This window comes from Cucurbita pepo, chromosome 16 (genome assembly GCF_057944985.1).
Source record: "Cucurbita pepo subsp. pepo isolate OVF chromosome 16, ASM5794498v1, whole genome shotgun sequence".
Taxonomy (NCBI): domain Eukaryota; kingdom Viridiplantae; phylum Streptophyta; class Magnoliopsida; order Cucurbitales; family Cucurbitaceae; genus Cucurbita; species Cucurbita pepo.
Window position 1 is genome coordinate 1031014 of NC_141813.1, and position 72089 is coordinate 1103102.

Consider the following 72089-nt stretch of genomic DNA (forward strand, 5'->3'; position numbering starts at 1 on the left):
GCTTCTACTCAATGATTGTTAGCCCATAAACAACCTTGACCGTTGACTTTTGGAATGCACAATTGTTCTCAAAAGACATGTCCCATTGTCCCCTTTGACTAGGTATGCAAGAGAATTTTTTTTTTTCACTTGTTTTTAAAACCATATTTCATATAAACATTTGATGACGAATCTTCTTCGAGAATGAAAAAGATATGAACGATGATATCTCAATCATAAAATATGAATTTGAAAAAAATTTGAAGAATGTTAAATTATCACAAGATAAAGTCAAGTTCTATTAAAATTGAACTCAAGTTGCAGTCAATTTCACGTCGAGAAAAATCAAGTCTCATTTATGAAACAAGAGCTTTCAGATACTTTAAATGTGGTTTCATTTATTCTCAGATGGTTACACATTTATGATGAATTATTGAAATCTAGTTAATAAAAAATCTTAATACTTATGGTAATTTGTAACCATAATAAATGAAACTGCATTTAAAGGATCTTGAAACCCTTGTTGCATAAATGAGACTTGATTCTTCGTAACACGAAATTGATTGCAAGTTATTTGAACAACATTCTTATCAAAATCCCTAACATTTGGATATAATCATCACAGAAAAGTTGATCTTTTCATAAGTTATTCATGATTACAGTTAGGTTAATAGTCAGTTTTACCTATATAATTATATCTAAACTAAATTTTATTTATGATCCAATCAAAGGGTGGGTCTCATTGTTAAAGTTCCAAAATTACACTTAAAAGAACTAATATAGAAAGGACTGAATTTCATCGCGTTAAATTTCGTTCTCGAATTCCAATTTGGTTAAGTTTCCAAAATGGTAAACTTATTAAATCGACTATGAAAAAACACACTCACCTATGCAAATCAAATGACAGTTTCTTTTAGACAGAAATTCACAACTAACTGAAGATTAAGATCGAGTCATGTATGATCTTGTGAAATATTAATCTTCTCTATTAACGAATTTATAGAGAGATCTTGTGAAATATTAATCTTCTCTATTAACGAATTTATAGAGAGAGATAAACATTTACAGTCTAGTCTTGTATAAACTCATTATTTAGTATACCCTCACTCAAATATCTTCACATAAACTATATAAATCAATTATGAATGAGTCATACTCTACATTATTTATTTATATACTATAGGTCCTTAAAGTTATTACTTTAATCCTTCATATCTCTCAAGAGAGGTTTCATTCTGTAAGTGGCAGCACAATTTCTAAGTTCTTTTCCATATGGGTCTCTACTTTTTGTTCAAACAAAACCTTTTCTAATCAACTTTTTTAACAAGTCCATTTTGTAGATTGCATTTAACTTGCTCCCCTTCTCTCGATTATACACGTGTTCATCTTATTCAGATTACGTCAAGCTGAGTATTCACTTTGTTGAAAATTGTTGGAAGGAGTCCCACATTGGTTAATTAAGGAGAATATCATAGGTTGTAAGGAAGTAATACTATTATTAATACGAAATCTTTTGAGAAAATCAAAGTCACGAGGGCTTAATGTTTAAAGTGGACTATATTATGTCATTGTGGAGGGTCGTTGTTCCTAACACTTCCTCATCTGCCCATTCTGTATTTGAGCTTGTTGCTTCCACTTTCACCCTTTCTTCCAAAATGTTGGATCGTTACACTCTCATTCAACTTAGTGATTCAATCCATCTTGGAACTTTGTTGTTGTAATATTGGAAATTCTAAAATCATCTTTTTCAATATTTTTCATTAATTTTTTTTAGAAGGTTAATAATTCCAACGTTGAGATCTAAGCCAAAATTTTTAAAATGGTAATTAATGTCTTATTTATCGAGTCATAATCAAATTGTCAACTTCGTTTATTGTTTATAAATAATTAATAAACACAAATCCAATTTCTAAACATGTGGCTAAATACGCATACAGAAATATTGAAAACATTAAATATAGCTTTCGTCTTCATTAAAACTCTTGTTATCGAGTGGACAGTGGACGAGAGAAAATATCAAAAATTAAGATAGTATAAGAGAACAATTCCAGACACTAGAAAGGGAAGTGTAAAAACTCAAGCCCACCGCTAACAAATATTGTCCTCTCTTGACTTTCCCTTCTTGATTGTTCCGTGTCTATTAGGAAGAGGTTTCCACCCCTTTAAAGAATATTTTAAGAGTACCTCGAAAGTGGACAAAATGGTAGGTGAATGAAGCAAACAAAGCCCAAGAATTGAAACAAGGTGAGGCCAATTAATGCCGAAAATGCAAAAATAAGAGAAGTTGCATTAAGGCTCTAGTCGGGGTATTATACAACAATCTTAACTTCCAATTCTAATAATAAAAAAATAAAAAAAAAAACACATCAAAGTTCTTTTCCTTACCAAATTCTTGATAGATCTCTGTTATAGGCCGAACAGCCAATCATGCCCAATTCTGGGTGACCTGACCTGCACCAAACATTTATAAAGATAAAACATCGTGGAAAAGTACCTGATTTAGTTCGGTTAAAATAGCACATTTGGCCCTTTAACTCTTCCACCTAATTTAATCCTTAAACTAACTTTAAAGTATGTAACGATATCGTCAAGATATAACGAGGGTTCAACGAGGTAGCTACTTGAATTCTAGGTGTATAATAATAAAGGTTGTGTTACAGTAGAATAAAAAAAAAAACAGACCTGTTGGTGAGATTCAGAGGCTACCGCATCAAATTCATATTATATATCTATGAAATTTTCAGCAAAGATTAAACCGTTTGTTAAAGTTCAATGACTAAATTGTACAAACTTAAAACTACAAAAAAACTAAATCATTTAATACTAACATTCATAGACTAAATTGTTTCTTCGTACAATGTACTTTCAACCCTCGATTTGATTCTCTTTTCGTGTCGGGTGTAAAAATATGAGAGAGCGAACAATATACCAATGACACGTGGCTCGTAATCATCCTTCTCAAACTTCTAGAGAAGCTTTACGAACCATGGTCTCCTTGTGTATTTGGTGACAACTCTTTTCAACAAGATCAAGCAGTTTCTCCAAGTTCAATGCCCAAGAATTGAGAATTTCGTTGCTGTCCTTCGATGTCTGGAAGCTGACAATGCCCATTGGCCTATCGATCTTCGCCACTAAAGCCTTCGAAACAACCATTTCGGAAAGATGCTTCTCTGCTTCCTGATTAAAAAGAAAATGCACGATATTAACAAAACAGATCAAGGCGATCAAAACTAGAGGAGAATGTAACAATTTGTAGCATATCTACAAACCTGGAGGTTGAGACACAGCAGCTCTGCAAGTCTCTTCAATGTAATCCTCGAGTAATACTTCGACACGACAAGAATATTCTAAATAAAAGAACAAAAAACACGTTGAATCACAATGACCATATGTAAGTAGCCAAATGAAGTAAAGAGATATAGTGAACGGAATATATAATACATGCTCGATTATCCTTTGTTTAAGATCTTCTGCAGCCTTCTCAACCAAAGAACCTCCTAACAAATTCTTCTCATTCTCAAACTCATCCTTATAATCATTCCATAAAGCTGTCCATTGGATGACCTCCATAGTAACTAGCTGTTTCAACAACAATCTATGACAAAATGACGAAAAAAGAGTATCAGACTGAGTTTCTATTCACAAGACATGAAATTTAAACAATAACATCCTAGTCAATGGAAATAAGCACAAAAAAAATAAAGACATGCCTGAAATTTGGGATCTCTGAAAGATTCTTATCTTCCAAGATGGAATTAAGAAGGCTCGACTGCATGGGATCGTGTGGTGACAAAACTAGGTACCAACAGATTTTCCTCAGGACCTACAGTGATAAAATTAGACAAGCACAACAAAAACTGGGGACAATCTAAATTGGAAAAGAGCTTTACAGGTATCCAGTGAGCCGAGCTTTCCTTGACGGATGGAATGTCATATATTGATTTGTAGCAGCGACAAATTTCAAGGTAATCCTTGTGATGAGAATAATACCTGCAATGATGGATGAACAAACCTGTAAAAAGATTTCATTGCAAAAGAAAAGCAAGTATGCATAACCTTAGTAGTCAATGTCTAAGACATTCCCCTGTTACTCCTGCATGTTTTAAAAAATATACAAGAATACTAATATTGAGACTTTTGTGGTCTTTTTTATATTCTTGTACATTCTTTCATTTTTTTCTCAACTAGGGCTCAATTTCTTATCATTCATGCATGCTTGCCTTAAATTCAGTCATGAAGAGGGCAAAGCTAAACTACTAATGTATTGATGGAAATGATTGAATGCTTTACATCCAACAGAAAATGCTCTCTCATTCCACCTAGTAAAAATCCACCGTCCCTTCTTTGTTCTAGGAAAAAGAATAAACGACATTGTTTGCACAAAATTTCAAATAAATGAAATTGTGGTATAACTCAAAGTTAATTTTTTATTTTCAAGGAACATTGAGTTTCATCGTGAAAAATGAAAGAATAAAAAAGGGTATACATAGAGACAACTCAAAAGAAGCCAAACCATAATTTGAACTGTCCGAAAAAGAGCTCCAATTTAGAAGAATAAAACCTAATAACGAACATCCTTAGAGAATGGCAACCAAAGAGATGGATTAAACCTAGCAAGGAAAAAGAAATCTTCTGAAAACCTCTTGGCCCTATAAATATCTCACTATAACTCAAACTAAAAGTCTTATAAAACCAATAGAAGAAAAATATGAATTTTATGAGTAATTGAGTGCTTACAGTTTCGAATAAATAATAGTCACCTTAGTCTCTCTTTGAATATAAACTTTGATTGAAGGCTTTCCAACTTATTCTCAGATTAAAGAAACTAAGTCTTCAGCATTTTTGCTTGGGAAGAAATCAATCAGTTACTATTTTTCTTTCCCTTTTTTTATAAAGAACTGGATTTTCATTGAGAAGAATGAAAAAATACCGAAGCATTCCAAAGAATAAAACGGTCTACAAAAAAAGCCCACTAAATGAAGAGTCTCCAATCAAGTAAAATGAGTCCATGAGAATAATTACAAAAAGCCTTCGTCTCCGAAGCCCAAAGAGAGACAAAACCTAACAAGAGACCAAACATCTCTAAGGTCCCTTTCGAACCCTCTAAAGGTTTTATTGTTCCTCTCCCCCACAATCTTACTAACACAGTACAAACCCCCACTTGCCACAAAAAATTTCCCTTCTCACGAAAAGAAAAAAGGAAAAGGAACTTCTAGATCAGTTTGTTAGAATTTTGTCAATAGTTGAAAATTATTACATAGCATGTTGTAGTTGGTTAAAACTCATCTCTTTGCAGCTTTTTTAAGAGATTTAACTTTTATTGAGAGAAAATGAAAGAATATAGAGGCATCTGAAAAAATGAAATCCACAGAAAGGAGAACTCAAGAGAAAGAGCCCCAAATCTAGTAAAATGAGACCTAGCGAATAATTACAAAAGGAACTCGTCACCAACACCCAAAGAGAAACATTAAATCTCACAAGGGACCATACATCAAACGATTCACTCAATCGCTCTAGAGATTCTATTATTTCTCTCCCCCTAAATACCCCATAAAAAAGCACACATCCAACTATAAAAAACTTCATTTCCCCATGAACGACAAATAGAGGAAGCTCCAAAATCATATCACTAACAGCTCTGTGTCGGAGTATTTGAAGGCCAAATACTCTAAACAAGAAGTTCAAAACCCAAAGAGCATAATCAACTCCAAAATAAATTATCCAAATGTTGCCCGGCCCTATGACAAAGGATACAGAAAAAGGACCCAACCAATGACGGCAACTTCCTCAAGAGCCTATCCAATTTATTGATTCTTCCATGAATAACCCACCAAATAAAGAACTTCACTTCTTTTAGATTTTCACCTTCCAGAGAATCTATAAAACAGACTCCCACTAAAGGGTAAGGGTCCAGAAGGATCTATAAAAAAACTAGGTCTAAAAAATGAATATGCCTTCTCCCATGTTTAAGCTCGACATCTCCCAATAAAGAAAGGAGTCATAACCTCCGTCGTTTTTCTATTGGACAAAATGGACAACGAAGCCCAAACGAAAGAGAGGAAGCGCTGCCTGAATGCATCAAAAAATAAGCAACAAAATTATTTTTAATAGAAGATAAATAGTAAATCTTATGAGGAAATTTCTGTGAAATGGGAGGGAGTTCAAACCTAACAGAAAAAAAAGTGTGAAAAATATCAATACTTTTGTGAGACAGCACATCATCTGACTTAAATTCAAAGGTAACACAGAGTTGGAAATGATGGATTGTGAAAATAAATGACCTAAGTAATATGCTTGTTTATAACTTCTTTAAGAATAGAAATAAAAATATGAAAATAGAAGAATTTCATAAAGCATTTTAAGCATGAGGTTATGGACATGCTAGAATCTTCAATCCATTAAAAACATTTTTTTAAAAAAAGGTAAATAAGAAAGAAAGAAAGAAAACATCAACAACGACCATAACAAGAAGGGGAAAACAGTAACCGCCTATTTGATCAGAAATTAGCTCATATAACAAAAATAGAACCATGTAGGTAGTGGACATTTTTATAAACAAATTAGAGCGGTCAATATTTGTTCACGTATGAACTATTGTGGTCTATTTTTTGAAGGAAAGCAACCTTCGTTAAGAACTTATTAGTAAGGGAATCATCCATGTAAGAGTTAAAGGGAATTGCAAAAAGCATAACAAGAATCAAGCCTAAATAACAAAAGTCAAAATAAGAAATTACTAAATTCCAGTTGTGTCCCAATGATTGAAGATCAAGGATGAAGGAAACTAGAGAGAACCCTGGAGTTAAAACATTACTCTAAATAAATCCTCAAACCTCTCAAAACTTTGTCCTCAAAAGTTCTCTTATTATCATCAAACCAAATGCCTCAAGACAAGGCATCCACCCTAGATTTGCAAAGCATTTTTCTCTTCCAGGAGTAGGAAGAATAAGCATCACTTACCAAAATAAAGCAGCTGCCTGACATTTGAAGGTCAAAACCAACAAATAATCTTACTAATTCAAGCCCTCCTCCGAACTACATCTATTGAATTCACCAACCCATTAACCCCAGGAAAATCAGCCAATTTCACCTTTTTATGGAAAGCCAAAGAAGAAGAGGACTTATCCAAAAGAAATTCTTATTAATTTGTTTAAAAGCTTCCCTTTGTATGGCAAAAAAAAAAAAAAAAATCCTATTTTAAAATAATAGCCTACAACCAAAAAAAATTTAAATAAACCTACACATTAGAATGATTAATTGTTCTGTATTCCATTATTAGATATCACATTCTAGATCCTCAAACAAGGAAGACATTATCAATTCAAACGTAACTCAAGCATAAATTACCATTCAAACGATTGAGGGTTTCATCCTCCACTCCACAATTATTGAACAAAAAAATACAAGGAGAAGGATATCTAAAAGGCTCAAGGAGGACAAGGCCCTTGTGTAGGACTCAGAAGGAGCCCAAGAGGTCAAGCCTCTGTATATCTACCCAAGCTACGTCTCAATTGAAGCAACAGAGATCTAAGGTTTGCTCAGGAGAATAGCCGATGGATAAGGTATCAGCTTCCATTTCAAATATCGATGGTTCAATCTATCCCCCACCCACGCAATGGTAGAACTAAAAAAATTTGTCAACAAAACTTTACATAGTTGTAGTTGCTTGAAGTCGAAAGGTCAATTAGGATGGGACATTGCAAAATAGTGCACTGAACAAACATAAAACAAATTCAAAGAAATACTCTCACAGCAGACTCTCAAATTCAAAGAAATACTCTCACAGCAGACTCTCCTGAAATCCACTATGGAAAGCATACCATTCATTAATTCTAAAAAGCTATTTGTAAAAATTTAAGCGAACCTACACATCAGAATGTAAGTTACCATTTACCTTATCATCAATTCATAGTAAAAGCGCTTCAACTCCATTAACGATGGGATATCGGCTGGAGCCTCCTCAACAATATTATCACCTTCCTTAGGTTTTTTCTTCTCCTTTGTAGGATCCGCATCAAAAACTCTTGGACTAATTTTCCTTGATAGGATCTGAGCACGAACATAATCCTGACGGTCTAAACATAGACGAACCTGTAATTAAGTTTCAACATATAGTCTTGTCAAAAATAAATAAATATTTGTACCAACATTCAAAACAAAGAATTCTAGACACAGATGAGTGCAAGAATAACCTAAAACCAACAAAAAAGGAGCATACTTGTTCAAGAATGAATGCAATTTTCTCAGTTTTAGCCATGGCACCAAAGGTTTCCACCTGTGATCTTACTCATCAGAAACATAAACAACCGAAAATTGGAAGAAAGAAATGAAAACATTCTGGTAGTCATCAAACTATATAACACATACAGCAACTTCTTGCATCAAGTCAGCAGCTTCTGCAATAAGCCCCTGTTCTTCTTTGATCTTTGCTAATTTCTTGATTAACCGGGCTCTCTCAATTTCCACGTATATCTACAAACCAATAAACTGAAATCTAAAATTCTAAACTAGGCACGGCTGAGGGAAGAGTATTGCCTCGTTCAAGAAAATTTTGAAGCTAAAACAACAAATTTACCTTTCCTGCCGACACATTGTTAAGCGTCTTGATAAGCTGTATTTTGGTCTCAATGTCTGGTGTTTCATCAATGTATTGCATTGCTTGTTGAACCATTGCAGTAACAGCCTAAATGAAAAATTAGAAAGCCAGATGTAGGAAGTTCAAATCTCAAAGAATAAAGAGTATCTGACTGGGAGGTCTCTTCGGTGGAATTCAATGCACAACTTAACTAATGCTTAGAACGATGCTTGAACGAAAACAATGGAGATAAACAAGAAACATATGTGCAAAATAGTTCAAATCGGAAATGAAAGATGAAGACGATAGAAGCTGCAACACCAGGAGCTAAAAGGTAACACATCTCCTCTCACGCGAAATGGTTAAAAGTGGCATGTAAAAAGACGCAGTTTCTTTTCTCGCAAACCTGTTTGAGTTGTCCACGGCGTTTGGATAAGAGCACAATCTGGTCATTGAGAGTACTCCATGCTTTCGCTTCAAAGCAGAGCTGTAAAATGTCAGTGGCTGCCTTCTTGGTGCCGGCCACATCTCCGGCGAGCCGCATCTGCTTCTCGACATTGAGCAGTTGCTCTATGGTTGCCTCTATATTACGTTCACCCTCCTGAAATTCCACAAGAACCAACATCGAATGCGTATCATAATCGGAAGTCAAGGCAACAAGAACACCGAAAGATTCAGATCTGAAATGAATTTACAAGTGCAACTACGAAAAAGTACCATTTCTTCAAGTGGATTTGGAAAATTAACCAATTGATCTTCTTGTTTGAACACTGTTAGAGACGGATTAGAGAGAACCGTGAATTACACAGCGAACCCTCGTCACTGCAAAGTTGAACCCTAATTGAAGGAGTAAGACTGATTTCTTGCGCACGAAGAATTCTTCTTTACGAGTGCACCCTGTGGTTTTACAAATTTGCCCTTATGAGCAGTTTTTTTTTTTTTTCTTTTTTTTTTTTAAAATTTTATTATTATTATTATTATTATTATTATTATTATTAAACTTTTAGTCTTTTAAGTCTACATCGTTTAATACTTAAATCATCAAACGTTACATGTTATTCTTAAGGGTGTCCACACAAACCGTGCTGAAGGAATAAAGAGCATGTGACGGGCGCGAGTGGGCATGTTGGTGTCGCACGTCCACACGAGTGAAAGCGCATGAGGTTGAGTTTTTCGTTCGTTCGACCTCTATTTGTAAGTTTTTTAATCTGATTTCAATCTCATTCCTAAGCTAATAAGTCGTTTAATGGCAGTTCCTCACCCTTTTCGAATAGGATTGGTGGGATGCCGCCAACCATGTGTAGCTTGTTAGGATTGATATCAGTCGTTAGCTCTGATACCAGTTGTTAGGATCACACAACAACGCACACGCTCGATCTAGATGAACACAAAGAATGGGATAGAGAAAATTGCAAGGATAACTCTGACTAAAAGGATTTTTTTTTATTGATGGCTTCAGGTATGTACAACAAGAGAGATTGTACAGAGAATAGAGAAGTACATATTCAAAGCTCTACCGACGGGATATATATATGGTTTAGTTTACTATATATAGCTTTACCAGATTTAGCAATCTACTATAGATAGCTATTTACCATATATAGCTTTACCGGATATAACCGTTTACCAAGCTATAAATAAGGAGCAGGCTCCATAACCTAACAATTCTCCCACTTGGAGACTGATCCAGTCAACCAAGAATTTCACTCTCAAACGATCATGAATGTCTTCACTGCACCATACCAATTGAGGTTTTGCACAACCTCAATATTCCAACATCAACACATTTTGTCAACATGTTTGCTGGATTCTTTGCACCCTCTATCTTCTCCAAACACGTCACCATCTTCAACTAACCTCCGAGTGAAATGGTATCGCCTTCTGTGTTTTGAATGATAGACCGGGTTCCTCGCCAACAGCATGAGTCTCAGGAGTTTCTTGAGTATCCGCTACAACATCACTCTGTGAATCTTTGAGCAACTCAACCTCAACTCCCACTTGCTTCACCTCTGGAGTTTCAGCGACGCTGGCCGACACAACCCCCTCTGGAGTTTCAGCAACGCTTCCGGCCGACGCAACCCCCTCTGGAGTTTCAGCGACGCTTCCGGCCGACGCAACCCCCTCTGGAGTTTCAGCGACGCTTCCGGCCGACGCAACCCCCTCTAGAGTTTCAACGACGCTTCTGGCCGACACAACCCCCTCTAGAGTTTCAGCGATGCTTCTGGCCGACACAACCCCCTTTGGAGTTTCAGCGACACTTTTGGCCGACGCAACCCCCTCTGGAGGTTCAACGACGCTTCCGGTACTTTTCTTCAATTCTCTAACAGTCTTTGTGAAGCTAACTCGTTTCTGTTTGCTCGTAACGCAGTTCTCACAAGGACTCATAACAATCTCCGCATCAAATACACCTTATTCATAGCCGACGGTTTTTCGTACATATTCGACAGTGTCTTCAATAGATCTGACGTTGTCTTCTCCTTGATGATGTTAAACGCCACGTTTCTGGATAGCGTCAACCGGATCATCCCTAAGGCTTGTCGATCCTTGAGCTTCCACTGTTCCGTGGTCATGGTATCCGGCTTCACCCCCAACAGAGGTTCGTGAAGATCTTTCTGGTATAGATAATCTTCAATCTGCATCTTCCAGAAACCGAAATTGGATCCATCGAACTTCTCAATTCCAATCTTTGAACTTTCCATCTTCACAGATCGTGGTGAATTTTTCCTGGCTCTGATTTCCGCTTGGCTCTGATTTCCGCCTGGCTCTGACTTCCGCCTGGCTCTGGCTCTGACTTCCGCCTGGCTCTGGCTCTGACTTCCGCCTGGCTCTGAGTTCCGCCTGGCTCTGAGTTCCGCCTGGCTCTGAGTTCCGCCTGGCTCTGACTTCCGCCTGGCTCTGACCTCCACCTGGCTCTGACCTCCGCCTGGCTCTGACTTCCGCCTAGCTCTGACCTCCGCCTGGCTCTGACTTCCGCCTGGCTCTGAATTTTGCCTAGCTCTGATACCAGTTGTTAGGATCGATATCAGTCGTTAGCTCTGATACCAGTTGTTAGGATCACACAACAACGCACACGCTCGATCTAGATGAACACAAAGAATGGGATAGAGAAAATTGTAAGGAGAACTCTGGCTAAAAGGATTTTTTTTTATTGATGACTTCAGGTATGTATAACAAGAGAGTACAGAGAAGTACAGAGAATAGAAAAGTACATATTCAAAGCTCTACCGGACGGGATATATATATGGTTTAGTTTACTATATATAGCTTTACCAGATTTAGCAATCTACTATATATAGCTATTTACCATATATAGCTTTATCGAATATAGCTTTACCAAATATAGCTTTACCGGATATAACAGTTGACCAAGCTATAAATAAGGGGTAGGCTCCATAACCTAACATAGCTTGAACTGTGATGATCGAGATGAGATCAGTATGTTGCTCGACTACTTGCATAATCGGTATATAGTTACGCTTACTGATTCAATCATAACTGATACGCATTCAATTTCTCTTACTGATTCAATCGTTACATGTTATTCTTAAGGGTGTCCATCGAAACCGTGTTGAAGGAATAAAGAGCATGTGACGGGCGCGAGTGGGCATGTTGGTGTCGCACATTCACACGGTTGAAGCGCATGAGGTTGAGTTTTTCGTTCGTTCGACCTCTATTTGTACGTTTTTTAATCTGATTTCAATCTCATTCCTAAGCTAATAAGTTGTTTAATGGCAGTTCCTCACCCTTTTCGAACAGGATTGGTGGGATGCCGCCAACCATGCGTAGCTTGAACTGTGATGATCGAGATGAGATCAGTATGTTGCTCGACTAGTTGCATAATTGAGATATAGTTACGCTTACTAATTCAATCACAACTGATACGCATTCAATTTCTCTTATTGTAGGTCATACTCGAGAAATTTAGAAGAAATTGGATCAAGTTAGGAGCTGATTTGGCTTAAAAATGGAATATCAATACATGTAAATAGCTATTCAATTTAGCCCGTTTAATTATTTCTTATGAGATGTTAAAAATTGAATTATTGCCACCTACTATATCATCTCCTTTAATGATTTATCCTTATATTTTGGATACTTGAACCAATTCTAAAAAATATTCATATTTAATTTTCTTTAGTTTTATAACAAATTAATATGTTAGAATTTTGGCTCTTATTTTTTATTGAATTTTTTTTTTTAATAATTATAGATTGATTTGTGTTTATTTATGAATTTTTAATATATTTTATCTAAGATTGTATCTGAATAATTATAAATTGTGGATTAATAAAACTTAAAAAAAAAAAATTACAACGCAACCCGAACCCAAACCGAACTCAACCCGAAAATAGAGGGTTGGGTTGGGTCGGGTTGGGTTGGGTTGGGTTACTAATCCAACCAATCCGAACTTTATGGTTGGGTCAAAAAAATCCCTCAACCCAACCCAACCCGGACCATGTACACCCTACTTATAAATCACTCCACAGTTTACCAATGTTCTTTCCATGTATTTGTCATGTACTTACTAACAATTCTCATTACACGTGCTAATCAAGTTTGGTGCAAACCATAATATACATCGAGCTCTCAACTATAGAAGCATATGGAACTAATATCATGTATTCACGCTCCTCACCTGTCTTGGGCGATTGTTCCTTTGACAGTTTAACAAGATTTGTCAAGTAGTCTTAGGTTTAGCATCATTCGTTCTGAAATTGGACAACACTTTTTCAATGTACTGCTCCTGGGATAGATTTAATGTGTCAACAGGCCTATCTCGAGAAATCCTCATCCCAAGAATTTGCTTCGCTGCACTGAAATCTTTCGTCTTAAATACTGTAGACATTCTTGCAATCAGATTGTTTATTTCCCGCATACTGAATCTTGCAGTCAATATATCATTAAGTATAATTCTTAAAGAACAACACTGATCTTTTTCACTCTTGTGAAAATCACTCCTCTTGAGAGATAATATTCCTCTTGAGTTAGGGTTTGATATCAGAGCCAAAGCCAAACCCTAACTCAATTAGTGAAGTTTTTACAGCCGCTGATCATCCATCGTGATAAGTCCAATCGAGTATCACAACAACCACAACTTTTTGCTTTCAACAGCTTCCAAACCATTGCCATTGCTTCCGAATCTCAATCATTCTACTAGACCAAGAACTGTGGTTGGCAAACTGTTCTCGATCATCCAATATCAAGAATACATTATAAGCATCTTCAAATTTCTCACCAAGCTCAAAGGTGGCATATTTAAGATGTTCGTATATTCTTTCACAACCTCTCAAGTGATCCAGAGCACCGATCTTGGTGTTATTATCCAACTTCAAAACTTCAGATGTTTATTTAACACATTCTTATTATATTCATCACTCTGATCAGCCAGGATATTCACTTGTTCCAATCAAATTAAATGGAACAAATTACCAATCCTTGAGTAAATCATTTATGCATAAATGCATAAATCAAGAAGCAGCTCTTCAAGATCTGAGATACATCAAAGGCGGACTATTTCTGAGTTTTGCATCTTTTTGGGAAATTCAATAATTTCCTGAGAAGTCTAAAAAGTATACCAATGTGTTCAAATCATCAGCAAATACTTGTTTAGAGTTAACTTGACGGATATTTTCACTATTGGGAAGACAAAAGTGTTATTGACCTACACTGACCTACACTCTCTTCTCAAAGACAACTCGAGTGTCATTGACCTACACTCGTAAAGACAACATGGGTGTCATTGACCTATACTCGTAAAGACAACATGGGTGTCATTGACCTACACTCGTAAAGACAACTTGAGTGTTATTGACCTACACTCTCGTAAAGACAAGTTGGATGTGATTAATATACACTCTCCAACTTGAGTGGGAGTGTTGAGATATAATATTTAGAGAATATATTATTTATGGAATATATCTTAGATATTATATCTTAATATTTTTTCCTATATGATTTGATTTATAGTATATTTTATTTTATTTACGAGATTTAGTTAGTTATATATTTTCCCTTATTCATAGGTATTAGTTGTTAGCCGGTACCCTAAATGATATGAATATCAATGAGAACATACCTTCAATCCCAATTCTATTTCTCGTTCTTAACACCGACTCATTAAGGAGCCAAACTTCTTGTACCACTGTCTCGGTGCTCCTTGCTTGGAATTACAAACCCTTTCGATTGCTGCATATAATAGGAATAATCTGTTCTTCCTTTCATCCATGTCATACTACACACATGAGTCATGTATTCATAGTTATCATCATGGGTTTCATCTTGCATCATCATATAATCTATAACATGGCTTCACATGGCAAGACATAACATTACATACATAACATTTCATATGATTCTTATCATAGCATAATAGGACATCACATACATACATAACATGACATCATACATCATCACATAGCATACATAAGCATAAGCATAACATTATGACGCATATAGGGGTTACGGGACATGCGTCATCATACGTCATACAATTCGTCCCACAAGGTTTGTTTCAACCTAGGTAGAAAGATGAAATTTTATTAGAAATATTCTAACGAGCTTTAACTTACTTAACTCTCAAACAATTTTCGAATTCTAGCTCAAAATAGTTTCAATTGAGCACATGGAGTTTATATGGGCGTTAAATGCCTCCAACAAGGACTAAATCATATCCGAAAGGGTCGAGAACGTAGGAAATGATACCAAATACCCTATATTGCATCGGAGCCATGCATAGGGACGTGTGTGGATGGGAGTAACGTGGACTCGGTTCGTGCGTATGGGTTCGGTTGTGGCCTTGTAATGGGTCGTGTAGGTGGGTTGGGATGCTGCAAAATCTCTATGGGTGATGGACAACCCGAAAGCAAAATCCAACTCGACTTTGACCTGAGAACTCCTTCCTCGCTCGTTTTGCAAAAATCCTAATGTGATTTCTATCTCTCTAACCCATTCGACCTTTTCAACAACGACCCACATGCCTCTGTTGACTAGTGAGTCCAAATTCCTTTATAGATTTAGACGGAGTCGACTTACATAGAAACAACTACGATGAAATCGAGACTTCCTATCGAAATCGAGATTCCAACCAAAACACAATGGTAAAGAAGAACAAGGTCACTGATTTAAAGAGAACTTATATGGTACATGACATTCTCTTTAAATGTCACGTCACAATACCTCAGGATTTCTTTGCCATCCAAAAACCTGTAGCTAAGCATGTTAGAACCATAGCCTATGAAGTATCACTTAATAACCATAGCATCAAGTTCGTCTCTCTTCTTTAGATCAATATGAACATATGTAGTGCAAAAGTGATAGTGTTTGAATTCTTTTTCTATCCATACGTCTTCTGTCATCTTGAACTCCAAAGGTACCGACAACCCTCTATTGATCAAGTAAGCTGATATATTGACAACATTGTTGGATGAAAGTCCCACATCAGTTAATTTAGGGAATGATCATGAATTTATAATCAAGGAATATTATCTCCATTGGTATGAGGCCTTTTGGGGAAGCCTAAAGCAAAGCCTTGAGAGCTTATACTCAAAGTGGACAATATTATACCATTGTGGAGAGTCGTGTTCATCTAACATGATGACATCAAAGTAGATCACCTTTAGACATTTGTAAATTGAACAATATTTGCATCAAATATACATGGTTCATAGCCGACGATTTTTCATACATTTTCAAGAACACATTTGTTACAACGTCAATCGGATCAACCTTAGAGTCCATTCTTGAGCTTTCACTGCTCCATGGACATGAAATCCGGCTTCGCCCCAGATAAGGGTTTGTGAAGATCTTTCTATCTTGAGCTTTCACTGCTCCATGGACCTGAAATCCTTCTATGGACATGAAATCCTTTCCTGGATAAGGGTTTGTTGAAATCCTTCTATGGACATGAAATCCTTTCCTAGATAAGGGTTTGTGAAGATCTTTCTATCTTGAGCTTTCATTGCTCCATGGACCTGAAATCCTTCTATGGACATGAAATCCTTTCCTGTTTCTAGACAACGTCAATCGGATCAACCTTAGAGTCCATTCTTGAGCTTTCACTGCTCCATGGACATGAAATCCGGCTTCGCCCCAGATAAGGGTTTGTGAAGATCTTTCTATCTTGAGCTTTCACTGCTCCATGGACCTGAAATCCGGCTTTGCCCCAAATAAGGGTTTGTGAAGATTTTATCCGGCTTCGCCCCAGATAAGGGTTTGTGAAGATCTTTCTATCTTGAGCTTTCACTGCTCCATGGACCTGAAATCCAGCTTTGCCCCAAATAAGGGTTTGTGAAGATTTTTCTAGTAAATATAATGCTCCATGGACCTGAAATCCGGCTTTGCCCCAAATAAGGGTTTGTGAAGATTTTTCTAGTAAATATAATCTTATCTTTTAAAATCGAAATCGGATCCATCAAACTTCTCGATCCTAATATTTGAACTTTTGATCTTCACAGATCGCGTTGGATCTCTGGAAGCCCTACACCAAATAGTTAATGAAGCAACCTATCCACACTATTGAAACTTTGGGGCAAAATTGAAACGATTTTCTAATTTAAATTTTTTCTTCTTTAAAAGCCGACGATGTGGGCACGAAGTCGATAGTTCTCCTTCGGTCGCCGTCTTACCAAATGAAGCGGGTAAAAGAAGCATCTATGAAGAACTTCCTCCGGCGATTACAACCAGCGGGGTTTTACGTGTTTGTTGCTGGACTTCTCAGCGCCGCCGCTCTGTTTTCGGTCATTAGAGATGGTAAACTCAACAATATAGGCCTTTTATCCTGGACGGCGGGTGCAAGTTCGTCCCAGAATCTTCGCCTAGTTCCTGGATTGCAGAATCTCGGGAACAATTGCTTTTTCAATGTGATTTTACAGGTATTATTACTTTCAGCTCATGGATTTTCTTTTTCTACGAGTTTTATCTATGAATTGTACTCATATTCATCTGAATGTTGAAATTTCGTCAGGCTTTAGCTAGCTGTGTGTTTTTTCAACCTTTTCTTCATAAGCTTATGGAGGAATTTGAACTTCACGAGGAAATGAGTGATGCCTTACCACTTACGATCTCTTTAGCTGCACTATTAGAAGGTACCATCACTTAATTCGCTATTCATTTGAAGTAGTTTTTCGCAAATTAGAAGGGAATGGTGCTCAATTTGACATGTTTAGATGCAATTCAGTTTCCGCGAATCATTTTTCGGAATTGATGTTATGGAAATCTTTGATGCAACGTTTATCTTTGAGAAGCTACTGTAATTCCATGTAGTTTCCTAATCATTAAGTATGCTTCTACATATGTAAATGATAAAGATTTAGAAGTAATGAATGACTTTGGGAACATTTAGTATCGTACGAGTTTTCTTTTCAACGAAATGTAGTAGGGTAAGAGAGTTATAAAGTGAGAATAGTTGAGCTGTGCTGGATGTCACAAATCACTTTTCTTGGATGTGGACTTTGCGATTGTGCGAAACTCACTCTCAACACCAAGTGAGTCAAGCCAATGTGTATTTGAGTCGCCTACGGCCGGGCATGCTCAAGCCGTTGGCCCCGTTTGAGAAGAAGGTTTTAGAAAACAGGGACAAATAGATTTTTGAAAGCGAGTTTGAAAGTAAGTATTAGAGAAGATTTTAAAAGCAAGTAAGTATTAGAGAAGATTTTAAAAGCAACGTTATATAGCTATAAGAAAAAGCAACACAATTGCTTAAATAACATTTAACTTTTCGGGTAGGGAGAATTTGACAACTAGTCGCATCACCCTATAGTACATTTAGAGGCGATTCTGGTCTGGCAGGCCTAGACGTGATTTCGCTGAACGGTCATACAAAATCAGAAGAAGAGTTGACAACTAGTCACACCCCCTTATAGTACATTTTGAGGTGATTCAGGTCTGGCAGGCTTAGACATAATTTCGTCGAGTAGTCATACAAATAGGAAATACAATGGTGAGGCAATACAACAAATTAAGTAAAGGGTTCGGCGTGACATGGGTATGCGGCCATAGGCAACACGCCCTGGACGAGCATGACTGTGACACTAGACACACACGAATATCAAAAAGAAAAAAAAATCACTTATGCTTGCTTTATGAAGTATTTCTAACAAGAAATAATCTTTTCTTTGATAAATAAAAGGACCTGTAAGAAGTATTAATAAGTATTCTTTGTTCTCTTCATTCGGTTATGCTATGAAAATCATTTCTGCAGAGCTAAGTGCAATCTCTTCGGAGAGAGTCGTGTTGAGCCCGAGGAAAGTAATGCTTGCAATGGCTTATTACGCTCCGAATTTCAATCTAACAAGCCAGCAGGTGTGGCGCAGTGGCAGTTATTTCTTTTAATTGTTTTCAGAATTCAACTATGTGTTTCATGTCGTATTGTGTTACTGTCGGTTTGTAGGATGCAGCAGAAGCATTCCTTCATCTCCTTTCTTCATTAAAAGAAGAGATTTCGGATTATAATCATCCACCGCAGTGTTCGTTAGTCGATGTGTTGGCTTCTAATGGTAGGATTATTACTTCCAGGAGTAAGAGCCCCAGTGAGCTTGAAAGATGGCAAGGTCACTTCCTTGTACCATTTGATGGTATTCTTGGTAGCATCTTAACTTGTCAAAGTTGTTCTTCTCAGGTTTATTCTGACTTCATAATATTAAATTCGTAGGTCTTCTGGGTCATACTTTCTTGTTATTTCTTTATTCTTGTATAAACTATTGTGTGACTCCCTTGTCTCTAAATTTATAAGGGGCGAATTTCTCTGCATGTTACTGGAAATGAAACGTTTAATTAAGTTGGAAAACTTTAACTCATGGTGGATTTATCTTACTTTTTACATACTCAGTTTATTTATCTATAACGGCTCAGCGACCGCTAGTAGATATTTTCCTCTTCGGGCTTTTCTTTTTGAGTTTCCCCTCAAGGTTTTTAAAACGCGTCCGTTAGGGAGAGATTTTCATACCCTTATAAAGAATGCTTCGTTCTTCTCCCCAGCCGATGTGGAATCTCACAATCCACCCCCTTCAGGGTCCAGTGTTCTCGCTGGCACTCATTCCCTTCTCTAATTGATGTGGGACCCTCCATTCCACCCCTTCAGGGCCTAGCGTTCTTGCTGGCACATCGCCTCGTGTCCACCCCTTTCGGGGCTCAGTCTCCTTACTGGCACATCGTTTGGTGTCTAGCTCTGATATCATTTGTAACTACTCAAGCCCACCGCTAGCAGAATTGTCCTCTTTGGGCTTTCCCTCAAGGTTTTCAAAATGCATCTACTAGAGAGAGGTTTCCACACCCTTCTAAAGAATGCTCCATTCTCCTCCCCCGCCGATGTGGGATCTCACAACCTACCCCTTGCGGGACCCAGCGTCCTCACTGACACTCGTTCCCTTCTCCAATGGATGTGGCATCTCACATTTCTGTTCTAGTAGTTTCATTTCTCTATATTTTTTATTTGGGCATTTGATTTCTTTGTTCATTAACTGGCTTTTTTTTTTTTTTTTTTTTTTTTTTGCAGATCTCACTGAGTTTTGAATCCTTTCACAATTTGCCCCTTTCACCAGTGCTTAGGGGTGATTCTACTATTGTACGTCTGTTAACCATTTTACTCTTTGGTATTGGAGACCATTTCTTAAAATATCATGCCCCATTATTCTTGTATAACACAGCTACATAATGTTTTTCCTGTACTCATAGGCCTTTTCAAATGCAATAGTAGGTTTTCGGCTGTACGTTGATGGATTGCTTAAAGCAGTTCTTTACTGCTGAAAAGGTTGAGAATTATCGTTGCAGCTCTTGTTGGCATGATGCTGGCTTGAAGTATCTGTCCTCAATGGGAGCATCTAAAGTAATTCTTTGACTTGGAATTTCATTTCTCTTTCTACATGGATTTCTACCTCGCTTCCCCTGTTTTAAGCTAAGGTGTTATTTTTTTCAATTGTTTTGACTTATGAACTGCTGCGGACTCCTCATTATACAATAGCCTCGTTTTTGGTCTACGTGAGTTTAACGTCTTAATAATTGGTGTTATTCTTTTGAAATTCTTAGATGGAGATTGAAGAACTTATGAAGTGTGATGGGCAAGATTCTTGTGTTTGTGACAGACTTTTTGATTTATATAAAGTTCCATGGTCAAATAAGTTTTCATTCACCTTAAAGCAACTCAGTATTGCTCACTGTCCAAAGGTATGTCGGCTAAAATTTTGTTTATTTATTTTTATTTTCAAGTAAGAAACGAATCATTGATATTCAAGATTGTGAGATCTCACATCAGTTGGGTAGGAGAACGAAACATTCTTTATAAGAGTGTAGAAACCTCTCTCTAGCAGACACGTTTTAAAAACCTTGAGGGGAAGCCCGAAAGAGAACCTGAAGAAGATAATATTTGCTAACGGTGGGCTTGGATAGTTACAAATGGTATCAGAGCTAGACGCCGGACGATGTACTAGTGAGGAGGTTGAGCCCCGAAGGGGGTGGACATGAGGCAATGTGTCAGCAAGGACGTTGGGTCCCGAAGTGGGGTGGATTTGGGGGTCCCACATCGATTAGAGAAGAGAACGAGTGCCAGCGAGGGCGCTGGGCCCCGAGGGAGGGGGGAGGGGGGGGGGGGGGAGTGGATTGTGAGATCCCCCATTAGCAAGAGGTCATCATTTTCCAGCCACAAACAATCAAGGTTCTCCTACTAAACGATAGGAAAGTGAGTTGTTCTAGTTGACATTCATTAGTCCGCTTGGATAGGAGCACCTGGTTGATCGCCCAACACAACAATGTAGTTGTTTACGATGTCTATGAATTAATCCCTTGAGGGTGATAAGGAATTTCTTGTGGTAAAGAGTTGATGAGGGGAGGGTCTCATTTGGTTAAGTGAGAGTTAGTGGTGAAGCTTAGAATTAGGAGGTTTAGGGATTGGGAGTCAGCACTACTGGCTAAGTGGTTGTGGCTTCCTTCATCTAGTGTTCAATCTACTGTTCCATGAGTCGACTAAACACATTGAATTAGATTGTCGTTTATTTGTGAGAAAATACAGAAAGGGTCCGTGCCATAGGATATGTGACTCGAGAACAATTGGGAGATATCCTTACCAAAGCCTTTAACGAAGCAAGAATAAACTATCATTGCAAGAAGCTGAGTTTGATTGACATATTTGCTCGGCTTGAGGAAGAGTATCATAATATATGTATTGTAATAGCCCAAGCCCCCGCTTGCAGATATTGTCCTCTCTGAGCTTTTTCTTTCGGGCTTCCCCTCAAGGTTCTTAAAATGCGTCTCCTAGGGAGAGGTTTCCACACCTTTATAAAAAATGTTTTGTTCTTCTCCCCAATCGACGTGGGATCTCACAATCCACCCCCTTTGGGGCCCAGCGTCCTTGCTAGCACACCGCCTCATGTCCAACCCCTTCAGGGCTCAACCTCCTCGCTGTCACATCGCCCGATGTTTGACTTTGATACTATTTGCAACGGCCCAAGCCCACCACTAGCAGATATTGTCCGCTTAGGGAATCCGCTTTGGGCTTTCCCTTTCGGGCTTCCCCTCAAGGTTCTTAAAACGCGTCTCCTAGGGAGAGATTTCCACACCCTTATAAAGAATGTCGTTCTCCTCCCCAACCAATGTGGGATCTCACAATCTTTTTTTTTTCCTGTTTTTTTGTATGCCCTTATTTTTCTTTCAACTGTCCGAATGAAAGCTCGATTTTTTTCTTTAAAAAACGTATAGGATGGATTTAGCATGATACTATCACAATTACCCATAGCTAATTGTTCTCATCAATATTTATTTTACTTGCAGATTCTATGCATCCATCTAAAACGTGTTTCAACGAACATGTTCGGTGACGCACTCAAACTTCAGGTATCAAATTTTTCATTAGTACTGACTTTTGACCCCTAAATTGACAAATATGTTGTAGAATGTGAAATGTCTTCATCTTCTATTCTTTTCCTTGTATGATTTTTCTGGTGTGAGCTCCATGGTGAAAGGTTGCATAGCCTTTTATTAACGTTTTGCAATCTCCTTCCTTAGGGCCACATTTCTTTCCCGCTGATTTTGGACATGTCGCCGTTCATGTTGACGGGAGTAGAAATAAAAGACATAGAAAAACAACTCGGAAAGCAACATTCATCAAATAAAAAACCGAGCCACGGTCTCGATTTCTTCAGAAGACAGTTCGATACCACAATGCTAAATTACATAAACGGACTAACAGGAGAGGATGACTACCCTACGAATCTCGCCTCAGGTGAGCCCTTTTGCTCAAAACAATTAAAACCTTCCGCCGAAGAAACCAGTTCTTCTGAAACTCGAGTGAGCTCGGAAACCTGGGATTCCCTGGTACGTCTAAACTTCTAATTGCTTTCACAGCATGGATTCTTGAAGTCTGATTTAGTTCACTTTTGAGCCTCTGTGGTGCTTGTGTATTCTCTTATCATACAGGACACTAGGACTAGCCAAATAGAACCGTCAGAAACTTATTTGTATCGAGTCGTTTCAGTTGTTCAGCATTTCGGTAGAGCCGGGGGTGGCCATTACACCGTTTACCGAAGAGTTCAAGATAGCGATGCACGTTTGCAGGATGTCTCTACAGAATGGTTTCATGTATCAGATTCAGAAGTTCATCTTGTTTCTGAAGAAGAAGTTCTTGCAGCTGAAGCTACCTTGCTGTTCTATGAGAGAATCTAGAATGCTGGGTGCAACGTGTTCGGTTCGGAGTCTTAAAAGACGAAATTTGTGAAATCTAGCTCACAATTGTTGATCAAATGCAGCAAGGGATCATCTGCAAACCGGAGAGCCCACATAGAATCAAAAGACAATACTTAGATTTGAATTAGTTACGTTACAGGAAAGAGTTTGATTGTCTTTGGCGATCTTATAATTAGTTTATGTATGCCGCCAGTGGGCTGGAGGTTTACTTCGTAGCCTTCCAAACACCAACACCAACACTTCTGACCAAACTTGAGACTCTTAAAGGTTCTTCTTTCCATTATGTCTCTTGACATTCACCATTGATTCAGCTAGATGTTAATGATGCATTTCTTCAACGCACAAGCTTAAAGTGGTTTGAATTCATTGATTGTACATCTTCAATCGTGCAGCGTCGTGATTTTCACATGCTCACAACAAGCCTTAAAGGGGGAACTCAAGTCTCATTCACATTTTTAGTCCAGCTTTGTAGCTTCGTTGGACCGTTTGCGAACATCGTTTGTGCGGAATCCAAGTTTGTTTGGCCACACACGCTGTTTGTGCGTGCATGTTCAATTGTTGGCTGCCCACATCGATTCTAACGAAATAAATGGGAGCTTTTTCCATTCGAAGGTCCATGATTGTAACAACTTGATTCTGTTTAGTAATGTAGAATCAGGTTAGATTGAGAAAAACTTAGGGTTTCTCTTCAAGTTTTCTCATTTGTAATTCGTTCTTCGATTGTTTTTCGAAGTTCAAATTTGTGTACATCTTCTCACATTCAAGTTGGACTCGAAGGCAAAGTTCTAACCAACCTCAAAAAAGGGTAAGAAGTTAATTTTTGGCCCAACTCGTTTATTTTTCTATATAGTTGACTGAAGAAGATGATTTTTTTTTTTTGAAATATGGATTAATACGACTTTGGTGAATGAACCAAGTTGATTCGAGCTAGAAAAAAAAATTCATTTGCAAAACGCATGAAGAAGACGAACCAGAAGTGGACACGTGTTGTGTGGAGGGGAGGCGTATGCATCTAGGATCGGAGGTGACATAGTCCATTGGCAACGACACACATCTAAGGTAGAAGTAGACTCGCAGCGACTTGACCAATCCAAGATTTGCGACCTGCGGCCCGAACTAACGCTTGATCCAACCCGACTCTATCGTTGCGCAAGGAGCATGAGTATCCTTCCTCTATTGCGCTCGTGAATCCGCGTGTTGGACTCCCTCCTTGTGTATGGAGTCGCGTGAGTGCGCATGGTGAGTTCCTTTTTGTCCTGTTTGACCTCCGTTCGACTATTTTTCATCCTGATTTCAATAATAACCTTAATTATACTTGAATTAGGGCCTATCGGTAAATTTTCAAAAAAATTGGAGCTTTTAACACATGGAAAAGATAATTTGAAAAGGCACGCGACATCCAAGTCAGTAACCTCTTAGACTTTCTTAAGTAATACTTGTAGGAATCGCTTGAACGTGCTAATATGCAAGCATATTTTTTCTTTAAATTATGTGTAGAAGCGTGTCGAGAGCCCATACACTAGCCTTGAGAGGGGACGATGGATTACATAAATAGTTTAGCTCATGATAGGTGTCACTATCCTGTGTAGAAATAGTTAGGGGTCTCTTGAACAAACTCGTTGTACTGTAAACCCGCTTTGAGAGGGGCATGGGATCACATGGGTAAACCAAGTAGCTGGTAGACACACACGAGTCTCTCCCCTAGATGTTGACGGTATAGTTTGTTATATGAAAAGGCCACCAGTTAACCTTACATGGATGTGTATAGACTAGATTCTACTTTTTCTTTTTCAAGTGAAGGATGTTGCTGGTCAAGGTGGAGGGGTGCTCGAGAGCTGCGCTGTCACATAAGGGTATCGACTTGTGATGTCGGGTTAGTCTGTATCCTCATGGGTTGTATTTGTACATATTTTGTATCCCATTCCCGTTTCCCATTTGTAAATAACTTGAACAACACTTATTCTATAATATTTTCGTTTTGGATCTTGATTATGATGTTATATGATTTTAGTTCATGTAAAATTTTATATGATTGTTTGCCAAAAATATCTGGAGTGCTCGAATTAGGGACCTCCACAATTATATGGTATTGTCGACTTGGGCATAAGCTCTCGTGTTTTGCTTTTGGTTTCCTCAAAATGGAGATGTATTCTATAAACCTATGATCAACCCCTTAATTAGTCGATGTGGGACTCTTCTCCCAACGATCCTCCCCTCAAACAAAGTACATCATAGAGCCTCCCCGGAGGCCTATGGAGCCCTCGAACAGACTCCCCTTAATCGAGGCTCGACTCTTTCTCTGAAGCCCTTGAACAAAGTACATCATAAAACCTCTCCTGAGGCCTATGGAGCCCTCAAACAACCTCCTCTTAATCGAGGCTCGACTCCTTCTCTGAAGCCCTCGAACAAAGTACACCCTTTGTTCAATCAAGACTCAACTCCTTCTCTAGAGCCCTTGAATAAAGTACACAATTTGTTCAACACTTAGTCACTTTTGACTGCACCTTCGAGGCTCACAACTTCATTGTTCGACATTTGATAATTCTATTCACACGACTAAGTTAAAAGCATGGTATGATATTGTCCACTTAGGGCATAAGCTCTCGTAACTTTGCTTTTAATTTCCCCAAAAGGCCTCGTACTAATATTATGTATTCCTTATAAACGTATGATCAACCCCTTAATTAGTTTATGTGAGACTCTTCTCCCAACAATCCTCAACAATTATTTTAAAATATCATCATTACCACAATATGGTCGAGCCCCGTAATTGTATGTAACCCTTATAGGTATTTTAGAATAAAGATACTAGATATTTTAGAAAAAAAATCGAGATATTTTAGAAATAGATTTTCTGGTATCTACCATAAATACCCGTACACCCTGTTAGACGAACACGACTCTCCACAATGGTATGATATTGTCCACTTTGAGCATAAGCTCTCATGGCTTTGCTTTGGGCTTCCCCAAAAGGCCTCATACCAATGGAGTTAGCATTCCTCACTTATTAGTCGATGTGGGACTTCCATCATCCAACACCTCCCCTCGAACAAAGTGCGCCTCCCCTTAATCGAGGCTCGACTCCTTTGGAGTCTTAGTCATTTTTGACTGCCTTCGAGGAGGGGCTTGGCTCCTTTTCTTTAGGAGTTCTTTGTTCGATATTTGAGGATTTACCAATTTATTGGCACGACTAAGTTTAGGGCATGGCTCTGATACCATGTTAGATTGAATGGCACGATGACCTATATGGGTCACGACCTCATGTATTTATAGATGCGTATAATGAAGATTACATTCCAAATCTATGATTTGGTAACAAACCATAAAATCATAGATTTGGTAACAAATAAGTTCCAAAGGTGACGAAGACCTATTGGAAGAACTAGTATATGGTAATCGATGACTCTTTGCTAACTGACACGCATTACAAACTGACAAAGATGACTCACTAGCACACGAAATATTATTTAGACGCAAAATGGATTTTATTACTTGAGATGAAGGATGTCCAAGACGAGCATGCCATTGGGCGTGAGTAGTAGATCTGCTCACCAAGGCGTGCTTGAGATTATCGACATCGGATGGCTTAATAGGATAAAGACCAGATTCACACCTCCCATTTAGGAGACTTTTCCTCGACTGTCGATCCTTTATAGAAAAATGCCAAGGATGGAATTCAAAAAATACGTCATTATCACGAGAAAATTTATGAACAGAAAGAAGATGTTTGGAAATTTCAGGCACATGCAAAATATTACGCAACGCAAGAGGACGAGTAGCAGTATTAATTAGAGAATGACCAGTATGCAAAACACGCAAACCTGCTCCATTGCCGACTTGAACTTGTTCACCTCCATGATAACGTTCACGCACAGCGAGACGATCCAGGTCACTAGTGATATGGTCCGTAGCGCCTGTGTCGCTGTACCAATTTGGGTCAATCTTGTAAGAGGAAGTAGCCGCCAGTGCCGTAGGAGGAGCAGAAGAAGGTTCATCTTGATAGGACTCATCCATCCTATGCCAGCAGCGGATAGCAGTATGCCCCACTTTGCCGCAGATCTGGCAGGAAGGACGAGCAGAAGGGCCACGACGATCACCAGCAGGACGAGAGGGTGCATAACCTTGAGAACGACCACGACCGCGATCCCTACGCCCACGATTCTTCTGCTGACCACCACGACTAGCATAATTGGCAGAAGATCCAAGATTTAACTGAAGTTCAGCCTGGTGTTGTAGTTGGCGAGCTTCATACGTCATTAGATGTGCAAACACATCATCAAGGGTGAGGGCTTCACTCTTGGTAGTCATTGAGGTGACGAAGGGATCATAGTCAGGGCCAAGACCAGCGAGAAGATACGCGATCACATCATCATCCTGCAAGGCAGAGCCGGCGGCGGCCAGCTCGGTGGCTAGCCCTTTGATCTTGCAAAAATAATTTGCAGCAGATTGATCTCGTTTCTTGGACGTGGCGAGCTCAACACGAATCTGAGTAGTGCGAGCACGAGTTGACGATGAAAACATCCGCTGCAGGGTATCCCACGCCTCCTTGGACGTAGTAGCGGCAACCACATCATGAAGAATCTCCTCAGACATGGAGGAGAGAAGGCCGCTAAGGACTTGTTGATCCTGATCATACCACTGATTATAGGCCGGATTAGAGACCAGCTCAGCACCAGCAGCAGTTGAGGAAGGGATCAACTTGGCAGGTGCAACATTGGTGCCATCGAGGTAGCCCATAAGCTTCGTACTCCGTAGGTAGGGGAGGAGCTGGGCACGCCATATGATGAAGTTGTTTTTGGTTAGACGAATTGTGACAACATGGTGTAGAGGGATTGGATATTGTTTAAAAAATAAACCTTGGCTCTGATACCATGTTAGACGAACACGACTCTCCACAATGGTATGATATTGTCCACTTTGAGCATAAGCTCTCATGGCTTTGCTTTGGGCTTCCCCAAAAGGCCTCATACCAATGGAGTTAGCATTCCTCACTTATTAGTCGATGTGGGACTTCCATCATCCAACACACCCTAACTAGGTTTTCACCCCGAGAAATCCCAACCAGTCTCAAGTAGCAAAATGTAGTAGTATTCTACAAAGTGTCTTGCAATCTCTTCTTGATTAATCTTAATAAAGAGTGCAAGTGTTTCTCACAAAGAGTTATGTTCAACACGGACGAGCACACTCAACAATATATTGATTCTTGAAGAAGAATTTTGTTCTTCAAATTAAGTTTCTCGCTCCGATTTTCGTAGGCTAAACCCTGTTCCCGTATTCAAACATGTGAATATTCTAAGTACAAAATACGCCCTGCCTAGTCGGTAAGTCCCTTGTTTGATTCTAGTGCTCCGTAAACATCATAATAAAGAACGAAACTTTATTCATTTTCATTCGTTCTCGTTCCCTTGAAGTGAACCGGGTTTAAAGAGCATCGATAGTAAAGGCCAAATGAATTGATGCCCTCATATAAACACACAAATTTTGTACGAGAGATTTGTCTTCTCCCTCCATTATTCGTATCAAACATGTTGACATGACAGCTCCATTAGGTACACTTTCCCACCATGGACATACACATAGGTATCAAACCTTGTTAATCAACTCATTAATTACTTCTTTTATGATTATAAAATCCATTTATTATGATCCACTATATGAACATTCAAATTTTAAGGTTCCAAAATAAATAAATAAATCCCAATCCATCAAATAATTTATTTTATAATATGGTGAGACATTTCATGAAATTTACAATTTCAATCCAATAATATTATTATAATTTATTTTAACATTTTGTAATCGAGGTTAGTGATGCACGGTAACTTGTAAATGTTTGATATTTGAACTGTAGAGATATTAATCATTAATGTAATATGTACTGTGAATCAATATATTTTTTTAAAACTAATTTAAAAAATAATGAGGTGATAACCCAACCCAACACCCAAATTGTTTGTGTCATTAAACCAACGAACTCGACATTTCAAATTGGTTCAAAATACGTGAGATCCCACATCAGTCAAAGAGTGAAACAAAACATTTTTTTATAAGAGTGTGAAAACTTCTCCCAGGCAGATAAAGGAAAGTACAAATAGGACAATATCCGCTAGCGGTGGACTACATAACCTAAAACCCAAATTGCTTGTATCACTAACCCAACCAACTAGACATTTTGAATTGGTTCAAAAAATGTGAGATTCCACATTAGTTAAAGAGTGAAACGAAATATTATTTATAAAAGTGTGAAAACCTCTTCCTAGCATGAAAAGAAAGTCCAGAGAGGACAATATCGGCTAGCGGCGGACTACATAACCCAACACTCAAATTGCTTGTATCACTAACCCAACCAACTCGACATTTCAAATTGGTTCAAAATACGTGAGATCCCACATCAGTTAGAGAGAGTTAACAAAACATTTTTTACAAGAGTGTGGAAACTTCTCCCTAGTAGACAAATGAAAGTCCAAAGAGTACAATATCTGGTAGCCGTGGATTACATACATAACCCATCACCCAAATTGTTTGTATCACTAACCCAACCAACTCGACATTTCAAATTGGTTCAAAATACGTGAGATCCAACATTAGTTAGAGAGAGTCAACAAAACATTTTTTTATAAGAGTGTGGACACCTCTCCCCAGTAGACAAATGAAAGTCCAAAGAGTACAATATCTGCTAGCCGTGGATTACATGCATAACCCATCACCCAAATTGCTTGTATCACTAACCCAACCAACTCAACATTTCGAATGGGTTCAAAATACGTGAGATCCCACGTCTCTTAGAGAAGAGAACAAAACATTCTTATAATAGTATGAAACCCTCTCGCTTCTTACCAGATTTGGAAAAGCCCGAGTATCTGAGAATGAATATCCAAAGAGAACAATATCTAGTATAGACGGGGGAAGAGATATTATTATATGAAAAAGAAATGGAAGTAAGTAGTGGTGGGATGTGTGGTTTAGAGTCCATAGTGAGAGTGTGAAGTTAAATTAATAATAACATTCACAGGTCTCAATGAGTTTATATGAATCCAAAGTGTAACCCCCACCCCACGATCATCTCTCCCCCTCCCTTTCTCTCTGCCTCTCCATAACGCCCTTAACGCCCTTATCACAATCTCTCTCTCTCTCTCTTTCATGCAAATCCCAATCTCTCTCTCTCCACGTGAAAATCATCCTCTCCGCCCTCTCGCCCTCTCCCTCTCCCTATAAAACCCCCCCTCTCCGCCCTCCTCCCCCTGCAACACCCACTCACAACCCTCCCCCTTCTCTCCCCCATGGACCTCTCTTCCCTCCCCTCCAAAGACACCACTTGGTGGCTCTTCACCCTACCTCACTTCCTCCCCTCCCAATTCTCTCCGCTCCTCCTCCTCCTCGCCTTTCTCTCCCTCGCCTTCCTCTCCGCCCTTCTCGCTACCGCCGGCACTGCCTGGCCCAATGGAAGGAACCATAGAGGCCAACGTCCCATCCCCGGCGCCCGCGGCCTTCCAATTCTCGGCAGCTTGTTCTCTCTCACCCACGGCCTACCCCACCGGACTCTGGCTGCCATGGCTGCAGCCACAGGCAGGTCTCAGCTAATGGCCTTCAGTCTAGGCTCCACCCCTGTTGTGGTTACCTCCGACCCTCATACAGCCAAGGAGATTCTAACCTCACCCCACTTCGCTAACCGCCCCCTCAAGCAGTCCGCCAAGAGTCTAATGTTCGGGCGAGCCATAGGGTTCGCCCCAAACGGCACCTACTGGCGTCTACTGAGGCGAATCGCATCGACCCACTTATTCTCTCCCAAACGTATCGCCGCCCACGAACCCGCTCGCCAGCTCGAATGCGCCGCCATGTTACAAACCATTCACAACCAACAAACCCTTAACGGAGCCGTTTCCTTACGAAAACACCTCCAAGCCGCTGCCTTGAACAACGTGATGTGGAGCGTATTTGGAAAGCGGTTCGACCCGACCGATTCCAAATTAGAAACGGTTCGCGAGTTGGTTCGTGAAGGGTTCGAGCTGCTCGGTGCGTTTAATTGGTCGGATTATCTCCCCTGGCTTAGTGGATTCTACGACCCGGGTCGTATCCGCCACCGCTGCGCCCAACTCGTCCCTAAAGTTAATGAATTTGTCCGCGGCGTAATTGATGAGCACCGCCGCGGTCAAGCTCCGTCGGATGATTCCGATTTCGTCGACGTTTTGCTGTCTCTCGACGGCGATGAAAAGCTCAACGAGGATGACATGGTGGCTGTCTTATGGGTACGTAAATTTAATTAATTTTTAATTAAAAAATTCAATTTTGGATTGAGGGTTTTTTTTTTTTTTTTTGGGTGAAGGAAATGATTTTCCGGGGTACGGACACGACGGCGCTGCTGACGGAGTGGGTGGTGGCGGAGTTAATTTTACATCCGGAGATACAGGGACAAGTCGCGACGGAAATCGCCACCGCTGTGGACGGAAGTAGCCTCTCAGACGCTGACGTGGCGAATCTGCCGTACTTACAGGCGGTGGTGAAGGAGACACTGCGGCTACACCCACCAGGTCCACTACTCTCGTGGGCCCGCCTCTCTTCGTCGGATGTCCACCTCAGCAACGGCATGCTTATCCCAGAGAACACAACCGCCATGGTCAACATGTGGGCCATAACGCACGACCCCCACGTATGGGAAGATCCACACGTGTTCAACCCAGGGAGGTTCGTGGGTGCTGACGTGGACATCAGAGGGTGCGACCTCCGACTAGCGCCGTTCGGAGCAGGGCGGAGGGTGTGCCCAGGGAAGAATCTGGGGCTGGTGACTGTCACACTGTGGGTGGCTAAGCTGGTCCATCACTTCAAATGGGGTCCGGACCCAGCCGCCCCAGTGGAGCTGAGTGAGGTGCTGAAGCTCTCGTGTGAGATGAAGCATCCTCTAAGTGCGGTGGCAGTGACAAGAAATGGATTTTAGGTGTTTTGAGTTTGTTTGGGTGTCTTTATGTTTTTTGTTTCGTTAATTTTTGTCATTGTCGTTTTGTGTTTAAGCCCAATGGTTAGGGTTTGGGTTTAGAATGTGTATGTTTGTGGAATTATTATTAAGTGAAGAAAAGACTCCATTTTTGAACCTCTCTTGTAAGGAGTCTTTTTTCTTTTCTTTTTGTATCTATGCCTCTTCTATTTTGTTTCCGAACTCGAACCCCACTCAATTTTTTACTTCTCGGGAATCAATCGAGAATTTACTGATTGTGACTCTGCTGGGTTTTAGGGCTTCCCGTCTTCTTTTTGTCGATCGAGACACGTTCCTTCATTTCACTGATAGAATTGCTCGAGAGTTCACTGATTGTGATTTTGCTGCTGGGTTTTAAGAGTTCTCTTCTTATTGTTTTTTATCGAGACACTTTTCCTCTTTCCAATGATAGAAATGCTCGAGAATTCATTGATCGTGATTTTGTTACTGGGTTTTAGGAGTTTTTTTTTTTTTTTTTTTTTTTTTTTTATCGATCGAGACACTTCCCTCATTCCACTGATATAATTGCTCGAGAATTCAGTGATTGTGATTTTACTGCTGGGTTTTAGGAGTTCTCTTCTTATTGTTTTTTATCGAGACACTTTTCCTCTTTCCAATGATAGAAATGCTTGACAATTCATTGATCGTGATTTTGCTACTGGGTTTTAGGAGTTTCGTTCTTTTTATCGATCGTGACACTTTCCCTCATTCTCGAACATTTCTATTTTGGAATGAGGAAAAATGTCTCAATAAAAAAAAAAAAAAAAAAAAAAGAGAACTCCTAAAACTCGGCAGAACCACAATTAGTGAATTATCGAGCAATTCTATCAGTAGAATGAGCGAAAGTGTCTAGATCGACAAAAGGAAGAAGGAAACTCCTAAAACCCTAGTGATTTTGCTGCTGGATTTTAGGAGTTTTCTTCTTCCTTTTGTCGATCCAGACAATTCCCCTCATTCTACTGATAAAATTGCTCGAGAATTCACTAACGATGATTCTGCTGGCTTTTAGGGTTCCTTTTTTTTTTTTCTTTTGTCCATTGAGACACTTTTCCTTATTCCACTCGTCCAACCTTCTTCACAAACTGGATGTCACAAAGATAGCCAACTCGATTATATAAAGTTTCAAAAAAAATTAAAGAGGGAACTTATTAAAAATCCTTTTAAAATATTGGAAGAAAGTTTCGGTATAATATAACATTTTTTTTTTAATTTAAAAAAAAGTTAATATTTCTTTTTTGTGAGAATTATTAATTTTCTCGATCATAGTTAGATTTAATGTTATTATTCAATGCTTAGATTTTGTGCTACAATTCAAGCGCACGTAAGTAATAAAAATAATCGTGTGATAAGCATGTTACGCTGAACGTTCATAATTATTGAGTTTCCATATATAAAGATATAGATAACGTACTTTTCAAAATAAGATTGTTATTCGTTAAAAATAACGGTCAAGACTAAATTGCATAATGGTCAACCGCTAAAGAACAAAACGGTATAATATACCTATCATTAAATGAAAAGTAGGGTTCCAATATTACGGGAGTACAGGTACAACTCTCGTTTAGTATAAGTCACATTAGCATTATTTAAGAATGACGTGGAGATTAATCGTATTAAACACATTAATGAATAAAGTAATATTTATAACGTGGATGAAGGGAACGTGTAGAATTGAGCCTCCGACTTATCTCGACTCTTAAATCTCCACAACTCGTACACATCCTAACCTCACCGTGCAACTTTGTTTCCATTTGAAAACAAAAATAACATGAAAAATTACTCAGTATCTATCTTCCTTTGACGCTCTTAAATGTTATTCATACACATTATACGCTTTTCGAGAAGCCTTAGACTAACTCTCGAGTAAGAGCTCATATATATATATATATATATTCAAATAAATTTTTTTTTTTAATTTTTTAAGAAAATATTTAAGGTTTCGATACGATAAGGTTTAAAGTTTAGGATTTATAAATATAAAATTAAAATTTTCAAAAAAATAAAATAAATATAAGACATTAAAGAACATATGAGAAATCTTTTTTTCAAATCTTCTAACAACCATTTATTATTTATTTAATTGGTTTTTTTTTAAGGGAAAAAAAAAATTATGGAATATTCTTTGGGAGATTCCTTGTTAATTTAATATTAATTAATATATTGAATTGGTTGTGTTCCACATTGAAGCAGCGTTAAATTAGAGATAACAATCCACAAAGCATGAATTGTGCTTCGCTTATTTTAAGGTACAAAACGTTTTTCTCATGATTGTAATTTGGTAACAAATACAAATTTCTTCCATTATGGTTAACAATTAAAAGCAAATGTTTTTGTAATTAGTTATTGTTTAAATTTGTGACACCCGGGAATAGAGGAGTAAATGAATGAACTGAGATTATATCCAAACGAGAGAAATCAAAAGATACAACGACTTAGAACAAAATATGCTTCGAATCCTGATCCAAGTCTTATATAAAAGCCCAACCCCACTGTTAACAGATATTGTCCGCTTTGCCTCGTTACGTATCGCCGTCAGTTTCACAGTTTTAAAACGCTCACCCTTATAAGGAATGACTTATTGATCTCACAATCCACCTCCTTAGGGGCTCAGTGTTGACGCTGACACACTATCCAGTGATTGGCTCTATACCATTCGTAATGGCTCCCCTCTTCAACTGATGCAGGAATCCATTCCCCTTCGAAGCCCAATATCCAGGCTGACACATTGTCCGGTGCTTGACTTTGATACCATTTGTAATAGCTCAACCCCATCGCTAGTAGACATTGTTCGCTTTAGCCCGTTATTTATTGTTGTCACCTTCACGATTTTTAAATAATGCTTCAGTCCTCTCTCCAATCAATATAGGATCTGACATGTTAGACACGAGACATTACGGATGTCACATCTTAAACATGAGACATTACCGAGATCACATCTTAGACATGGGACATTATGGATAATCGTTGTTTTTTTAAGGTTATAATACTAAAAACAAAATGTGGTAAGATGACGAGAGGGGAATATGAAAACTAAGTTTTAGTTGTAAATCAAACATTTTTCCTTTTTTTAAGAAAGTTGTAACCTAACCCATTTTAGTATTTTTGGGTTAGTTTAGGTTGACCATATAAAAAAGTATTTTTTTAATAATTGATTTAAAATTTAAATACTCATATAATATTTTATGGTTTGATACAAGTATTATTGGTCTGTTCCAAATTAATAATTTCAAATTACCGTCGTGGTTGGTGGATTGCTCGCCAACAATAGATAGTGATATTAGTCGGTTGTAATTACTTTCACGTGTTTATCTTAAAATAAATTATTTAATAATTAAAAAAAACGATTTATTTTTTTATCAGAAGAACAATTCTTAATCGAACATAATTTAATTATCGAAGTATGAATATTATCGTGATACTTTAAACATTACAAATCTTCGCTAAATTATTTTATATTTTTATATTTATTTATTTATTTATTTGCATTGCTATTAAATTTCTACAATAAATTTAAGTACAACATGATAATTAATTTTATTTTATGTCTTTGAATTATTATAATTATTTGAAACAAGTACATAAATTTTAAATAAAATAAAAAATAAAAATATAAGGACGAAAGCGAGAGGAAGCAAATAAAATTGAAATAAATAAATTAATTAATACAACGTTATTTTATTTTCAATCATACGTCATCAAATATTATATATTTTTTTTTGTTTTGAATTCAACAAATATTATATATTTTGGGCAACTTGTTTGATTACGGGTGTTGAATGGAATCTTCATTTTTTTTTTTTTTAGAGAATATGGAATCTCGATTTTGTTATAATATTTTAATGGTACGATATTTAATTCTCATACACAATGAATTTAAATATATAACGTGCTTCTATATTGATTTATATTTGTAATACGTGGTGTATAATAGTATTTTATAGGGCATAACGTAATCATCACAACAATATAATAAAATGAGCAAAAGTCTAAAAGTACTTGCATCACGAAAAAAAACATTAGTAGTAACTTAGTCCACTTACAGTATTGAGCTAAGCCGATGTGACTAAATTTCCTTAATAGTAGCTTAATCTTGTTCGTTGTGATTCGATTCCACCTGTAACATTTGATGACATTGAACTAAGAATACGTATAAGAAACTAATGTTACCTGACTCTCCTAATTGATCCAAAGCAACTCTAAATATATTATTCATTCGCAAATAATAGTTTTACCTGCTTGAAATGTTATCGTAAAGAAATAAAAATAAAAATATACACCCGACTTTCTTTCTTTCCCTTTTTACTCTCCATCTCCTACGATCCCTCATTTTCACCACAATGCTAATTTGGAGAATAATAAGAAGAAAGAAAGTGGAGGAAGCCAGTTTGGAATTAGCTTCGGAACTAGACCTTGACGAGTAAGATCAAATAAACACCAAGTTATGAAATTTAGTGACGTTGGCTTAGGCCACCGAGTAAGTGACTCTACGATTGGCTCGGTTGGATGAATTGTTTGAAGTATGAATAGCGTGTGCCCTATGGGCCTTTGTCGTGTCGCGCCTTGTAATTGTTTGATATTTGTTTAGTATGTTATTACTGCAATGTGAGTATGTTGTGTTATCATACTTGATATGTTATGTTATATTATGTTGTAATTATGAGATATACTATTGAACGAAATGAACTCCTCATCCTTATAGCGGAAGTATTGAGAACCATTGTAACGACTCAAAATTTCTACATACTCAGAATCGCTATTAACGTCTTATGCTCATCTCTAATGTGGAAATATAACTCTTAAAAGAAAACATCATCTATAATCTAAATGTTGCAACATGTAAAACATCTTTTATCTCTTGAAAACACAGCTATGGTCTTACGTGTTTAAATACAAAACGCTTAAATTTAGAGAAATAAAAAAATACAAAATAATTTAAAATGATGAAATGCAAAACAACCCATTCTAACCTAAGACTAGGAATTTAAATGAGTCTACCCTATGCATGTGCCACAGTCTCTGCTTGCGATGCCGCCGTTCTCTGTACATGTGCACTTTGCCTTTACCTAAAAAAAATGATGTGGCACACGACATGAGTATTTCGAAAAATACGCAGTAAGTGGCCCTACTATAGGGGTCATGCAAATGCAAACACATGCAATCATGTTCTTGGGACCTATCTTGATCTCATCTAGGGGTGGCCTCTAGTCTTGGACAACTATGGATGTGTAGTACTTCCCTACACACGACCCACACGTGCGAGTGTGAATCCCTAGGTGGGCTCGCACACCCCCTGGACCCTCTCTTGTTAAGCTAATCTATAGTGACGTCCGAAGGTCAGCGGAACCCCTAGTATCATGCGCCTCATGATCACCCTCATCATTATACTGTGCGTGTCCGCACTCTTCATATCTAGGGAAGTAACCCTATGCTTATGAACATACAACATGCATGAGGTCTCTCTAAATCCCATCATAATGTCTCTTCTGACACAACCTTCTCATCTCATCTCTTTGTTACATTAAATAACACATGCTCGTGGATATTTGTATTAATATCATTTTCATGCTCTTAAGGTTGTGTCCTATGGTCTATCGACATGATGTAATATGGTACTCATCATCATAAAACATGCTTAATATGGAAAACATCAACATATTAAGATAAACATCGTGCAATCATCATACTCATCATATCGCCATAAAGTGCATCAAACATATCAAGTACGTCATACATCGAAATATATATATTACGCACATCATCATGCATCATAACTCAAACATCATAACTCATACATCATCATATACTAGTATACGACATCATATGATACAACTCATACATCATAAATTGTAACTCATACAATTTTATAGGCTATCCTATAGTCTTACCTGATTAGCATAAGCTGATGTCACAAATTTATCCATAATGAATGTTTGATTTTTGTCATTTGTATCCAAGTCAAGCTATATGAACCCATGACTTCAATTTCACGCTCAATTCTCTAAATTTTACAATGGTCCATGTGTTAAACTTGATACGAGCATTAAAGACTTTGCATGAGTAGAGTCTTGTAATGTTATAATTTATATATATATTTCATTAGGATTTCATTTTCTATTATTAATGTTCTAGGAAAGATATTGTTACGGCAAAGAATTTGACCTCTGATATTTCTCTTCATCTCTATTTATTCTTGCACTCGGATAGGTGTGTTTTATTCTTTAATTTTGTTCACTAAATCTATTTTTGTATTTACTCTTGCACTTTGATATGTGTGTTTTATCTTTTAATTTTGTTCACCAAATCTTACCAATTGTTTTTTATCTTTTAATTGTTCACCAAATCTTACCCTTTTTCTCCCTATTATTGGTCAATACTTCTTTTAGTTAACTAATTTTGTTATTCAATTTTTATTTACAAATCTTTTTTTTTTCTTTATGTGTGGAGTTGTTGTTTTGCCTTTTAATTGGGTTAATCCCAATTTGTAATTGATTTTACTCTCCATATGTCAATCTTACCTCTTTTTCTCTATCTTCTTTCTTAGCAGGTCTAGTCAACTTCTGTTTCAAAAAGTTCCTAGTATTTATGGAGTTCTATTCTTGTGTGACTCTTTCAAAATTTTCTTATTTTTCTTGATATTTTTCTGTTAAACCACTTTACATTATTTGTAGTGTCTATCTTTTTTTTTTTTTTTTTTTTTTTTGTAAAGGTTATATATTGTCATGCTTAGAATTGCATTTGAAATCCAATTGTTTATGTTCTCTACTCTAACAATCTGTTGATGAAATCCATGGGTATTATAGTCATGCCCTAAACTTAGCCATGACAATAGAATCCTCAAATATCGAACAAAGAATTGTGAGCCTCGAAGGGGTAGTCAAAAGTGACTAAAGTGTCGAACAAAAGGTGTACTTTATACGAGGGCTCCAAAGAAAGGAGTCGAGCCTCGATTATCGATTAAGGGGAGGTTGTTCAAGAGCTCCATAAGCCTCAGGGGAGGCTTATAGTGTACTTTGTTCGAGGGGAGGATGGTTGGGAGTGAGTCCCACATTAGTTAATTTAGGGAATGATCACGGGTTTATAAGTAAAAGAATACATTTTCATTGATACGAGGCCTTTTGGGAAGCCCAAAGCAATGACATGAGAGCTTTGATGTCTTTTGGGAGGAAATCTTTGGACAGAGAAAAAATAGCTGAAGAAAATTGTTGGAAGAATACAAAAGCAGAAAGCACAATAAAATAACAGAGGAGGAAGATAACGAAATTTTTGGTATATCTACCTTATTATTTGAACTCCCATATTTGAGTTTTTACCCGCTAGAGACTTGGTATGAAGGCCTCCAATCTGCAAGTTAATCTTGATAAGCCTTCGATCTGCACACTCCCAAATGTAATGGAACCTGATCTCCATGCTTGCTTTGGTCGTGAAAAATTGGATCTTTGATTAGGGAGATTGTAGCTTCCCAAATGTAATGGAACCTGATCTCCATGCTTGCTTTGGTCGTGCAAAATTGGATCTTTGATTAGGGAGATCGTAGCTTTGTTGTCCGCCTCCAATCTGCGAGCTTTTACCAGCGCTAGAGACTTGGTAAAAATGTCTCCAAGCTGTTACTCTATTCGGATGAAGGCCTCCGATCTGCAAGTCAATCTTGATAAGCCTCCGAGACTTGGTAAAAATGTCTCAAAGCTGTTCCTCTATTCGGATGAAGGCCTCCAATCTGCAAGTCAATCTTGATAAGCCTCCGATCTGCACACTCCCGAAAGTAATGGAACCTGATCTCTATGCTTGCTTTGGTCGTGCAAAACTGGATCTTTGATCAGGGAGATCGTAGCTTTGTTGTCCGCCTCCAATCTGCGAGCTTTTACCCGCGCTAGAGACTTGGTAAAAATGTCTCCAAGCTGTTACTCTATTCGGATGAAGGCCTCCGATCTGCAAGTCAATCTTGATAAGCCTCCGAGACTTGGTAAAAATATCTCCAAGCTGTTCTTCTATTGGGATGAAGGCCTCCAATCTGCAAGTCAATCTCGATAAGCCTCCGATCTGCACACTCCCGAATGTAATGGAACCTGATCTCTATGTACTTGCTTGAGTCGTGCAAAACTGGATCTTTGATCAGAGAGATCGTAGCTTTGTTGTCCACGTATAGCATTGGTGGATCGCCTTCTCTTTCTGTGTGGTCGCCGTCGAAGCGGCGATGTACTCTGCTTCGCAAGAAGACAGAGCAACTACCTTCTGTTTAGTTGATTGCTAGCAGATCGCGCCACCTAAGAGAAAGTAAATTATCCCGCTGGTGCTCTTACGATCATCAACGTCACTAGCCATGTCACTATCATTGTAGCCGATCAGCTCAATCTTCTTCTTTCCTCTCCCTGCACAGTATCTCACGCCCCAGCATCTGGTTCCGGCCACATAGCGCAGGATGCGCTTGATAGCCACAAGATGCTCCTCCCTAGGTGCTTCCATAAACCTATTCACGTATCCAATGGAATATGCGAGGTTAGGGCGTGTGTTTACCAGATAGCACAGACTCTCGACAATGCTGCGGTAATTGGTGGCATCGACTGCCGTTGTAGTGCTGGCCTTCCTTAGTTGGAACCAAGCCTCCATTGGTGTTCTTATACGGTTACTGTCCGCTAGCTCAGCTGTATCCATAAACTTCTTCACGTACATACCTTGATAGATGGTGATGTCGGCAGTACTCTGTTGCACTTCGATGCCGAGGTAGTAGCTGAGCACGCTGAGATTGCTCATCTTGAAGTTCTTTGACATCTCCATCTTGAATCTTTCAAGAACTTCCATGTCACCTCCAGTGATTATGAGGTTGTCGACGTACACTCCCATGATCAGCTGCTACTCGCCGTGGCCGTGCGTGTACATGTCATGCTTAGAGGCACAACGCTTGAACTTTAGCGACAATAGGGTACTGTCGAGCTTCACGTTCCAAGCTCGTGGTGATTGTCGAAGCCCGTAGAGTGCCTTGTGCAGCGCAGTACCTTGCCGAGATTGTCGTTGTCTAGGAAGCCAGGTGGTTGTCGGACATTGACTGTCTCCTTCAGACCTTCGTTGAGGAATGTGTTCTTCACGTCCATGTGGTGGACCTCCTAGGAATGATGTGCCACGATCGCCCAGCAACAGGCGGATAAATTCCCACCTTGCCATCGGCGCGAACACCTCTTCGAAGTCCACCCCTTTCTTCTGGACGTAGCCCCTTCGCCACCACACAGGCCTCGTACTTCACAACTTCTTCACGTACTATATTCTAAAACTGGCCGAAGTGTTTCTCATTTGATTGGACTATTTAAAACAAACTATATTCTAAAACTGACCGAAGTAGCCAACAAATCTTGCGCCTAAACAAGGCCCAAAGTAACAAAGAGATTCTGGCTTGAAGCTGTTATGTGGGTGAATCATATCTTAAATCGATATCCAACTCTTGAAGTAAAAGATGTGACACCAGAAGAGGCTTGGAGTGGAGTAAAACCATCAGTTGACTATTTTCGAGTTTTCGAATGTGTGGGATATGTTCATATTCCCGTTGCCAAGAGGAAAAAGCTTGAAGATAAAAGTGTAAGTTGTGTTTCATTTGGAATCATGTGGTGAATCCAAAGGTACAGAATGTTTGATCCTGTTGCAAATAAAATCATAGTTAGCCGCGATGTAATTTTTTATGAGGATCGTGAATGGGAATAGAAAAATTCTGAAAATGAAGATGATTTAGATTGGGGAGAAAGCTTTAAAATTTCAACTGCAACGGAAGAAGACATAATACAACACACAGGTTCAACTTCATCAATTAACTCAGACGGTGAAATTGAACCTGCTGTTGTACCTGCGGCTGAAATCGAACCAGGTTTGGTTATAAGGGAGGGCAAAAGTCGATGCCCACCTATATGGTCAACTGATTATGTTTCCGGTGAAGGTTTATCCGAAGAAGATGATGTTACCATGACATTTTTTACAAATTCAGATCCTGTAAAGCACGAGGAAGTAGTCAAAAACTCAAAGTGGAGGATTTGCCATGTAGGAGAAGATTATATTCATTGAAAAAAAATCAGACTTACACTTAGTAGCTCTACCTACTGTGCTAAGAAAATTGGGGTAAAATGGAATTATAAAATTAAACTAAATGAGCTTGGAGAGGTTGACAAATGCAAGACAAGATTAGTGGTAAAAGGATACACACAAGCTCTTTTAAGGTTTGACAGTTATATGGGGATAGAATTTGAGAATTCAGGTAACAAAAAGAAAGAAAACTCAGTCCTTCCTCTTGCTGCGGGTGAGGAACGTCCCACTATTCATAGACTGAACACAGGTTCCACTGGAGAATTGGATTTGGTTAGACAATGTGTGTGCATGAAATTGATCACTGAAGTTCTGCGTTGGTAGATAGAATGGATACTGTGAGGATGATCATAACTTTTGCCGCTCAGAAAGGTTGGAAATTTTATCAGTTAGATCTAAAATCAGCTTTTCTACATGGAGAATTGAAAGAAGACGTCTTTGTAGTACAACCAAGAGGCTATGAAAAAAGGGGGAGTGAACATATGGTGTATAAGCTCAACAAAGCACTCTACGGGTTAAAACAGGCACCTAGAGCATGGTTCATCGCAACAACATTTTATCGCTTGTCCATCGCAACAACATTTTGCAATAGCAAAAAGAGTTTTGAGGTACTTGAAAGGTACAGTTAACTATGATGTATTCTACAAAAGGGGAGGAGTGAGTGAACTAATCAGTTTTACTGATAGTGACTATGTCGGCGACATAGAAGACTACAAAAGCACTTCAAACTATGTGTTCATGATAAGTGAAGGAGCAGTGACTTGGTCATTTAGGAAGCAGCCTATAATCACTTTATCAACCACAGAGGCAGAAGCTGTTTGGATGACAAGAATACTCAAGGAGATAGGTTCTTTACATACAGAAGGACCAAACTTATATGTGATAATGCTTCAACTATTAAGTTGTCAAAAAAACCCATTTCTACATGGTCGTTCTAAGCACGTAAGCGTGAGATTTCATTTTCTTAGAGATCTTATACAAGAAGACCCTGTCAACTTAGCGTTCTGTGGTATTCAAGATAAACTTGCTGATTTGTTTACCAAACCTCTCAAGCATAAAGAGCTTGGTGTATGTGATATTTTACTTAACCTGATTCTTGTAAAAAAAAAACAAAAACGGGGATAAGTTGAAGGGAGGAAATGTTAGGAGTTATTGGTCTAGGCAACTTCTGTTTCAAAAAGTTCCGTCTTTAGGAGTCCTCTTCTTCTGGGATTCTTAGAATTTTTCTATTCAACGAGTTATTTGTGTTTCTATCTTTCTGTAAAAGCTATTGTCATGCTTAGAATTAATAGAAGTGCACTTGAAGTCTAATTGTTTATGTTCACTACTCTAATAATGTGCCAATGAACTTATCCTCCTTTAGTACTATTGACCAATTTTGTTAATCAATTCTTATTTATATTTTTATTTTACGAGAATTAATCCAATTTTTAATTGATTATGTATTTCAATCTTACCTTTTTTCTCTGCATTTGAGCTAATTCATCTAAAATTATTGACATTTAAATATTAATTGGGATATTGTACATTAAATTTATTTTCTTCTTTCCATTTAATATATCTAATATATTAAATATTAATTTGATCCATATCACATTTTCTTTAAATTAAATTGAACCTTTTAATGTTACTATTTAAACGGAATCATTATTAGTTTAAAAACTTGGCTGTTATAAAATGATAGGTTGGAAAACTTAAATAAATAAGATCAGCCTAATTTGTCTAATTAATAGGAAACTTTATTTCAAAATACTAAGTGGGAGAACAACAATGTAAAGATATCAAGATATTGATGACACATGTTAAGATATTATATGTTTTTTTTTTTATTATTGATTCACAGTGAGATTCATGTGGGCCTCGTGGTGACATTTGGACTACTCCTACACAAGATGTTTGCATGAGTTAGTATCAAGATAAATTGCTTGAAAAAGTATTTATAGCGAGTGGGAGAAGGAAATGTGTCAACATATCCTATAGTCTCCATCACTTGTTAATATAAGGTTCATTATCGAGATTTGTTCTTCATTACATTTGATACGTAATTCTTGAAAAAATATTTAATGATATACAACCATATCTACGTGTTGGCACTTGAGAAATCAATCTCAATTGGTGTAGTAGATTTCATCAAATAAAGATGGTTACTTAATGCTGAATATTGTGTTTCTATTAACTATAAGAGAAATTCAATTTCGAAACCAAATGCAAAATATATATATATATATATATAAAAGTTCAAGAAAATGAGACTAAAGTTTAAATTCATTTAGGTAAATCTATTAAGACATTATGATCATATCAAAACGGATAGTACAAGAATCTTGTATACTAAGATTAATGGATCGAAAGTGAAATTATATTCCAACTCTAAGCATTAGTACAATTTAAAATTGTGATGTAAGAAGAGAAAGACCTTGTTAAATAGGGTGATATTACGAAATGAGTTATATTCTGTAACGACCCAGATCCACCGCTAGTAGACATTGTCCTCTTTGGGCTTTCCCTTTCGGGTTCCCCTCAAGGCTTTAAAACGCGTCTGCTCGGAGAAGGTTTTCACACCCTTATAAAGAGTGATTTGTTCTCCTCCCCAACCAATGTGGGACATCACATATTCCATCCCCTAATTCTTGTTAGGATATGTAACAGGAATTACATAACCAACATGATTGCTTTTAAAATTGTCTATGAGACAATTTTGGAATTATAGAAGAATAGTAAATTTAGTTTCCAACACTTCAATAATTGAAATTGTTAAGCATATAGGTTGTAAAAAATCCAAAAATGTTGAATATGTTCAAAGATATGGCTTTGTGTAGGTGTAACGGTTCAAGCTCACCGCTAGCCGATATTCTCCTCTTTGAACTTTTTCTTTCGGGCTTCCCCTCAAGGTTTTTAAAACATGTTTGCTAGGAAGAGGTTTTCACACCCTTATAATCAGTTTTTTTTGTAATCCTCACTAACTGACGTGGGAAGGGCCCAGCATCCTCGCTGACACTCGTTCTCTTCTCCAATCGATGTGGGATCTCCCAAATCCACCCTCCTTCGGGGTCTAGCGTTCTTGATGGCACACCGCCTCGTGTCTACCCCCTTCGAGGCTCAACCTTCTCACGCACATAGCCCAGTGTTTACTTCTGATACCATTTGTAATGGCCCAAGTACACGCCAGTAGACATTATCTTCTTTAGGATTCAAAAATAAAAAAGAAGAAAAAAAAAAAAAAAAAAAAAAAAAAAAAAAAAAAAAACTAAAAATAAAATAAAAGGAGAATTGTTAGAATCTCCATTTTTTTAGCCGAGAGCTCTCAAAACTTGATTTGAAAGTGAGTTATTCGTCCCCCACTCCACTACAAGGTTTTGTTAGTTCTTCCCTTCAATTCTGTACTTTTCTTCCAGAATTAGACTGAAGTTCTTAATATGATACTTTGGTGGAGATGGTTACAAACTTCAAGTCTCAAAGCAATCTCAGAAATAGGATAGAACATTGACTAAGGTCAATCAAGTAAGTGACTTAACTATCAATATGGTTATAATTTAATAATTTGTGCTGACACGTACCCCGTAGGTCTGCACGTATCATATATTTGATATGTGTGAATTGCTTATGAATCGACATGACTATGATATGATATGTATATGATTATGATAGATCGGTAAAATGATACGATAAGGTTATGTATAGAAAAACGTTATGGTTATGATAGATTGATGATAAACAATACAATAAGGTTATGTATAGAAAACATTATGGTTATGATAAATTGATCAAACGATGTGATAAGGTTATGTATAGAAAACACTATAGTTATGATAAATTGATAAAACGATATGATGAGGTTATGTATAGAAAAATGTTATTGTTATGTTAGATTGATAAAACAATATGGTAAGTTATGTATCGAAAAGGATATGGTTATGATAGACTGATGAAACAATATGGTTAGGATAAGTTTAGGAAATGATATGACCATGATATGCATATGTAACGATATGACTACGAAACATTTACGAAATGGTTAGGATATGGGAACAATGTATACATTTATATATATTAGGATAGAATATGAGAATGATATGATATATGTTATTGTACGGTAGGTTTGATGAATTGATATAGCTATGATAAGATATGTTGAAGGCACGCCCGGGATATGCTATGTGACTATTATGATTTATGATATGATATGATATGATATGATATGTACATGATGTGGATCGTTATGTCTGAAAACATGAAAATGTTATGATATTATATATGTGTGACATGAATGATATGTTTGACATGCAAAATGACGAACTAGCAAGAAATACAACCCCGATATACGCAGATACGATAAGTGATATGATAAACGATATGAGAAATGATATGATACGAAGGAAGACACTAGCGGAGTTGTATTAAATGATCATGAAAAGGGAAAAATGTTGGGACCTCATGCATTAATGTGTGTTCCTGCATTGGGGAATACCCCTTATCTTTTTACGATGGTACAGACGCGTACGTTACAAGGCAGGAAAACGATTATTATGGTTATCATAATGCTACGGTGACAAGGCAGGAAAATGATCATTATGTTTATCATAATGATGTGACGGTCAAGTAGGAAAATGATCATTATGTTTATTCTAATGCTGCGGTAGTCGGTATTCATAAACGGGTGTCTAGCATCAACAACTACTAGAGAATGTTCGCTCGACAAGAAAGAAACCCAAGAGGTGTGCGAACCGACTGATGGATCCATACTCGCACATATGGACCATGTGTAGAACAATAAATACACATCCAATCAGCCTATTTAGGATAGCCGCCTAAGGAATATTTCATGAAATTGTATGTGTTTTCATTTATCTCCAACCGTGAGGTAATTTACTGAGTATTTCTTGAAATATTCAAGCCACGTGCTACTTTTATTTCAAGTAAAAGCAAGACATTCCTGTACGGCTGACCATGTCATCGCTACTCGAGACCATGACATGTGCATGGGGTAGATGCAATTATTTTCTTAGACTTAAGCTAGAATATGATATTTTAAATTTAAATGTTTATTTATCTTTATTTAGTCTTTCACTCTATGGTTAAGGAGTTTTCAAACACGCAAGTCAATGGTAGTATTTTAAGATGAAACTTATGTTTTATGAAGTTTAAATGAAGCATTTTCACATTCAGTGTTCATGATATGTATATAATAGAAACCTTAGATTAAGTAGAAAATTTAGGGTTGTTACAGTAGCCGAAACAAAATAATACTTTATGCAATTCTAAACGAAGTGACCTTACTATCGCTTGCATAAATCTTTCTTAAGTATTTTGTCACTTGGTATTCATAGAAAACGTTGATTTCTTACAAAGTGTCTTGGGGGATAGTTTTATACTTTTTTCTCTTGATTCACATTCTAAAGTTGTCCCAATCCCCTTAAAATCTTGCATACTTACCCTTATTATCATAAATGAGTGTCATATAAATTTTTGTAGTATTTTGAGTCTTTTAGAATCTTGAAAACATCATTCTTCTAAGAGTATTTTGGTAATTTACCACCCCAAATCTTGGTTTAAATCCTCAACATATTTCAATGGTCTTTAACTTTGTATAATACCTTTAAACCATGACATAAGACTCCTCATTAAATTTCATACTATTTAGAGGTCACTTTGGTCCTAAGACAAACCGTACATAATCATAGGGCCGTTTTAGTCATTTTACAACTACCTTTGATTTAGCCCCCTTATTGTAATTTTTCTTAAGTCTACTTAATACGAAGCTCACATCATATTACTTATCATCATAAACATAAAATTTGGCAACATAACATATTAATAAGCACAACACTACGTCAATCATTATGTTACACTCTAGTAGTATCTACATAAAAATCCCATGTTTAGTTACATTTAATCATAGTAAGTGATCATAGTATAACGAATTAATAAAAGTTCTTTTTTCTTATCTTATGCAGGACATACCTGATGGTGATGAGACATCGACGGTGAAACCATGAAACATGTCAACCGAGGTAGGCTAGTTTATACAATCTATAACCTAGAGCTCTGATACCAACTGTAACGACCCTAGATTTCTACTTACCTAAAGTACCTAGAGTTTCTACTGTCATCAAAGCGTAATTATTTTGTGCAGAAATAATCATTTGAAACTTCAACATGAAATATAAACTTCATCTAAAAACACTACCATAGATTTACATGTTCGAAAATATCTTTAAAATGTCAAAACGAAATAAATAATGTGAAAATTAAAACCCTATTCTAAACTTAAAATTAAAAACACTCATCCTATGCATGTGGCATGGTCTCGAGTTGCGATGTCGTCATTAGCTGTATAGGAATGTCTTGACTTTACTTGAAATAGAAGTAACATGTGTTTTGAGTATTTGAAAAAATACTTAGTGAGTGAACCCCACTATTGGGGTTAAATGCACACACATACAATTATGAGTGAAACCTATCATATCAGTCTATGTTTCCTTAGGCAGCTATCCTGAACAGGTTAATTTGGTGTGTATTTACTGTTCTACATATGGTCCCTACGTGTGAGTATGGACCCACCCGCTGTTCGCACACCTCCTTGGCCCCTTTCATGGTCAGATGAGCATTCTCTAGGAGCTGTTTATGCTAAACTCCCGTTAGGTATAACGACCGTCGCAGCATTATGAGCTTCATAGTGTATGCGTCCGTACCATCATAGAAGAGGGGTATTCCCCGATGCATGAAAATACAATGGTGTATGAGGTCCCAATATTTTCATTCATTATCATGTAAAACAACCCCCTTCCATTATCCTTCATATCATATCATATCATTATCTTAAATTTCCATGCAAATTTCAGGGTTGTGCATCATGTCGACACATTTTATCGTATATCATTCATATCATGTATCGTTTTATATCATGTCATATCATATCATTGGCATATCACGTAACAACATATATTATATCGTCAAACGCATTACACCATAACATTTATCATATCATCAGTACATCTCCTCATAACACGTGACATAACGTTCACGCATCATCTCATAGTTACATCGTATCATGTACATATCATGGACTTATCCTTTCATATCGTTTAAAAAACATAGCATAATCAAATCGTTTCATATACATATCATATTCATATATTTTCGTAAACATATCATAGTCATATCGTTTCATAAATATATCATACTCATATTGTTTCATAAATATATCATAGACATATTGTTTCATAAACATATCACACATATCAAGCATATAACAGGTGCATAACCACGGGGCACATGTCATCGTAAAAACATCAACTTTTAACCAAATTGATAGTAAGGTCACTTGCTTGGTTGGCCTAGGCTGAAGCTAATATAACCCCTTGATGCTAGCTTAACGATGGTCTCTGAAATTTAATTCTTCCTACGGAGTTCTACAATTATAAGTTAGCATTCTACTATGGGAATTGATTCACCTAATTTAACGTAAAATAATTTAAACTAACTAAACTTGATTTTGCTTTAAATAATTTAAACTGAACTAAAAAAAATTTAAACTATCTAAAAGGTATTCATACTAACCTTAAACGTTTCCAAAAAGTTGAAACTAGAAGGAAAGAGTCTGAGCGTATCGAACCGTTCAAGTGGGTTGATAAAATGAAGGGAGTGATCTTCCTCTTATAATGGAGACCAACTCCTCCGTTCTCAACTTAAGTAATATGGGACAATTTTTTTTTTTTTTTTTTTTTTTTTTGTTACAATGTTATTGATGATGAATGTATAAAAGCTTATGCATACATATTACTTAGAGTAATATGAGAAGAATATGTGAGGTTGTATTGCATGATGACTTTAAGTTGAGAACTTTAGGGACCTCATGCGTATTGTTTGTTCATTTACATCAGGTTACTTTCCATTTATGAGGATGAGTACGGATGTTGTACTCTATGACGATGATGATGATCATGTCTTGCATGATATTCGAGGGTTTGCTAACCTTAGGACGCCTGACCACAGAAAACTAATCTAACTATGATGGGCCTAGGGGGTGTGCAAATCACCTGATGGATTCATGCTCGCATGCATGGATCGTGTGTAGGGAAGTACTACACATCCAATTTTATACTGACTAGAAGCTACTTTTATGATGATTTTAACGATAGGTCCCTAATCATGAGTTGCATGTGTTTGCATTCCTTGACCCCCAATAAAAAACATCGTGTGTAGTACGTTTCGTATAATTTCAATTATTCTAAAAATTAATAGTTCATATTTAAAATTAGCCTAAATAATTAGCTTTAGATTTAATATTTCTTGGGATATAAATATGCTTAACGAATACAATGCCAAATAACATATTACTTATTAGATATTATAATTTCATAGTATATTTGAGAATTATTTAGTTATAATTTTTGATCCCGAATATAGATTCCTAAAACTCATACAAAATTCTTTAACATTTAATTTATAACTCAAAACTAAATAACTACACATAAAATTAATACCATCCCGATACCTTTTTCGAAGGAGTTGGTTGAGGTATTTTAGAGAGACGGAAAATCAATTATCTTGTTTTTATTTTTTTTATTTGAATTATTTAATTAATTAACTTATTTTATCATTTTTGAACCGTTACATAAATAATCGAATATACAAAAAAAAAAAAAAAACTATATTCTTGAATCCATAAATCATAACTTTTATTTTTTTCTTATTTCTTAACCATTTGGGTGACTCAAGAGCTAGATCAATCAAGAACATCATTATGGACGATTTCCGATGTTCGATCTCCAAGAAACTCCATCTCTTTTTTTCTATTCCTTCCCCAATTAAGCCTACACATTAGTGTAAACATACACCCGTAAATAGGAAGGAGCAGAAAAGACCATTTTACCCCTTCGATATTAACTTTGTCATAGCATTGTTTTCACGAACAACTTACTTTACAACAAAAATGGACCGAAACCCTTATTTTGATCGATCGTTCCAATTAATTATAGATTATATTAGTTAATGAAAACAAATTCAAGACAAATATACACAAAATGTAAAAGAAATATATATATATATATTTGATATCATGATATTGATAAGGCTGAGTAGTTGATTTGATAGATCCTCATGCACATCTCATCTTTCCAACACCTGAGCAACAGAAACATCCAACAAATTTCTGAACTAATAAAGTACCTTTGTCCACTTTGTTTTTTTTTTTTTTTTCTTTTTTTTTATTTGCCTTTGCTTTGACCCCAAGAAAACTAATAAAGTGACTCTTTTTCTTTTTGTTCTTTTTTTCTTTTTCTTTTATTTACTTATTTTATTTTTTGGCCTTATCACAACCCCATATGACAACGACACTCTCGCAAGTGAAGAAAGAAAAAGAAATTATAACCGTTGGATGAAAGTGTCTCATTAATTTAGGGAATGATCATGTGTTTATAAACAAAGAATACATTCTTCGTTCGTACGAGGCCTTTTGGAGAAGTCCAAAGCAAAGCCATGAGAGCTTATGCTCAAAGTGGACAATATCATACCATTGTGGAGAGTCGTGTTCGTGTAACAATAACAACCAAACACCCTTTTCATTATATAATAATAATAATATTATTTATATAAAATAAGACAAATGAAATAGGAAGACAGATGGTGAACAGGCATTGGGTGTCTGGTGGAGGGAGAGATTGGTCAAAGTAGCAGATAGATTCCCAATCCTTGGTATTAATATCATGTTTGTTGTGACATTGGCTATATGTACTAAACTGTTGATGATATTAATGCATCGGCAACAATATCCCCTAAACTGCGGCTGATGCTGCTTAGCAAATCTTGGTACGTATTTGTTTGGTACAAATTATTGTACTAAAAAAGATAGAATTGACATTCATTTCTTACTTTAATTATTTTTCCAAATATATTGTCTACTTTTTTTTTCTTTTTAATTAAAAGTTTTTTTAAGTGATGTTCGAGTAAATGAGAAGTATATGAATGAACTGAAATTACGTCTGAATGAGAGCGATTTTGAAGATATAGTCACTACTTATATCAACAAGATACATTTTCCTTCTCGGTAGCTCAATTATAAGAACTGTAAAGTTAAACGTGTTTTATTGCTTTGCTTGGAGCAATATGTTCGAGATTTTTCTTAAAAAGCATGTAATTAAGGACAAATCAATAAAACACATGAGAATAGTTTCTGTGACAACTAAGTAAAGGAATGGTACATGAATAAGCTGTTATTACATTCAAATGAGAGAGATCTTAATGATATGATGTATAAAAAAACGCTTAAAAGAATTGAAAGTTACTACCTATACTAACAAGATTTTTTTTTTTTTCTTGATGGCTCAATCGTAAGGATTTTATAGTTAAGTATGCTTTGCTTAGAGCAATTGTATGTTGGTGACCTTAGGGAAATTTTCCTAATATATATGTGAGTGAGGCAAGAACTTGTTGGAATAACTCGTGTTGGTTTGTGGAGATAGTTTTCATTCTTAGAAGCAAAATGTTGGGGCACATAGGTACCAAATCTGGATTTCGAATCCTGGGTATGAGTCGTTACTGTTGATATCAGAGTAATACCTCTCCTAGTAAGATTTAGTTCAGAGACGAACTAAGACGGAAGTTGGTGGGCATGTGACAGCCAATTAAATGAGGGGTACGTTAATGAACTATGACCACATCAAAATGAGAGAGAGTCAAGTGATAAGAGGAAGACTTAAAAGAATTGAAAGTTACTACCTATACTAACCATGTGTGTCTTTCTTTGCAGTGGCTCAATCATAGAAACTTCAAAGTTCAAAGTAAAGCGTGTTTTGTCTGGAACAATTTTATGTCGGGTGAGCTCTTGAAATTTTTTCTATGATGCATGTGTTTGAAGACAAAACATGCTTGGAACGGCTCCTGTTGGTTTGTGGGGATAGTTTTCACTTTTAAAAGTAAAGAGTAAGTAACGTGACCATATCATAGAGTATGTAGATGATTGTCATGGCACATAGGTACCGAATCCGAATTCCAAATTCTGAGCATAGATCGTTAGATATGATCAAAATTTGTTCCTATATTGATTTTTTTTTTCAAAATGATTTGTTGTTATAAATATTTGGTATTTAAATGTATTACGGTATAAATAAAATAATGTATTAACCTAAAATATAAACTTTTTTCCCCTAAATAACCACAACATTTTATAATTTAGAATATGTATTTCATTAAAATATGTAATTTCTATAAATTTTAAATTTAATTCTTCTTCGTTGATTTTTATTGGAATTATTTAAGTAATAATAATAATTTTTCTGAAAAAAAAAAAAAAAAAGTAGATTAATATATTTTCTTTATAATATAAAATAAAAAATATCTACATAAGATTCATTCAAATCTGAAACTAAAATTAAATATTTATGAATACAAAAGTTAAAATAAAATGGATAGTATGGAATATAAATGTTTAAAAGTTTATGATTTAGATGTGATGTAGGCCCGTGTACAGTATCAGGTGTGATAGACATGTGACCTCGATGATTTCTCATGATACCACCTTCTTAGCCCTCGTGGCCAAGTAGATATCTCTAGCTTCTTTTACGACGTTTTTGAGTAGAAAAAAACATTCGAATCAAAAGAAACATCATCTTGGGATGTGTTTTTTTAATTAATTCAGTTTTCTTTTCATAAAAGTAAGAAAAAGAGTTTTAAAAGAGTCGATTAGGGGTGCTCATGGGTTAAATTGGATCGGGTTAGAAATTTATAAACCATATTTATATTCAACCTAAATAAGTTCATAATCCAACCTAATCTACACAAGTTGGGTTGAATTAATTGAATTTTTTCGACCACCGAGTTTTTTTAATATCGCTAAAATAAATCTTGTGAGATCCCATATCGGTTGGAGGGGACTGGATTGTGAGATCTAACATTAGTCGGAGAGGGGAAGAAACATTCTTTATAAGTGTGTGGAAACTTCTCTTTAATAAACACATTTTAAAATCGTGAGGATGACGGATAACAGGCCAAAACATAGAATATCTAATAGCCGAGTTTGAATTTGTATCAATTTCGAAAAGATCATCCACAGTTATAACCCTAGATTTTTGGGGAGAGGGGTAGCTGTGGCCCCCTTTGGGACAGCGAGTTTGATGGACAAACACAAGTTTGAGTGTACTTCAAAGCTCAAACTTGATCCACTCAAAGACTGAAACACATCCTCTCATTTCTACCAATTTCTTATGCTTTCTTTTGATTATTGTTAGAAAAACTATACTTTAACATATAAAAACTTATATTCTCGTAACTATTACCACCTATCCTTCAACTCGAAACTCACAAAAGAAACTCTCACTTCAATCTCAAACATAAAAATTCGTTTTAAAATCGTGGACGTCTTCTAACGATCTTTAAAGTTGGTTTTCTCTCTCAAGGAATAAAGAAAATTATGACCATTGATTCCATATTTTAAGTGAAGCTCTGTTATTTTTTATTTTATTGATAAAGTGTACGACTAATGTCCAAGATTCGAAAGCTAGATTTGATACTTGATGATTCTACCTACTCCTCTCTTCTTAAGAGTGAATACTATCTTCACAGACCAACACGAGTCATTCCAATATACTTTGTCTTCACTCACATGCATTTCAGGAAAATTCATAATAGGTCACCCAATATAGAATTGTTTCAAATAAAACACGCTTTATTATGGAGTTCTTACGATTGAGTCATGGAAAAGGAATATGCACTTTGTTAGTATAAGTAATGACTTGTAAGATTCCACATTGGTTGGGGAGGAGAACGTAACCCCCTTTATAAAGGTGTAGAAACCTTTATGGGCTTGAGTTATTACAAATGGTATTAGAGCTAGACACTGGGCGATATGCCTGGTAAGGAGGCTAAACTCCGAAGGGGGGTGGACACGAGACGGTGTGCCAGTAAGGACGTTGTGTCCCGAATGCGGGTCTCATATCAAATGGAGAAGGGAACAAGTGTTAACGAGGATGTTGGTCCTTAAAGGCTCGCTGGGCCCAAAGAGGGGGGAGGGGTGGATAGTGAGAACTTACATCAGTTGGAGTTGGAGAGAAGAACAAAACACTTTTTATAAGGGTGTTGAAACTTCTCCCTAACAGACGTGTTTCAAAGCTTTAAAGGAAAACTTGAAAAGGAAAATTCAAAGAGGACAATATCTGCTAGTGGTGAGCTTAAGTCGTTTCATGACTACTAATTTCTTTTATTCTTTTTTAACCATCTTATCTCCGATGTGACCTTAGTTTATTCATGTTGTGAGATCTCACATCGGTTAGAGATAATAACAAAGCCTTACTAAAAAGGGTATGTAAGTCTCTCCTTAACAGACACGTTTTAAAAACTATAACGCTAACGACTAACGTAACGGATCAAAGCGGACAATATCTGCTAGCAGTGAGCTATTACACATATATCCCTCTTTGACTCGAGTGTCAGATAAAACGTTAAACTATCATAAACCCATAATAAAAAAGAAGCTAATTTAGTGGAAGAGGAGGGAGTGAATAGAGTGATATTAGAGAGAGAGAGAGAGAGAGGGAGAGACCCACAAGCAGCAGTGGAGGGGATGGCATGGCACATGAAGGTAAGAATGGTTGTCATAGAAATGTGTACAAATGGAGGAGTGAAGGAAAGAAAGGAAGCCAAGAAAACAAAGGCACGTGAAAAGGGCAATAATTAAACTGAGGAAAACAGCTTAAAAGAAGAAGATGGGGCTCCTCATCAAGGCTTTTGTGTAAAGTGAGACGACAAAGGCGTGTGGTTGGGGGAGCTTGGGGGGAGGCCTTTGGGCAGTGGACTGGATTGGATTCCTCCCTCTGCCGTCTGCCCCGACCACCACCACCACCACCACCACCACCACCACCCCACCCCCACCCCCTCCCTCCTCCTCCTTTAGCAGCTTTATTGGAGACAACGGCAATATCTGCTGATATTTCCAACTCACTCTTTTCTATCATATCAATCACTCATTCCTCAACTCTGTCGCCCTACTTTTCTCTTCTTCTCTCTCTCTCTCTTCTTTTTTCTTTTTTTCTTTTTCTCTAATTCAAATATTAATTTTAGGATATTGTTTTGAATCGGGTAGGCTACAGAGAGGTTTCGGCACGTTTATAAAGAATGTTTTCTTCTCTTCCCTAAACCTAAAAGTACGAGTTGATTGGATTGGTGACGAGATATACCTGACTAGAGTTCATAACCCAACTCAACCATTTACTGATTGGGTTAGTTTGGATTGTTGAGTTATTTTAAAAAAAAAATGTTTTCTTCTCTTCCCTAAACCTAAAAGTACGAGTTGATTAGATTGGTGACGGGATATACCCGACTAGAGTTCATAACTCAATTCAACATCTACTTTACTGATTGGGTTAGTTTGGATTGTTGGGTTATTTAAAAAAAAAATGTTTTCTTCTCTTCCCTAAACTTAAAAGTATGAGTTATTAGATTGGTGATGGGATATATCCAACTAGAGTTCAAACCCAACTCAACCATCTACTTTATGGATTGGGTTAGTTTGGATTGTTGGGTTATTTTTAAAAAATTATACTTATCTACGGTAGAAATTACATTAATAACTAAAATCTCAGAAAACTCAAATATCAAAGGTACGTAAAATATTCTTAATTTTTATAGTAAGTTTAAAACTAGGGTTGGATTGTAATAATAGACGAGTTGTTCGAGTTGACACTACCACTACAAACTGATCCAAATTTTTTGTTTTTAAAAAAGTCAGTGAACTGAAATCGAAAAAAAGAAATTTAACTCAACCCGCTTTTATAATTTAGATTAGATAGTCGACCTGGTCGGATTCTCAAGTCATTTGAACACCTTATTTAAATGCATTGATTTTTTTAATATTTAATTGTATGAGCATATGAATATATAATTGATAAATTAAAACCCTTATAGACCTATCACTAATGGTTTATTAATTTTAAGTTTTATTACGATTGTAAGTGATATTTTACTTCATTATTTACCATTACGTGATTGCTTGCGTAATCATTTTAATTTTTTTTTAAAAAATATATATTATCAATAAAATAAAAATACAATGGGAATGCTTTTTACTTTTGTTTTGTTTTATGTCTATGATTATTTGCATATTCAATTATTTTACATGATATAACATATCAATAGAATTAAAAATAATATATTGCTAATATTTGAAATTGTTTTTATCTTGTTTGCATGATCATCACTAAGTTTATAATATATTTATCGTGAAAACAAATTAAAAAAGGTAAATTTATTGTTATCACGACTCAAATTTTGAAGTTTCAAAACTCGATTCACAACAAAAAGACGAAAGCAAAAATAAATAGAATAAAATATAAAAATACTATAAAATTTAAATCAAATTAGAACCAACAAATGGAAAACTAATTCCCATCTAATATTGTTCAAGTTTATTAGAAAATGGAAAAAGGGTTCGAGATACAAATTTCAAAACAAAATACAAAAGACTCAAAATTTACGTACGAATTGACGCTCTGAGAAGACCCAATTTGTGATGGTGGAGCTCTTGAACACTCCCTCTTCTTGATTGGCAACCAAAGAACACTGGAAAAAGAAATGAGGAAAGCGATGAGTATAAAAATACTCAGTAAGCAACCTACTTATAGAGTATCATGGCATCCAATTTCGAATAGGTTACCACAAACTTTCTCGGACTTAAGGAAGTTTGGGCCTATTCCTTCAATTATCTGAGTTTTTGTGTAGGTACCGAAGTTCGAGAAGCAACTATCATGAGTCAACTACCTATGTAATTTCAAGTCCTTTTTCAAGACTGGTTTACGGAATCGAATCTCAACCTTTGACCCATCCTTACATTCATTAGAAGCACTCACCCTAACAGTTACCTGTGTAGTCCCAAGTCTCCTTCCAAGACCATTTTATGGAATCACTCGTCATACTTGACCTGTTTCTACATACAATAGAAGAGCTAACCGCTCGTATAGTTCCAAGTCCCATTTCTAGACTGATTTACGAAATTATGGTATCAGCCTTTTCCCGTTTCTACACCCAATAAAAACACTCACGTTAAGATAACTACCACTGTAGTCCCAAACACTCTCCAAAACCAGCTTTTAGAATTGCAGCATGAGTCTTGACTCATTTCTTCACACAATAGAAGTAACTACCCATGTGGTCTCAAGTTCCTCTTCAACACCAGTTTACGAAATTGCGGTATCAACCTTGATCTATCTCCACACCCAAAAGTAACTCAAATGGTCTCAGGGCTTCCGATGAAACCGTTCATACTACTATTAGACCTGTTAGGCTTTCTAAGTCATCCGTGTCATGGAGGTCTACTGAGTTCTTAGGGCGTCTAGGCGGTTGAAGCCTCATCTTGCATTTCAAGGATGCTTGGAACCAACTATTCTGGGCTAATTCAATCTCTAGGTGCTCTTTCGTCTAGACCTCTAATCGTTCATCATGATCCTAGAGTACTAGGTCTATTGAAAACATATTGTCTTTGGTCAACGTGAAAACCGCTTTATCTCTAGCGTCTAATCTTAGCTTTGGTTCACTCATGCATGCTTTGTTAGAGAGATATTCATGTCGCCCACCTAAAGCATGAGAATCATATTCTAATTATTCATGCATGCTTATTAGGGAGATATTCCTATCAATTACGTAAAGTACATAAATTATAATATAAATACCCAAGCAAGCTCAATTAGGAGATAACACTATCAATCGTCTCAAGTATATAACACATCTCATTTTCCATTCCAGCACAACTAAAAGCATAAAATTTGGCATGCATCATAAAATCACTTCATAGAGGTATTTTGGTAATTTTTCTTAACATAAATAGTAATCTCATGAAAATTGCCATTCTAAAGTCCTAAATATGCATATATGCTCCCAAGCTAGCACTTCCTAGCAATACCTTAAGTATTTCTTGAGAAAAGTTCGAATGGCTACTTACTTGATAAAATGTGCCATTCTAAACTTGTTTTTTCACTTGTTGGAAGCTCTACCTTTCCTGAAAGTTCACTGGTAAGTACTTATTTTAAGTGAAATTAAGGTTAGTATCGAATTTGGAGTGGAAAACAGATGAATAGAGGTCGAACGAGATAAAAAATGAGAAATCACTCACTCTTATTGCCCTTGCACATGCTCAAGGAGAGTTCCACATATAGATTTCACGCGCCTAGAGGTGTAATCATGGATATATAAGCGGTTGGGTCGAGTCAATTTAGCACCAATGGATCATGGTTAGCGATTTGGGCAGACAATTTGGGTTAGATTGTGGGTCGGTTCTTAGGTTAGATTCAGGTGATGCATGTCACTGTGGGACATCAGATGTTTCACTCCAACCGGATGTCACCAGGTGTCCTTCAGTGGACCAAATGCACAGTGTCACAATCGCTTTTTTTTTTTTTTTTTTTTTTTTTGCAGTGGATTTGGTGATTGAGTGGTACTCACTCTCAGCACTGAGTGAGTCAAGCCAACTTCAGATTGCGTCCCCTAAGACCGGGCAACATATGCTCAAGCCTTTGGCCTCGATTTAAGAAAATGTTTTTGAAAAATAGGGGCAGAGAGATTTTTAAAAAAAGAGTTTGAAAGCAAGATTGAGTGAAAGATAAAAAATGGTGTTATATAGCATGCAAGCAAAAGGCAACAACAACGACTTAAACAATATATAACTTTTCGAGTAGGGAGAATTTGACAACTAGTCGCATTCTCCTATAGTAAATTTTGGGGCATTTCATGTCTACTAGGTGTATACATGATTTTTCCGAAATGTCATACTTTTAGAAAAAGCAAGAAGAAAATTATGCAACATGAAAATAGTAAAGGAAGCGATAAAGTAGTACAAGGAAAGGGTTTCAGCATATAACGGGCATGTGGCCATGTGCAACACGTCTTGAACAAGCATGACAGTGACATCCCCACTTAATTAGTTGACGTCCCTGTAAACCATTCCCAACTGAGGTGCAGCTGACTTCAGGTTGTCAGCACGTTTCTAGTTGATTTCTGCTTTGGGAGTCCTTTCCACTTGACTAAAAATTCCTGTAAGTTGTGCTTTGGATTGCCGATTCAACGGGTTCGCTCAGCCAAAATCTCTTGTACTTCCTTTTTACTTGAGTCCTTCATCGAAACTAGGGGTCGTGCCACTTAGTTGCACAGATGGTTGTCATCATCTGGGTGTTACGGTTTTAAGTTACTTGCATGGATGACTAGATGAATCCTAATCCATATAGGTAGTGAAGAAGATATGAAGTCCTCCCGACTTTCTCGATGACTTCGACTGGTCCTTCTTATTTTTGCACTAGTCGTTGGTCCCTATTCCCACGGAATCTAAACTGTTTTGGCCTCAGCTTGATCATAACTTGGTAACTAGCCTAGAACTCTAATAATCTTCGTTATTGGTTTGCTCACTTCTTCATTCGTCGGGAAGCTTCCTCCAAGTACGCTCGTGCTACTTTAGAGATTTGCTTCCTCTCTTTGGTGAAGTTGTACGCTTGAGGGCTTCTCCCAGCATAGGGGTGATCAATGACATGGGGGAAGAGTGGTTTTCGACGACATACTATTCGAAATGGGTTTTCCCTATCGACAAGCTGTGCTAGCAATTGAAACTAAACTGAGCAACGTCAAGCATCTGTAACCGAGTTCTTCTATTGCGCATTTATGAAGTGACGTAAGGAATTTTCGAGCATGCTGCTAAACCTTTAGGTTTGTCTATCGATTTTGGGATGATAGTTTGAAGAGATGTTTAGTCTCAACCCCAATAGCTTGAATAACTCGGTCCTAAAGGTCCTTGTGAATCTCGCATTGTGATCATTGATAATGCTCATGGGAATGCCCCACAACTTAGCAACATGTTGAAAGAAGAGTTGTGTGGTCGTTTTGCCATTGCATGACTTGGGAGTTGGGACAAATGTGGTATATTTGGAAAACCTTTCGACGATGACCAAGATGGATTCCATTTCCCCTACCTTGGAAAGGTATGTAATAAAATCTAGTGAAAAACTTTCCCACGGTCGGGAAGAGACCGATAGAGGTTTCAGTAGTCTCGCAATTTTGCTTTGTTCAACCTTGTCTTGTTGGCAGATAAGACAAGTCCTTGAGAACTGTGTCACATCGTCGCATAGGTTCAGCCAGTAGTACCCCATTTTTAGGAGGGCATAGGTTCTCTGTCACCTCTTGTGGCCTGCCTATAGTGTGTCGTGGCATTCCTTATGTAGGAGTTTCCTTAGGTTCCCCGAATGGGGAACGTACAAATGATTTCCCTTGGTGAGAAGTAGATTGTTTTCGACCTGAAACTGGCGGGTCGTCCCCTCTCTGGCTAGCTGCATGATGGCCTGGGCGGCCAAATCTTTGGTTAAGTGTTAATCAATACTTCCTTATATTTTTCCGCTCAACTTACTTGCTTGTAGATGAGCTAGCATGCATAAGGCAACATGCTCTCTTTTCCGACTTAGGGCGTCTGCAGCTTGGTTCGCCTTACCTAGCCTGTGTTCAAACTGAAAGTCAAATTCTGCCACACATTCTTGCCAATGTGCTTGTTTCGATGATAACTTGGGTTGGTCAAAGAAGTGGCATATGGACCTATTGTCTGCCTTGACTACAAACTTAGCTTCGAGGAGGTATTGCCTCCAAGCTCATAAATAGTGGATTACTGCTAGCATTTTCTTCTCAGACGATGCATATCTTCTTTCTGTTAGGATCGATACCAGTTGTTAGGATCGCACAACAACGCACACGCTCGATCTAGATGAACACAAAGAGAAGGATAGAGAGAAGTTGCAAGGAGAACTCTGGCTAAAAGGATTTTTATTGATGACTTCAGGCATGTACAACAAGAGAGTACAGAGAATAGAAAGTACATTCTCAAAGCTATACCGGACCAGATATATATAGGGTATATTTTACTATATATAGCTTTACCAGATTTAGCCATCTACTATATATAGTTATTTACCATATATAGCTTTACCGGATTTAGCTTTACCATATATAGCTTTACTATATATAGCTTTACCAAATATAGCTTTACCGGATATAACCGTTGACCAAGCTATAAATAAGTATCAGGCTCCATAGCCTAACAATTCTCCCACTTGGAGACTGATCTAGTCAACCAAGAATTTCACTCTCAAACGACCATGAGCATCCACTGCACCATACCAATTGAGGTTTTGCACAATCTCAATATTCCAACATCAACACATTTTGTTAACATGTTTGCTGGATTCTTTGCACCCTCTATCTTCTCAAAACACATCACCATCTTCAACTAACCTCCGAGTGAAATGGTATCGCCTTCTGTGTTTTGAATGATAGACCGGGTTCCTCGCCAACAGCATGAGTCTCAGGAGTTTCTTGAGTATCTGCTACAACATCACTATGTGAATCTTTTAGCAACTCAACCTCAACTCCCACTTGCTTCACCTCTAGTTTCTCAGCAAGAGTCTCAGGAGTTTCTTGAGTATCCGCTACAACATCACTCTGTGAATCTTTGAGCAACTCAACCTCAACCTCAACTCCCACTTGCTTCACCTCTGGTTTCTCAGCAAGAGTCCCAGGAGTTTCTTGAGTATCCGCTACAACATCACTCTGTGAATCTTTGAGCAACTCAACCTCAACTCCCACTTGCTTCACCTCTGGTTTCTCAGCAAGAGTCCCAGGAGTTTCTTGAGTATCCGCTACAACATCACTCTGTGAATCTTTGAGCAACTCAACCTCAACTCCCACTTGCTTCACCTCTGGTTTCTCAGCAAGAGTCTTAGGAGTTTCTTGAGTATCCGCTACAACATCACTCTGTGAATCTTTGAGCAACTCAACCTCAACTCCCACTTGCTTCACCTCTAGTGTTTCAGCAAGAGTCTTCCGACCCATGCAACCTCCTCTGGAGTTTCAGCGACGCTTCCAGCCGACGCAACCTCCTCTGGAGGTTCAGCGACGCTTCCGGGCGACGCAACCCCCTCTGGAGCTTCAGCGACGCTTCCGGGCGACGCAACCCCCTCTGGAGCTTCAGCGACGCTTCCGGGCGACGCAACCCCCTCTGGAGCTTCAGCGACGCTTCCGGGCGACGCAACCCCCTCTGGAGCTTCAGCGACGCTTCCGGCCGACGCAACCCCCTCTGGAGCTTCAGCGACGCTTCCGGCAGACGCAACCCCCTCTGGGTTTCAGCGACGCATCCGGCAAATGCAACCTCCTCTGGAGTTTCAGCCAGCGACGCTGCCGGTCGACGCAACCCCCTCTGGAGCTTCAGCGACGCTTCCGGCAGCTGCAACCCCCTCTGGAGTTTCAGCGATGCTTCCGGACGACGCAACCCCCTCAGGAGCTTCAGCGACGCTTCCAGCAGACGCAACCCCCTCTGGGTTTCAGCAATGCTTCCGGCCGACGGAGCCCCCTCCGGGGTTTCAGCAATGCTAATGATCAAGGGAGCTCCCTCCGGTACTTTTCTCTTCAATTCTCTAACAGTCTTTGTGAAGCTAACTCGTTTCTGTTTGCTCGTAACGAAGTTCTCACAAGGACTTATAACAATCTCTGCATCAAATACACCTTGTTCATAGCCAACGGTTTTTCGTACATATTCGACAGCGTCTTCAACAGACCTGACGTTGTCTTCTCCTTGATAATGTTGAACGCCACGTTTCTGGATAGCGTCAACCGGATCAGCCCCAAGGCTTGTCGATCCTTGAGCTTCCACTGTTCCGTGGTCATGGTATCCGGCTTCACCCCCAACAGAGGTTCGTGAAGATCTTTCTGGTACAGAAAATCTTCAATCTGCATTTTCCAGAAACCGAAATCGGATCCATCGAACTTCTCAATTCCAATCTTTGAACTTTCCATCTTCACAGATCGTGGTGAATTTTGCCTTGCTCTGACTTCCGCCTGGCTCTGACTTCCGCCTGGCTCTGACTTTCGCCTGGCTCTGATACCAGTTGTTAGGATCGATACCAGTTGTTAGGATCGCACAACAACGCACACGCTCGATCTAGATGAACACAAAGAGAAGGATAGAGAGAAGTTGCAAGGAGAACTCTGGCTAAAAGGATTTTTATTGATGACTTCAGGCATGTACAACAAGAGAGTACAGAGAATAGAAAGTACATTCTCAAAGCTATACCGGACCAGATATATATAGGGTATATTTTACTATATATAGCTTTACCAGATTTAGCCATCTACTATATATAGTTATTTACCATATATAGCTTTACCGGATTTAGCTTTACCATATATAGCTTTACTATATATAGCTTTACCAAATATAGCTTTACCGGATATAACCGTTGACCAAGCTATAAATAAGTATCAGGCTCCATAGCCTAACACTTTCTGTCTCATTCAGCTTCTGACTCTAGTTTGTGATGGGGTTGTTAGAAATGGCCCACAATCAAAATATGTCAAAACAAATAAAAGAACCAAGAACAACTTGAGGGGAAAGAGCTTTTGAATACAGAAATCTTAAGCACTTGTTTTTCAATTCTCTTTGTTGTTATGGATCATACATCTCATGAGTACTTAGGGTGGAGAAAGCAAAACTCATCTCCTAAATTTTCTACTATAGTTCCTAAATTTTCTCCTAAGTTAATCAACTACTAACAATTATTTCTAATTAAAGATTAACAATTCTCCTAAACATATTAAAATCAATAACTACTAAAACAATTATCCTAAAATTCCTCTAGGTTAATAACTTCTCTTGGTAAGTCAAACTAATTAACTCACTTTCTCCCTAGTAAGCTTGACTATGTTCAAAATTCTTCACTTTGAGAAACTCTTGTATGTCTACAACTTTAACCCTTGCTAGGGTATTGGTGAGAATGTTTGCACGTTACTCTCTAGTTTCAACTTTGCTTGGCCTTGGTCAACTCTGTCTTCTTCATAAATAAATTTTAATTTTGCAACATGCATTTTCTTCCACTCCTCTCTGCAAAGATTTTATCATCAAGCTTACATCTAGAAAATTATTGTGACATACTCCTTTGTTTTTCCAACCTTCTTTTTAGGCCTACCTCGTTTCTTTGGTTGAGATGACAAGTTTGAAATTTCATTTTTGTTACGCCCTTGGGGTCGTCCTCCAGGCCTCCTCGGTTGAGATGATAAGTCTGATGAAACATATTGACTTGTAGGTTGCACTTTGCTGATTGAAGCAGCCTCTAAGTTGCTTCTTGAATTTATTTTTTGGTTTCTTTTTCTCTTGATCCGTTGATTTCTTCTTCACTTTCTTGCTGCCAACGCGAATAGATACTTATGGAAGATGTTGATAGTCTTTCAATAGTACCTTATCTAGGCGATTTCACGATCATTTTACCTTCATCAACAGGACTCCATTTTGGTCGTATATCTTGAGGATCAGGCCAACTATCTTCACTCCGCTACCTTCTTCTGTCATTTTACCAAGGCTAATAATATTGCTCTTCAAACTCAGGATGTAATACACATTGGTCAATAGACGTTTATCGCCATTCTTACACATTGTTCAATAGACGTTTATTGCCATTCTTACACTGGAACAAGATAGATCTCTTGCCTTGGATCGATACAATTGATCTGTCGCAAAGCTTCACGTTTCCAGTGCACTTCTCATGAAGTTCCTTGAACTTTGCTCGATCTCTGTTCATGTGGTTGCTCGCTCCATTGTCTAGGTACCACATGCTGGTCTCCACTTGGTCTTCCCCATTTATGAAGGGGTTCGCCATAACCCTCTCTTCATTGAGCATCAACAGGTTGGGCATTTTTTCAGTCAACATCAATGTGGGCTCTTCATCATTCGAGAACACGAGGTTTGCCTCTGTTGGATTTCGATAATCGGCCAGGGAAATCACCGAGAGGATATTGTCGATAGGAGGTTGTTGGAAGAAAGATAAAATGCCTAAAATAAGAGAGAGAGAAGGACTGAAAGTTTGACTGCTCTTCAAAATCCGGTTGTGAAATCTTGTAAACAGATTTCCTATTTATATACAACCTATCCTCAAAATGGGTGGAGAGTGGCCAACTGAATCTGTGCCACTTCCTAGAAAATTGACGTCTAAGAATTCGCTAATCCATTCGACGTGTTTGTCAAATGGTCAAAGGTAAATTAAATGTAAACGTGTGAATCTAAATAAGGAAAAAACAAAGGTTTTTGTTGAGTTATGGAGTCTGCTCCCTGTATTTATAGCTTGGTCAATGGCTATATCCGGTAAAGCTATATATGGTACATAGCTATATATAGTAGATGGTTAAATCTGGTAAAGCTATATTTAGTAGACTGAACCATATATATATCCCGTCCAGTAAAGCTCTTAAAGGTACTTTTCTATTCTCTGTACTCTCTTGTTGTACATGCCTGAAGTCATCAATAAAAATCCTTTTAGCCAGAGTTCTCCTTGCAACTTCTCTCTATCCTTCTCTTTGTGTTCATCTAGATCGAGCGTGTGCGTTGTTGTGCGATCCTAACAACTGGTATCGATCCTAACAACTGGTATCAGAGCAAGGCAAAATTCACCACGATCTGTGAAGATGGAAAGTTCAAAGATTGGAATTGAGAAGTTCGATGGATCCGATTTCGGTTTCTGGAAGATGCAGATTGAAGATTATTTGTACCAGAAAGATCTTCACGAACCTCTGTTGGGGGTGAAGCCGGATACCATGACCACGGAACAGTGGAAGCTCAAGGATCGACAAGCCTTAGGGATGATCCGGTTGACGCTATCCAGAAACGTGGCGTTTAACATCATCAAGGAGAAGACAACGTCAGATCTGATGAAGGCGCTGTCAAATATGTATGAAAAACCGTCGGCTATGAACAAGGTGTATTTGATGCGTAGATTGTTCAATCTACAGATGTCTGAAGGTGGACGTGTTGCGGATCATATAAATGAATTCAATATGATCATAAGTCAACTGGGTTCGGTGGAAATTAATTTCGAAGATGAAATTAAAGCGTTGATTTTGATGTCATCCTTACCCGAGTCATGGGATACTGTTGTTGCCGCAATCAGCAGTTCCCGAGGATCTGATAAACTGAAGTTTGATGAAATTCGAGATGTAGTTCTCAGCGAAAGTATTCGCAAACGGGAAACTGGAGATTCATCAGGCAATGCTCTCAGTGTTGATCGAAGGGGAAGAAGCAAATCAAAGAGCTCAAACAAACATGGGCGTTCAAAATCAAAGAACCGGGGAAAATCTCCAAACAAACCCAACGTAACGTGTTGGAGCTGTGGGGGAAAAGGACACTTTCGGACAGATTGTACAAAGCTAAAGAAGAAGCAGAATCATAAATCTGAAGATGATGATGATTCTATATACACAACAGAAGATGCTGAGGACGTTTTAATCCTTAGTGTGGATAGCCCAGCTGAATCCTGGATTTTGGATTCAGGTGCATCGTTCCATTCGTCTCCAAGTAAGGAATTGTTTCGAAATTTCAAATCAGGAAATTTCGGGAAGGTGTATCTTGCCGACAATAAAACCTTGGAGATTGAAGGAAAGGGAGATGTGTCCATACAAACTCCAGCAGGAAATCAATGGACATTACAAGATGTCAGATACATTCCTGGTCTCAAGAAGAACCTGATCTCTATTGGTCAGTTGGATAGCACAGGCTATGCAGCAGAGTTTGGAAAGAGTTCCTGGAAGATTGTGAAGGGCGCCATGGTTGTTGCGCGTGGCACAAAATCTGGAACCTTATACACTACTGCAGAGTGTATAAACATGACTGCTGCTGCTGAGAGTGCTTCCAATTCAAGTCTATGGCACAATAGACTTGGACATATGAGCGTCAAAGGAATGAAGATGCTCACTGCGAAAGGAGCTTTAGAAGGCTTAAAATCTGTTGATATGGGTCTTTGTGAGAGCTGCGTTATGGGCAAACAGAAACGAGTTAGTTTCACAAAGGCTGCCAGAGAACCGAAGAAAGTGCGGTTGGAAATGGTCCATACAGACGTCTGGGGACCATCTCCAGTTTCATCACTTGGTGGATCAAGGTACTACGTCACCTTCATCGATGACTTCAGCAGGAAGGTATGGGTTTACTTTCTGAAACATAAGTCAGATGTGTTTACCACCTTCAAGAAGTGGAAAGCTGAAGTTGAAAATCAGACCGGCTTGAAGATCAAATGCCTGAGGTCTGACAATGGAGGAGAGTACAACAAATCAGAGTTTATAACATTTTGTGCAGCTGAGGGAATTAGATTAATAAGAACAATTCCCGGTAAGGCAAGACAAAATGGTATTGCAGAAAGGATGAACAGAACCTTGAATGAGCGAGCAAGAAGCATGAGGATTCATTCTGGATTGCCAAAGGCATTCTGGGCTGATGCTGTGAACACAGCAGCATATTTGATTAATAGAGGGCCGTCAGTACCCTTGAAGTTCAAATTGCCCGAAGAAGTATGGACAGGAAAAGAACTCAAGTACTCTCACTTGAGAACCTTTGGCTGTACTGCATATGTTCATGTTGATCCAGAGAAGAGAGATAAGCTTGATGCTAAGGCTGTGAAATGCTACTTCATAGGCTATGGCTCTGACATGTTCGGGTATAGGTTTTGGGATGAGAAAAATATGAAGATCCTAAGACACTGTGATGTGACCTTTGATGAAAATGTCATGTACAAGGATAGAGAGAAGATAAACTCTGAGACTACGAAGCAAGTGGGAGTTGAATTTGAGTGGCAAGAAAATTCACACAGTGATGGTACAACAGAAGCTCAAGAAACTCCTGATCCTATTGCTGAAGAACCAGACGTGGCTGATCCTATTGCTGAAGAACCAGACGTGGAGCAAGTTGCACCTGAACAGGTGTTGAGAAGATCATCCAGAACTACCAGAGCACCAGACAGATATTCAACCTCATTACACTATCTGTTGCTGACTGACGAAGGAGAACCAGAGTCCTTTGATGAGGCCCTACAAGTGGAAGATTCAACTAAGTGGGAGCAAGCCATGGATGATGAGATGAGCTCACTTGAAAGGAATAATACGTGGGTGCTGACTGAGTTGCCTACAGGAAAGAGAGCTCTGTTGAACAAATGGGTGTTCAAAATCAAGGTTGAACCAGATGGCAGAAGGAGGTTTAAGGCTCGGTTAGTAGTTAAAGGATATTCACAAAGAAAAGGCATTGATTATGCTGAGATCTTTTCTCCAGTTGTGAAATTAACTACTATCCGAATTCTACTGAGTATTGTTGCATCGGAGAATTTGCACCTTGAGCAAATGGATGTAAAAACGGCATTTTTACATGGAGATCTAGACGAGGAGATCTATATGCAACAACCCGAAGGATTTGCAGCTCCAAGCAAGGAGCACATGGTGTGTAAGCTCAATAAGAGCTTGTATGGACTGAAACAAGCACCGAGACAATGGTACAAGAAGTTTGACTCCTTCATGAGCAAGAGTGGTTTCCACAGAAGTGAAAAGGATCAGTGTTGCTACCTCAAGAAATACACTGATTCTTATGTGTTTCTACTCCTGTATGTGGATGATATACTAATTGCTGGATCAAGTATGAGGGAGATAAACCACCTGAAGGCAAGCTTGTCTTCAGTATTTGAGATGAAAGATTTAGGTGCAGCGAAGCAGATCCTTGGGATGAGGATTTCTCGAGATAGATCTGCTGGCACATTAAATCTATCCCAAGAGCAGTACATTGAGAAGGTGTTGTCCAAATTCAAGATGAATAACGCTAAACCCAGGACTACCCCCTTGGCAAATCATATTAAATTGTCAAAGGGGCAATCTCCCAAGACAGTTGAGGAACGTGAGCACATGGCATCAGTTCCGTACGCTTCTGCAGTTGGGAGTTTGATGTATGCTATGGTCTGCACTAGACCTGACATAACACATGCAGTGGGAGTTGTTAGCAAGTACATGGCAAATCCAGGGAAGGAACATTGGGAAGCTGTGAAGTGGCTTCTAAGATATCTGAGAGGTACATCCAATACTACACTTTGTTATGGCAATGACAAAGTAGTTCTGCAAGGTTTTGTGGATGCTGATCTGAGTGGAGATGTAGACTCCAGCAAGAGCACATCTGGGTATATCTACACTATAGATGGAACAGCAGTGAGTTGGATGTCTAAGCTTCAGAAATGCGTTGCTCTTTCATCTACTGAAGCTGAGTACGTGGCCATAGCTGAAGCTGGAAAGGAGATGATATGGATGACAGACTATCTAGAAGAATTAGGCCGGAAGCAGTGCAAGAAGATCCTTTATACAGATAGTCAGAGTGCCATACAGTTGGTGAAAAACCCAGTCTATCATTCAAGAACAAAACACATTAGAAGACGGTACCATTTCACTCGCAGGTTAGTGGAAGAAGGCGATATGTGTTTGGAGAAGATAGAGGGTGCAAAGAATCCAGCAGACATGTTGACAAAATGTGTTGATGTTGGAAAATTAAAGCTATGCAAAGCCCTAATTGGTATGGTGTAGGATCAGTCTCCAAGTGGGAGAATTGTTGAGTTATGGAGTCTGCTCCCTGTATTTATAGCTTGGTCAATGGCTATATCCGGTAAAGCTATATATGGTACATAGCTATATATAGTAGATGGTTAAATCTGGTAAAGCTATATTTAGTAGACTGAACCATATATATATCCCGTCCAGTAAAGCTCTTAAAGGTACTTTTCTATTCTCTGTACTCTCTTGTTGTACATGTTTGAAGTCATCAATAAAAATCCTTTTAGCCAGAGTTCTCCTTGCAACTTCTCTCTATCCTTCTCTTTGTGTTCATCTAGATCGAGCGTGTGCGTTGTTGTGCGATCCTAACAACTGGTATCGATCCTAACAGTTTTATCTAACAATCTCCTCCTAAAACCTGTGTTATATCTGACTTATTTCGTTTCGTTTGAACTCCGTTTTGAGCCCTATGGCTCGGTGTCCCTGGCGGCATGTCCTCCAGACTCCACGTCTTGTTCGGTGTCCCTGGCGGCATGTCCTCCAGACTCCATGTCTTGTTCGGCCGCCTCTTCTTCGAGTTGGCGCGCCGCCAGTCCAGGTGGTTCACCTCTCCCTAATAGGTCTTCCATCTTCCGGTACCTGGCCGAGAGGTTGACCGGTTGCTCGGTGTCCCTGGCGGCATGTCCTCCAGACTCCACGTCTTGTTCGGCCGCCTCTTCTTCGAGTTGGCGCGCCGCCAGTCCAGGTGGTTCACCTCTTCCTAATAGGTCTTCCATCTTCCGGTACCTGGCTGAGAAGTTGACTGGTTGCTCTATCTCTAGCTTTAGGATGTAAAGGCAGTTTGTCGTGCACCGAACTTGCGTGAGCAACCGTCGTCGATCATCGCGGATCCTAAGTAGCCCGCGTTTGATGGAAATGTGGCAGCCGGCCTTATCGAGTTGGCCCAGGCTCACAATATTAGCCTTGAGTCTCGGGATGAAGTAGACGCCGATCAGCTTGTGATGATTGCCTCCCTTGCCGACGAATAGGATGGTGCCGTGCCCTTCGATTTCGACGACGGAGCCATCGCCGAATTTTACCGTCCCGCGAATCCCCGAGTCAAGCTCGGAGAACGCAGACTTGGCCCCGGTCATATGGTTTGTTGCCCCCGTGTCGAGGACCCATCACCGGTGCTCTTGCTGCTCGCCTCTTTCACCGATTTGAGCGAGCACTCGCTCCTCCTTTAGTCGAATTGGCTCCCCAGGTGCATTTGTTATGCACAGTTGGAGTTCTTCCTCGGGTTCGACGTTCACCGGAGCAGTTATGCCGTCGTCGATTACCTCTGTGGATTTGGGGAGCTCTTCCTCGGGTTCGACGTTCACCGGAGCAGTTATGCCGTCGCTGATTACCTCTGTGGATTTGGTGAGCTCTTCCTCGGGTTCGACGTTCACCGGAGCAGTTATGCCGTCGTCGATTACCTCTGTGGATTTGGGGAGCTCTTCCTCGGGTTTGAGGTCAGGT

General features: G+C 38.1%; 3 protein-coding genes and 1 non-coding gene across 4 annotated transcripts; 2 read left to right on the forward strand and 2 right to left on the reverse strand.

Annotated features, from left to right (window-relative positions):
• Positions 1-2682: 2682 nt before the first annotated feature.
• LOC111777594 (26S proteasome non-ATPase regulatory subunit 12 homolog A) lies at positions 2683-9430 on the reverse strand. The gene is made up of 11 exons (XM_023657261.2): positions 9269-9430; positions 8958-9152; positions 8552-8659; positions 8344-8448; positions 8195-8251; positions 7871-8067; positions 3870-3969; positions 3690-3802; positions 3421-3574; positions 3249-3326; positions 2683-3156 (listed from the first exon to the last, which is right to left on the reverse strand). Exons 1-11 carry the CDS (start codon positions 9269-9271, stop codon positions 2938-2940), a joined length of 1329 nt encoding a protein of 442 aa, XP_023513029.2. The 5' UTR covers positions 9272-9430; the 3' UTR covers positions 2683-2937.
• A 7664-nt stretch (positions 9431-17094) lies between these two features.
• UBP27 (ubiquitin-specific protease 27) lies at positions 17095-23559 on the forward strand. Its single transcript, XM_023657615.2, has 10 exons — positions 17095-17421; positions 17514-17634; positions 18750-18850; positions 18939-19166; positions 20043-20111; positions 20244-20372; positions 20573-20710; positions 22310-22372; positions 22544-22852; positions 22955-23559. The coding sequence occupies exons 1-10, from the start codon at positions 17179-17181 to the stop codon at positions 23198-23200; spliced, it is 1647 nt and encodes a 548-aa protein (XP_023513383.2). The 5' UTR covers positions 17095-17178; the 3' UTR covers positions 23201-23559.
• Positions 23560-27464: 3905 nt separating this feature from the next.
• On the reverse strand, positions 27465-27604 carry LOC147787708 (small nucleolar RNA Z247). Its single transcript, XR_015412599.1, has one exon. It is a non-coding gene; the product is annotated as a small nucleolar RNA Z247 (small nucleolar RNA).
• A 2697-nt stretch (positions 27605-30301) lies between these two features.
• CYP78A7 (cytochrome P450, family 78, subfamily A, polypeptide 7) lies at positions 30302-32280 on the forward strand. The gene is made up of 2 exons (XM_023657301.2): positions 30302-31467; positions 31545-32280. The coding sequence occupies exons 1-2, from the start codon at positions 30502-30504 to the stop codon at positions 32151-32153; spliced, it is 1575 nt and encodes a 524-aa protein (XP_023513069.2). The 5' UTR covers positions 30302-30501; the 3' UTR covers positions 32154-32280.
• Positions 32281-72089: the final 39809 nt, after the last annotated feature.

Bases quoted from the DNA above. Each gene is read 5' to 3' on its own strand.
- LOC111777594 (XM_023657261.2), bottom strand. The intron at 8,660-8,957 runs GTTTGCGAGAAA...TTTTTCATTTAG, and splicing joins GCCGTGGACAACTCAAACAG to GCTGTTACTGCAATGGTTCA. The intron at 3,157-3,248 runs GTTTGTAGATAT...CTTTTTAATCAG, and splicing joins TGCTGTGTCTCAACCTCCAG to GAAGCAGAGAAGCATCTTTC.
- CYP78A7 (XM_023657301.2), top strand. From the start codon at position 30,502: ATGGACCTCTCTTCCCTCCCCTCCAAAGACACCACTTGGTGGCTCTTC. The intron at 31,468-31,544 runs GTACGTAAATTT...TTTTGGGTGAAG, and splicing joins ACATGGTGGCTGTCTTATGG to GAAATGATTTTCCGGGGTAC.
- UBP27 (XM_023657615.2), top strand. From the start codon at position 17,179: ATGAAGCGGGTAAAAGAAGCATCTATGAAGAACTTCCTCCGGCGATTA. The intron at 17,635-18,749 runs GTACCATCACTT...TCATTTCTGCAG, and splicing joins TTTAGCTGCACTATTAGAAG to AGCTAAGTGCAATCTCTTCG. The intron at 19,167-20,042 runs GTTTATTCTGAC...TTTTTTTTGCAG, and splicing joins GTCAAAGTTGTTCTTCTCAG to ATCTCACTGAGTTTTGAATC.